Source organism: Arachis ipaensis, chromosome B5, assembly GCF_059453495.1.
Source record: "Arachis ipaensis isolate K30076 ecotype BB chromosome B5, ASM5945349v1, whole genome shotgun sequence".
NCBI classification, from domain to species: Eukaryota; Viridiplantae; Streptophyta; class Magnoliopsida; order Fabales; family Fabaceae; genus Arachis; species Arachis ipaensis.
Window position 1 is genome coordinate 144,861,008 of NC_142440.1, and position 51,258 is coordinate 144,912,265.

Here is a 51,258-nt window from a genome sequence, read left to right on the forward strand (position 1 = left end):
TTAGAATAATGATCTATAGTATTTTCTCAAACTAGCATCGATCCTAAACATCATTCTACTTTTCAAAAAAGACCTTTTTTTAATAATATTTGACATTTAAAAATAAAGAGAATAATTAGGATGATGATTAAGAGAAAATATTACACATATGCTCATGTAAATAAACGTAAAAATCGACTTTAACCTATATATGATGAAATTTTTTAATTATATATTAAGGTAATAGAATATCATACCAACAATGGAGTAATGTTTAATTTCATACCTTAAATTTTACACGTGATGAGTTAAGTTGGTCCTACAAATTTGAATCTAATAATCGAATTGTTATCTCAAGTTAACTAACATGCATAATGGTAGTTTGTAATTCAATGAAAAAAACTGGTATATTTGACCAATATTGAAGTATATTAATTCAATATAAACTCATTTGATTCAATTAACTGAAATTTAGAAAATCAATTTAAATACTTATTCCAAAAAATACAAAAATTTGAATTCTTAACAAACTTTTTGAAATAGTGAAATTGAATTATTTAGTAAGATTATAACTTTTTGCAACAAAGCGAAAAATTTTTTAATTAATGAAGTACTCTTTTTTAATTTCATTAGCAATTAAAAAAGAAAAATATTAAGAAATTAATATTTTTTATTAATATTAATCAACATTTAATTAATATTTTATTTTTATACTATTAAAATTTAAAATTTAATACTTAAATGCGTGCAATTAAAGAAACTTGATATTATTATTTTGTACCATTATTTAAATGGGTGCAATTAATTTAGCTTCTATATATAGTTGGTAGTAGTATCTTTTTAATTTTTGTTACTTTTTTTAATACCACAAGAGATGTGATCTTGATACACTCAATTGAAAGATGAAATCCTCGAAGCATCTTAGTACCTTTCAAAATTGACCACAAAGAAAACTCAGCAAATGACATGATCATCCTATGTGGCAAATCAGAGTCCACGTGGCAAGGGCTTAGGCGTATAAATAACAAACGTCATCATGTCCCTCACTCTCGAACAAGTCACAACACAACACCTTGCACCTTGTCTTATCGAACTAACCAAACAACCCTTTGCAAATTCTCTTCTCTTCTTCAACCCAAAAACAAAAAAAATATAATAAAATAAAATAAAATAAAAAACGTTTATTACAATATTTTTTTTGGTGACTTAACGTTTATTACAATATATAATTATATATCTGCACACAGAAAAGAAAAAAAAAAAAAGAAAGAAACGTTTCTCCCTTTCTCACTCATATACAAAGATTTAATTGTTGAGAAACGATAAAAAATAACTAAAAAAAATAAAGGAAATGAAACGCGAGATAGAAAAATAGAGATTTTCCGGGAAAATTCGAGCTTCCGAGAAGGTGCGAGAAAATTGGATAGAGGGAAGGAAGGGAAAGAGCGATGGCGACGCCGTTAACGGGGGTGCAGCACCTAGAGGGAGTGGCGGTGCTGCCGAATCGCGTGAGCAAGGTGGAATCTTCCAATGGCGGCGCATTCAACGGTTCTTCGCAATTGGAGTCGCCAATTTTGATATTCTCGTTCTTCCACAAGGCGATTAGGAACGAGCTCGATGCTTTGCACCGATCGGCCATGGCGTTTGCCACCGGTGATGGTGACCGCTCCGAGCTCCGGCCGCTCTCCGAACGGTACCATTTCATCAGATCGATGTATAGGCACCACTCCAATGCTGAAGATGAGGTTCGCCACTTTCTGGATTTTTGTTCTTTCGTTTCTGTTTCTTTCTTTGGAACATGTTAAAAGTGTGTCGAAAAATGGTGTAGAAGAAACTTGGAGATTTTGAATAGGGTAAGAACAATTGAGTTTCAGTGAAAATATTTATTTACTTTTTTTTCGTGTGCTGAAAAATTGAAGTTTCGTAGTGTGATTTTTCATTAATCAAGATGTTTTGGTGTTTTTTTTTTTTTAAATTTTCGTTCAAAGTGGATAGCCTTTTTGTCATTCTCATTATTTTTGGCTTTTGATAAGATGAATTGGATATGCAAGGCCTTAATATGGTGAATCCCTTCATAGGGTCTCATTCTCAATGAAGATTTCGCTTTTTTTTTTTTTCTCTTTTTATTTGTTATTTTAAACTTTTGCCAAATGAAGAATGTTAGTTACAATCACTTCTAAGATCTATATGTTGCGTGAGGAGATTAACTTGCGGTTCCTTAGTTTGTGCCTTTATGGGTTTATAAGAACAGTGAGCTATTGTTTATCACTAAATAGTAGTAAATAGTTGTAATTATATTGGTTGTGTGCTGATCCGTGAGTTGAGACTGAATTTAGATTTTATATCGAAGTAACTTTATCTAGTTTGTGATACACGATTAGATTTCTGTTTGATTTGAAATGATTGGTCTATCTCTACACACACAAATTTTGGTGGTATTATGGTATGAAAGACATTTGGGTCGGTCTTGCAATGCATTTTATTTTATTTTTTTTCCAAATAAGTTGGATGGAAATCTGTGAGCATTGTCACTTTTGGATTTAAATCTTCAGGGCATTCTTTTGCATTTGGTTTATCATTTATCTATAGTGGTATATGCTATTGATATCTTCTTCATGGAGTCTAAGGACTGTTTTTTTCATGATTTTGATCCTATATACGTGCTTTGTACTTTCCCAAATTGATGTTTCATGATCCAATATAGTGGTTCCTGCCTTTCTGCTACAATTGAACATTCTGAGGGAAATCTATTCTGGAATGTAGGTGATTTTTCCAGCTTTAGACATACGTGTGAAGAACGTAGCACATACATATTCTCTTGAACACAAGGGAGAAAGCAATCTTTTTGATCATCTATTTGAGCTTCTAAATTCTTCAACCCATAACGATGAAAGTTTCCCAAGGGAGTTAGCATCGTGCACAGGAGCTTTACACACATCAGTTAGTCAACACTTAGCTAAGGAAGAGGAGCAGGTAGATGTCCACTTTGACTCTTCTATTGAGATAAATGCATAGTTGATAGTTCACATAGCTTTGTTTTTTTTTCTTTTTTCACTCCCAACAACTATAAGCTAAAGGTACTATTATTTACTGACAGGTTATTGCAGGCTAGATGCTACATACCATGTGGTATAACTGTAAAGATTATATTTGTTCGATGTCTGTTATCCAATTTGTGCTTTGCTTATTTGATGAATTTAATATTCTTTAATGACTACTTTCCTTAACCCAACCATGTTGATTTCAAGTTGTGATTCAGCATCAGTAGTGTAACTTTTATTAGCATAAAACTAGTCATGTGTAGTCTTTGATACGAACAATAGCAGGACTATATTGATTTTTCTTATATATTGCCCATATACTTGTATACAAATACAAAATATGCAAACTATAATAACCTTTAATATCCTTTAAAGTAAAGGAAAGTAGCCCCATATCATAGAAGACTACAGGTTAGACCAGATCTCAATAGTTTGTTTTATTTGCAAACCTGAGAGTACCACTTCGGAGAAAAACCAAAGAATGCACATCTGTCCATGTGATTGGGGTTGGGTTATAAACCAGAAAATTCAAACAATTAACACGTTGGCATGTTTGCTTGTGTTCAGGTCTCTCTCTCCCTTTAAAGGGTATGAACGATACAGATATTTAACTTGTGAAATGGATGTGCGAGTTTCATTATGGAAATCATTACCTTATTTTAGAAGGATGAAATTCCCTGTTGATTTTGGTGTGTCTTACTTTTGTTTTGTTGGATGATACTAGGTTTTTCCACTGCTCATTGAGAAGTTCTCTCTGGAGGAACAAGCATCTTTAGTTTGGCAATTCCTTTGCAGTATTCCTGTGAATATGATGGCTGAATTTCTTCCATGGCTTTCAACATCTATATCACCTGAAGAATCTCAGGATTTGCGGAAGTACTTAAGCAAAATAGTTCCAGAGGAGACGCTTCTTCAAAAGGTGTGATGTTAATGATGTTTTAGAGTATTATTCTTTTGTTCCTTTCTCGTTTTATATGCATTTGAACATGTCATGATAATGTAACTGATCATATTCTTGCTTATTGAAGGTTATTTACACATGGATGGAAGGTAGAAGTAGTGCTAACACAGTTGAAAATGGTGTAGATCATTCTCAAGTTCAATGTAGTCCTAGTCCATTAACCCATCAGATTGGGAAAGTAAAATGTGCATGTGAGTCCACAGGAACGGGGAAAAGGAAATATTCTGGATGTATCATAGATGTTTCTGACACTACCGGAACACATCCTATAGATGAAATATTGCTCTGGCATAATGCAATTAAAAAAGAATTAAATGAGATAGCAGTGGAGACCAGAAAGATACAATTGTCTGGAGATTTTACCAATCTGTCAGCTTTTAATGAAAGGTTGCAATTCATTGCAGAAGTTTGCATATTTCACAGGTATTGCTTTAACTTTGTTCTATGCCATGTAGAAGTATCACGTGTTTTTTCGGTTAAAAAAGTCATTATTTTGATTTCCTGTTGGATGTTTCTTTTTTACCTCATTTTGCAACATAAAAGAGTGCTGTATTTTAATTCCTTTTATACATAAAGGGGTGTGTATTTTAATTCCCTTTTATATATTGATTTACAAATTGAAATTTACAAAAGATTGAATTGTGCTACTTTCTTAAATGCTATCCTCTTGGGGAGAATCTGTTGTTTTGATATCCTGTAGTATATTGAGTGGCAAAATGATTTTGAAAGAAAGTCCGTTAAGTTATCTACTTTCTAAAAGCTTCCCTCTTTAGTCAATTCTTTCTCTCAATTCTCAAGGACTGAATAATTGACTTTTCTATAAAATGCAGTATTGCTGAGGACAGGGTTATTTTTCCAGCAGTAGACGCAGAGCTATCTTTCTTTCAGGAGCATGCTGAAGAAGAAAGCCAATTTAATGACTTCCGGTGTTTGATTGAAAGAATTCAAGGTGAAGGAGCAACATCTAACTCCGAAGTTGAATTTTATTCCAAGTTGTGCTCACATGCTGATCATATAATGGAAACCATCCAGAGGCATTTCAAGAATGAAGAAGTTCAGGTGAGTCTTCATGAGTGAGATGCGGACTGTATGTAGTGTTAATCTTCAAAAGCATGTCATAGCTTGGCAGACGCCTGATACGTATGAGCAATGCTTTTATTAAGTGAATTAAATTGTCTTTCCGGTAGATAAATATGATGTAGGAGAGGTTCTGTTCTTCTTAATCCATAGTTGAATTATGGAAAAAAGTTGGTCAAAATAGTTGCAACAGTAAGCTATCTTTTTATTAATTTAATTTTTTTTAAATACATGATAGATTCTCTCTCATCTGTAGGTTCTTCCACTTGCACGGAAGCACTTTAGTATCAAAAGGCAACGTGAACTTCTGTATCAAAGCTTGTGCATGATGCCTCTGAAATTGATTGAACGTGTGCTGCCATGGTTGGTTGGATCATTGACTGAAGATGAAGCAAAGATGTTTCTGAAAAATATGCAATTAGCAGGTTTTCTGTCTATTTTAAAATTTTCTTCTTGTGGAAAGAAAATACATATATGATGAGTACTTTAGCATGAGACTTCCATATCTAACAATTTTGCAATTCATTCCAGCTCCAGCGACAGACTCTGCTTTAGTCACACTCTTTTGTGGTTGGGCTTGCAAGGCTCGTAACTATGGTTTGTGTTTGTCTTCAAGTGCATTAGGTTGTTGTCGTGCTCAAACATTTGCTGACATTGAAGAGAATATTGTTCAACTCTCCTGTGGTTGTGCTTCTACATCATCTGCTCGAGATTGTTTTCTGTTAACTGGATCAGATTCCCAAAGATCAGTGAAGCGCAACATGACGGAGTTGCACAAGAATGGAGATGTCCCAGAAACTTTAGAAAATGAAAGTATCCAGAAACAATGTTGCAGTCCCCGATCTTGTTGTGTGCCAGCTTTAGGGGTTAACACTAACAATTTGGGGCTCAGTTCACTTTCTACAGCCAAGTCTTTACGCTCCTTGTCTATCGCCTCTTCTGCCCCATCCCTGAATTCTAGTCTTTTCATATGGGAAACAGACAGCAGCCCATGTGATTTAGGATCGACAGAAAGACCAATTGATACCATATTTAAATTCCATAAAGCTATACGCAAAGACTTGGAGTATTTAGATGTTGAGTCTGGGAAGCTTAATGAAGGTGATGAAACTACCATTCACCAATTTAGTGGAAGGTTTCGTCTTCTATGGGGTTTATATAGAGCTCATAGTAATGCTGAAGATGATATAGTATTCCCAGCATTGGAATCCAAAGAGACACTTCATAATGTGAGCCATTCATACATGCTAGACCATAAGCAGGAAGAAAAATTATTTGAAGATATTTCTTGTGTTCTTTCTGAGCTTTCATCGCTTCATGAAGCCATGCAGAAGTCCCACATGTCGGAGAATTTAGATGAAATTAATTTGGGATCTTCTGATGCTAAAGATAGTGATAATATCAGAAAGTACAATGAGCTTGCAACTAAGCTTCAAGGGATGTGCAAATCAGTAAGAGTGACCCTGGATCAGCATATTTTTCGGGAAGAACTTGAGCTCTGGCCATTGTTTGGGAAATATTTTACTGTGGAAGAGCAAGACAAGATAGTGGGCCGAATAATTGGAACTACAGGTGCTGAAGTTCTCCAATCTATGTTACCATGGGTAACTTCTGCACTTACTGAAGACGAACAGAACAAAATGATGGACACCTGGAAACAGGCAACTAAGAACACTATGTTCAATGAATGGCTAAATGAATGCTTAAAAGAGAGTCCAGTACCTGTTTCACCAACAGAAACATCAGAGTGTAGCACTTCTCAAAGAGGTTTGTAATATGCTTTGAGTTATTTTCATTCTATGGCAATTGCTGGATGAATAATTGAAAGTATCATGTGTTATGGTATTGTCTCAGGTGCTGACTATCAAGAAAGCTTGGACCTCAATGATCAGATGTTCAAGCCAGGTTGGAAAGACATATTCCGGATGAATCAGAATGAACTTGAGTCAGAGATCCGGAAGGTCTATCGTGACTCAACTCTTGATCCAAGGAGAAAGGCATATCTTGTCCAGAATCTAATGACAAGGTTGCTTCTGGTGACCATTATCTCTTGTTTACATAAATCTGACATTCTGACAATAAACTGCATCTTCATTTTTTATAGAACTTTAGCCTATCTCATCAAGCTGTAGTTGATTAGTTAATGTTATGTTGTAGTCGTTGGATTGCTGCCCAGCAGAAGTTACCTAAAGCTTTATCTGGGGACTCCTCTAATAAAGAAATAGAAGGACGCTCACCATCATTTCGGGACTCGGAGAAGCAAGTTTTGGGTTGTGAGCATTATAAGAGAAATTGTAAGGTTCGTGCAGCTTGTTGTGGCAAGTTATTTACATGCAGATTTTGCCATGACAATGTGAGCGACCACTCAATGGATAGGTAAATATTTTTTTAATCATATTTCAAAATATTTTTATGTGGATTATATTTCTAATTACCCATTGATGATTGCAGAAAAGCAACATTGGAAATGATGTGTATGGTGTGTCTGACTATACAGCCAGTTGGGCCTGTATGCATGTCTCCTTCATGTAACGGACTTTCAATGGCCAAGTACTATTGCAATATTTGCAAGTTTTTTGATGATGAAAGGTATTTTTGCATTTGATTCTTGCTTTAGAAGTAAAACTTCAACAAATGCCTATGACCTAGTACCTTGGTTATTGTAGTGAATTACATTAGGACTGAGATTAACTTATCACCTATGGTTATGGATAATCTGTATCTATCATTTAATGTATAAAGTCAATTAGTAAACAAAATAAACTTGTGGAGGTTTCATAGGAATGATACAGGACATTCAGTAATTATTAATGATTGAAGTAAATGAGTGCAATGCTGAATCCATACCCTGTAATGCAAATTCATATATTTTTTCAAAATGACAGAGGATATACAAATATGTTTGAACATAGAATCGTGATTCCAATATTCACAAATTTTTTATTCTTGTATATATAGATGTATGTTTTATTTATACTTGTGATTCTGTGAAATAATATGGAAAATGTTTCCTATGTTTACTGCTATGTGGTTGCCTTAGAGGGAACTGCTTGGAAACTTGTGCCCTATTTGATTCAGTTTATTTATCTTTTCCTTGTAAATTTTCGGATGCTAATTTGAGATCATTTTTTTTCAGGAATGTGTATCATTGCCCATATTGCAATATTTGCCGTGTTGGCCAAGGGCTAGGGATTGACTATTTTCATTGCATGAAATGCAATTGTTGCTTGGGAATAAAATCAACATCTCACAAGTGCCTGGAGAAGGGTTTAGAAATGAACTGCCCAATATGCTGTGATGACTTGTTCACATCAAGTGCGACAGTCAGGGCTCTACCATGTGGACATTACATGCATTCAGCTTGCTTTCAGGTATGTCATGCTCATTTTAGGATTTTTCCCTATAGAACAAGGGGTAAAGAGTATTTGAAACATTTATCTCTTATCTTCTTTCTGATTCTTCAAATGAAGTAATTTCAAGGAAGGTTTCTCATTCAATTTTACACTTTGTTGTGAAATGTTAGGCATACACATGTAGTCACTACACATGCCCAATCTGCAGCAAGTCATTGGGAGATATGGCGGTAAGAATATTCTATAGCTGTTTTTTGATTGTGCATACAATTATGTGCTATGATTGATCTTTACAAACCTCTGCATGTGATGGCACTATATTAGGTGTTTGATAAAACTAAATAGTGTAAGGATACATGTGCTTTTGTTGACATTTCATTAGAAGATTTAGAAAAGATTAGTGATATCAAAGAATGCTCATGTTAAATCTTGGTACCATAAACTATTTGGGTATGAAATGATTAACTAAGGGATATCTAAGGTGAGAGGGTTGGAGGTACAGTTGTACTCTTGGTAGGCTACTATTAGGATATAAATATTGGGTCGAAAAGTACTGGTTATCGAACTCTTCTGATCCTGCTTTCATGTGGAAAATGAAATGCATAATATTACATGGCATGCAATACTTAGTTGTTCTTTACCATCCCAGGTTTACTTTGGTATGCTTGATGCTCTATTGGCTACTGAGGAGCTTCCTGAAGAGTACAGGAACCGCTATCAGGTAATACTTCTGTTGCATGAATATTATTTGGTCTGATTACTCGTCTGTATTCTTTGTGGCTTCTTTGCAATGATGCATTTTGGCTTTTTAATTTACTCGAAAAAAGCAAGTCAGTTAATCTCAAATGAAAATTTAAAATTTGTTTCGTATCATTTGCTTTATGCACTCAATTATACAGTTTCCCCATCTGTTTCTATGTTTTATGAAATTTCTTTCATGTCTAAATTTATGACTTACATGTCTCATTTTGTATACACAGTGAGAAACATTATTTTGTTGGATACTATTTTTCATTCAGCCACCACCCAGATTTTTCATCACAATCTGCAATACTTTTGTGCCAGCTCCACATGCAAATTTTTAATAGAGACATTAAATAATATTACAATGTTTAACTCAAGGTAGTCAAAGGCGAAGGTGCCATGAATGCTGAGCCTTAACTTTGAAAGGCGCAGAAGCTTTTCTTGCCTCGCCTTTTGCATTTTAAGCACCTTTGACTATTCTGTTTTAAGTATTATGTTTAATTACTTAGCAGTTAAAATACCTTTGTAGCTTTTTGATTGGGATAAAACAGGATCTGCAAAAGCCGCCAGATACTGGAGATGAGATTTCATATTCTTACATAGCTCACGTTTTCTTCCTCCAGTAACTCATATCATAGCATAGATATTGTGTTTTTTTTCTCCCTCCTGTTCATGATCAGTGCCAATGGAATGAACATGCTGAAATTTGTTAGGCAAATAATGAACCTAGAAGTGATATTTTGTAATGGCAATGCAGGACGTACTCTGCAATGACTGTGATAGAAAGGGCACTTCACGTTTTCACTGGTTATATCACAAATGTGGATTCTGTGGCTCCTACAATACTAGGGTGATCAAGACTGAGGCTACAAATTCTAGCTGCTCCTAGTCCTAGTTAGTGGTGCTCCTATTTGACGAAAGAGCTAAAGAGGCACAGGAGTTTGTAAATAACATGTATAGCCAATCCAAAATTTTCCACTACAAGGATCTTTGGTTATGGATTCCTCTTTTTCATGATTTAAGTTACAAAGTTCTCTTTCTCTTCCCAGATGCCTTCTCATAAGTTAGAAGCACCAAATCAGTTCCTTAGTTATGTATAGATGAACACACTTTCAAACTTATATTTTTGCAATTGATAACTTAGTATATCCTCTTGTACTTTTCCCTCTCTATTTCGTTGTTTCAAGTTCATTGACTGTTTATAAGAGACTAGCTACCCTAGATCAGCTTCTGCATGAGTTTAGTTTTGTTTCTATTTTTAAATGATAGTAAATAATCATAATGTATGCCAATTTCTCTAATATTTTAACCTGAAAGATTTTAATTAAGTAGCTTAGCTTCCGTTCATGTATAATAGATAATTTTGAGCATGATTGTATAGTAATATTACTTACAATTGAATGATCATGCCAATTACGTGATTAATTGCTACTTTGGTAGTTTATAGTTAGTTAAGAGTGTAAACAATGTTTTACTTTCTTTTTTTTTTAATTTTTCCCTAATACGTTAAAATTTGCGCAAAGAAATTTTTTTAATTGAACAGTTATTCCCCATTTGGCAGTTAGAATTAGGCACAGAATAAGAGTTGAAATTGGAATTGGACATCCCAATTTCAATTACAAGTTTGGGACAACTTATAAAACTCGGATATCCTCATTACTAATTTCATGGAATTGATAAATAATTGGTAAGTGCTCTTAATCTTGAATCTAATATGAATAATCAAATTTACAGAGAGCCCAATAGATGTGGGGCTTTATTACCCCGATCTATTTGTATATAAGATGTCTATAAGGTTCTTTTAATTTTTCCCATTTATATATTATCCACCATACTTATTTAAATATAATATTTTTATCAAAAGATAATATGAAAGCTTTGCGTTATATATATATATATATATATATATATATATATAGGATTTAGAGTTTAAGTAAAATATTGTTTTAGTAAAAATGATATAAGAATACGAGAAATAAAAAAAATTAATAAAGAAAAATTATATTTTTGAAAGAAAAAGTTTTAATTCACATATACTGAACTACTTTAAAATGTTAAAATTTTATAACAAACCTAAACATTAGTTTTCCAAGTCAATTTTGATTTCTAAAGGAGTTGAAACCAAAATTCTGTTTGAATACTGATACCCAAGAGGACGCTCAGCTTGATAAAGTGGGAAAAAAAATCTTTTATTCAATTCAGATATGTTTAAGTACTTGAATCGTTTTCTTTAAACTGCAACTTGCAATTTTATTATTATTTTTCTAAAATCTAGATTTGATTCTGAGTTGTATGGATATAGAAATATAGTAAGGTAAAAAGAGAAGGAATATTTGAAACTTGAGGAGCTTTTCGTATCCACTTTTTTTTTTATTTTTTTTTCTCAATTTTTTTTCTATCATCTATCTAAATAAAGTGTAAGAGCTCTTACCAAAGAGTTATTTTAAAGGTTTTAATTTGATGTGTACATAAATTAAAATACGATTCTAAATTTCATTTGTATTGAAAATAAATGATGAAATGAAACCTGTCTTGTTTTAGAGAGACAATTTTATTTGATTAAAAAATCAATTAAAATTTATAATTTTGTATAAAATTTAAATAAATTAAAATTAAATATTGACATGATAAATTTTACATCTATCTCAAATAATTATTTTTGACATGATCTTGTAAATATTGATAGAGAGAAAGAGAAAAAAAAAGAGATATTTCTCAATTAAACTTTTATCTGATTTTTTAAACTCTCTGATAAATATTTATCCTTACTTTTTTTTTTTTATATAATGCAATTATGACCAAATTATTCTTTACAATAATAACCTTGATGGGCAAGTGCCACGACCTTCTCAATTACATCAGTCAAGTTAATAAATGAACTCTAATTTAAACTTAACTAGTGATAAATATTAAATAATAGAAATTCCTAAAACTACATAAATAAGCACTTTCTTATGAGAGTATATTATAACTTATGACAACTACTTATTTAACTTATTCTATCTTATTTATTCGCATTTATCAATTAGAAATATAACTCAATTCTTAAATTCATGAGAATATTTTAAAAATAATAAAAAATACTATTTGCATACTAAATTTAATTATCATGTATTTATATATAAATATATGTATAATTTAATTCATTTTTAATATGTATTTTAGATTTTAATATATATTTTATCCTGATAGTTAATTTTAATAGCTGATTTTTGTTTATATCTAGAGGTGGCAAACGGCAATAGGGCAGGTAGGGACAAATTTTTTCTTTCTTCAACCCACCCCATTCTACAGTAGCCTTTATAAAACTCGCTTCACTCTCACTCATGGATAGCAAAAAATTAAACCTCTACCTGTCTCAACCCTACCTGCTCCTATAATTATTAAAATCCAATAAATAAAACTAAAATTTAAAACTATCATCACATATATAATCTAAATTAAAGTAAAAATTTAAAAATAATATAATATTATTAATTATTTTACATATTATATATAAATATATACATGAATTTTTTATTTAAACAAATAAAATAAAAGCATTAATTACCGAAATAAATAAATTTAAAAATATTTATCGATTTGTGTTCCCAATCATATCTCGTTTACCGTGTAAACGAGATATGACACGCCAGCTGCGCCATGGCTATCTCATTTACACTGTAAACGAGATCCTTAGAGTTGTGTCCCACCGGCTATAAAAGGATGTGTAACCCTTGGTATTTCTCACAAAGTTTTCGTATCATATTTCTCACAAATACGGGACATTAATGGCTAGTAGTAGTCCGTACATAGTTGTGCTTGTGTATCCCAATTGCCGTATGAGAAACGGCGACAATGGGGTGACATTTGAGTGCGAGGATCCGATATTGTTTCGCACTTAACGTGTGAATACATTGTCGGATTTGAAGAGTTTGATATTGAGTAGACTCAGTGGTACAGAAGCGAGGGAGATCGGAAGGGTGGCGTATAGGTTGCTGGCCTCCATGAGTAACGGAGTCTTCCGGTTTCGACTATTCCGACTACAAGGCGACAAGCATGTGCGAGTGATGTTTGACATCCATGGGAGGATCATGGTGGAGCAAGTGATGGAGCTGTCTGCAGAGGTGGGACACAGTGGCGGTGGTCCTTCCGTACACTCGACCTATGTGCAGGACGACCGACCCCTAGCACCACCGCCCATTCATGTCGCTATTCCATTGGATAAGGCCGAGGAGTGCGAGGAGGAGTCGGACGAGGAATACGTGGCAGACAGTGGTGATAGCGACTTGTCCGATAGTGGGGATCAAAATGAGTGTGTTCCGGAGACACCCATTCCGACTGCGGCCTGCCACGTCCTGCCTCCACCTCTTCCAATACAGGCGCTTTCGGCAGTTCCGTCTTACTATCACAGTCTGGATTTGGACGCCATACATGAGAGGACTCCGTTTCTTGACACGGGTGAAGAGGATTACAACCTAGACGGCGGTGTAGAGTTTCGGGTTGGCCACAAGTTTAGAAGCCGAGAGACAGTGCTTCAGGGTGTCAAGAACTACAGTATTCGGAGGAGTGCGTAGTACCGAGTGATCGAATCAGACCGGTTAAAGTACCATATGCAGTGCCGTCAAGACGATAATGGGTGTCAATGGAGCCTCCGTGTGGCCCTTCGTCAGAACCTCGGATACTGGTAAGCTTAAGTTTACCTGTGCCTTTCATTACTTCTATACGATATACTAAGTAGGTATACGACATGGCTGAAGCAATATTGTGTTGTTGTGTTCAGGGAGGTTCGGAGGGTGGGTGGAGTGCATAGTTGTCTTGCACCCACCATGTCTCAAGACCATCGTCAGCTAGACAGCAGTCTAATTTGTCGGGTCATCTTACCATTGATTCAGTCCAACCCCTCTATCAGCATTTCGGTTTTGCAAGGAGCGGTCCAAGCAAGCTATCACTTCAAACCGTCCTACAGAAAGGTGTGGATGGCCAAGCAGAAGGCAATTGCACAAATCTATGGGGATTGGGAAGAGTCATACAACAAGGTTTCCAAGTTGCTTCAGGCACTGCAGAGCTATTTTTCTGGTACCATTTGTGACCTACGCGTCAAACCATTCTATGATGAACACCTCCTGGTACATGAATGCAGTATGTTCGACAAGATATTTTGGTCTTTCCCGTCATGTGTCGAAGCCTTCAAGCATTGAAAGCCTTTTGTCTCTGTAGATGGTACGCATCTGTATGGCAGGTATGGTGGTGTGTTGCTTATTGCGGTGGCGCAAGATAGGAATAGCAACATCCTGTCTATTGCTTTTGCCATCGTGGAGTCCGAGAGCACCGAGTTATGGTCGTTCTTCCTAACTAATCTGAGACGCCACGTCACTCCATAAGACGACCTGCTGGTTATCTCCGACAGATCTCAGGCTATCAAGGCCGCGCTTAGCTCCGATGATAGTGGATGGAATCCCTCCAGAGCCTACCATGCTTACTGCATAAGACACATGGCTGCGAACTTCATGACTCGGTTCAAATCAGCCGAGGGCAAGAGGTACCTCATTAACGCTGCTTATAGTCCAAGCCAGGCCGGTTACAGTGGTACATGGATGCGTTGAGAGGAGTCTCGCCTACGATGGTTGAATGGGGTCTGGGATGGTCTTTTCAGGAAGGAGATTTGGTTACAACATTGCGACACCGGGCGTCGATTTGGTCACATGACGACAAATTTGTCCGAGTGCATCAATGCAGTGTTGAAGGGCACCCGGTACTTACCAATTTCTGCCATTGTGCGCATCACGTACGAGAGATTACAGAAGTTGTTCGTGACGAAGGGCAAAGAGGCACAGTCACAACTCGCTGCTGGATGCTAATTCTCACAGATACTATTGGCCGCCATTGGGAAGAACAGAGAAGGGATATCAAAGATGCGTGTCACTCACTGCGACAGGCGGGCGTCGGTGTTTGTTGTCGAGGAGCTTGAGCCGTTTGAGGGATGGGGGCGGATCCTTCTGTGTTCGGCTATCGGACGACACGTGTGACTATGGCTTGTTCCCATCCCTCCACTATCCGTGCCGTCACGCACTAGCTGGGTGTGCCGCTGCTAGCATAGAGTGGGCCCCGTACGTGCATCCTATGTACAAACAGGAAGTTGTTTTCAAGGTGTACGAGATGGAGTTTCCTCCTATCCCAGACGAGTCGATGTGGGCAGAGTGGCATGAGACGAGGCTGTGTCCTAACCCAGTAATGCATTGGAAGGCAACATGAAGGCCCGTGTCCACCAGGTTTCGGAATGACATGGACGATACCGAACAACGTGAGAAGCGGTGTGGCATGTGTAGGTAATACGATCATACTAGAAGGGGATGTCTTAATCAGCCCACGGGAGATGTGTAGGTCACCATAGGGTTGTATGTTTACCAAAGTTGGCATGTGTTGGTCTTGTTTTTATGTAGTGCGTTATCTAATATTGTAGTAACAATAGACGTGAAACATTGTAACTTCTAATGAAAGGTTTAATGACGTGCCCGTCACTTTATGATGTGTTGTTTTTTTTCCCTTGAAAGGAACAGTAACATAAACGTAAATGCTCATAAGAACACGAATTTAAATAACAGTATACACAAACTAAGTACCACAAAAGTAATTGTCCAATTAGAATCCAAATGTACATACCATACTACTAAGTAATCAAAAATACATAAATAAGGTTAATGCAACTATGGTACAGACAATACTACAATCATTGTCTCTGGTGTGGATCCTGGTAGTGGCGCCTGTGCCCAGTGCCACATGGGGGAAGCTGAGCCTGTCGTTGAGGTCTAATCGGTCGAGGATCCTACTGCATCTGAGGACGAGATGAATGCCCCCCTCCTGACGATGGACTTGTGGCAAACTGGTATAACTGAGTCTGAGTCTGCAGGTGTGGAGCGACCGGTGGGGTCACCTGAGGCTGGGACTGGGTCAGGTACATGCCATAGTCGTGGGAGGGGGTGTCACATACTGGCTGCCTGGCCGAAGGCCCGTCCCGTATGAGGAGCCAGATGCCGGTGAAATCTGTGGCATCCAGTAGGAAGTCTGGGCAGGGGCTGATAGGTGATGGTCGTCCGCGATGCCAACCTCCCTGCCTGTGCGAAATGACTCGGCTAACCTATCCATGATGGAGGACTGCACCGTGGGTAGGAAAGCGTCGTCAATCAGAATCTCGTCAAGAAAGACATCCTCCTCCTGCTGGGTCCCGGATGGACCTCCCTCATGCCAACCTTGTGGTGATGTATCCCAGGCTGGGGGAACCTGCTGCCCACCGGAACCGGATGAATGCCACGCTCTGTGTTCGGATGGAGGGGGAGGAGGTGGAGGAGTCGGTCCTGTAGGTGACGCGACACCGTGAACTGGTACGTCTCCCTCATCCTCGTGACGGTCGAACTCCGCTTTCTCCTCCGACTCTGCGTCACCCCTAGCCCGTCAAGGCCTGTCCCTCTCCCTCCTGACGGGGTCACCTGGCCGACGCTCTCTCTGGCCTCGCTCCCTCCTAGCAGGTCGGCGAGTGTCCTCTCTGACCTCCCTCGCACGTCTCCTCCGGTCTGGCACGCCCCTCGAAAAGGTAAGATCGTCCCTCAGCTGGCTGGCTGTGGGCTGGACATCGGGGGGCAACTCTACTAGCCTGGGGTCCTCCAAAACCTCTTGCCCAGATAGGTGCCTCACACGGCAAACCCCACGCCACCAATTGTAGCACTCACCGGTCGGCCTAGTGTTGAACGTATAGTGCACGATAATCCTGCGATCAGGCTCGAACCTCTGCCTCCAACCGTCGTACCACTGCTGGAGTCGCTCCGGCCACCAGACATCCTCACCACGACCAGTGGTGGTCAGATACCTATGGTTAAACACATTAAGTAAATAAAATAGTATGACTTTCAAAACAACAAACAACAAGCAACGTATAACTTTGAAAAAATTAACCACGTTCATACCTGTCAAGATTCACTGGAATCACAGGCACTGTCTGCTCCCCATTGAGCTACCGTTTCACCCGATCGACGTGGTGAACTCGGACAATGTTGAAGCAGACTATCGGAACGACCGACAACCATGTACCACACTCCTCCTCCTCACGAAACCAGTGTGGGCACAAGGTTTGAAGCGCAGGGTCATCGTACACCCTCCATGCAAACTGAATAAAAAAAACGTGTAACAAAATTACAAGTATTACAACACAGTAAGTAGAAGGAAATAACAAAACATTTATTTTCATGACTAACCTCATCGAACCGTAATCGATCGATCGAAACCCAATAGTACAACACCCTGGCCCGGTGTTGATCCCTACTCTGCTGCTGCAATCCAACCAACCTGAAAGTAACAAAGAGATATACAATTCATTAAGTTACAAACCATGCGAATTAACAACAATGCTTAATGCGAAATGAAAAAGTAATATTTGGTTACCTCGCAGTGAGCAGGTACTGGTAGACTTCTCTATCTGGTAGACACCATTGAGAAAATCTCTGGTAAATCCAACTCATCAGCAGCAGAGTGCAATCGACAATGTCCGTGACACCACGCTGTGCCGCCAAACACAGTGACTGGTAAGTCCAAGGCAGCATAGCAGAGCCCCATGATAATGCCCTGCACTCCGCGAAGTCCCGGAGAAGCGGTAGCCAATGTATGTGCACCAGATTGTTGGACTTGTCTGTCAACAGATACCCTCCGATCAGTAACATAATGTGGCATCGGAAATACTATCGGAGGGTCTCAGGATCGTTGGTCGGAGGCATCTGGCAAACACGATCACGCAACCAAACCAGCTTCAGCGTAAACGACTCCTTCCTCTGCGCCGCCTGTTGTGCCACCACCGGAGGCCTGGCACCAAGGAGCTGCTCCATCATGGCCCACATCTTCGTGTTGTACCACCTACCAAAGTCACGCAGGCATCCCCCAACGGGGTTCCTGTGTGCACGTAGGCCCAGGTGGTACGCCACATCCTGTAGGGTGATAGTCACCTCACCCCACGGGAGATGAAACGTGTGCGTCTCCGGACGCCATCGCTCCACGAGTGCCGAAATTAGGAAATTGTCAAATGTGAAATCTCTGAGCGGCACCGTGTCGCCAAATCCGGTCTCAACCAGATACAAAACGATGGCGTCCGGTGGAGGAAGGGTATGGCTGACTCGCCGGGGCAATAAAAGGCGAGGCCTCTACGGAATGCAAAAATAAATTTTTAACCTATAAACATATAATAATACATTTTTCTACTCTACTTAAGAACAACGTACTACTACTACTTAGGAACATACTACCATGTGTCTACTCTACAGCTGTCTCTAAATTACTTATGTCGGTAAGCAAATCCTAATTAAGTCAAACAAATCGTATAAAAGCAAATATTGTTCTAAATTCATCATACATTCCAACCCCTAAAGCATTTTACTCAGTGCTTGCCACTACGAGACTACCCTAACAATGTCCACATACTTATTAGATTAACCGAACATAATGCGACTAACCTCAAAGTCGGCTACTCCGGCGTAATAGGAGGTCTCATTTAGTCTATTGATGTCCTCATCGTATCCCGCCTGGCGGACCATCACCGTATAGGACTCAAATATAGTAGGAAACGGTTAAAAGAGGGGAGAAAGAGTTTGACTAGGTCAAAGTGGGGTCTAGGAATATGCTGTGAACAATTTCTACTTATAGGCGCCATTCGGTCTTATCTCGTTTACAGTAGCCATGGCGCAGCTGACGTGTCATATCTCATTTACACTTTAAACGAAATACATGCAATGCCATCTCGTTTACAGTGTAAACGAGATATGACTAGAAAACACAAATCGATAAATATTTTTAAATTTATTTATTTCGGTAATTAATGTTTTTATTTTATTTATTTAAATAAAAAATCCATATATATATTATATTAAAATTATATATATACCGAAACAGAAATTACCTAAATCCAAATTCGTTGCGTCCAAAACCCTACCTTAAATTGGGTAGGAGCGAGATGGCTACCTATAAATTCAAATAGTGTTGCTATTCTTATATACATATAGAATCTGGTATGATGGTTTAAAAATATACATCTATCCTAACAAGTTATTAAACCAATTTAATTAGATTTATTTATTAAAAAAATTTGGCTATATATGATCATATCAATAAACGAAAATAGTGGACCAAAAAAATATCAATTTAAAATTTAACTTTGAATAATATATTTTTATTATTTTTTTGCTAATTTCTTACGCTTTAAAATAAGGGTAAATATATATATATGATGAATTATTATGATTATAATACATGAAAAGTATTATACTTTTAGACAATATTATCTATTAATCAAAGTAAATTTTATGATGAATTATACAATTATAATACATGAAAAGTATTATGATTCTGCACAACAATATATGTGGTGCCATTTGGATTGGGTTTGAAGAAATAAAAGTATAAAACCAATTAGGGGTGGCAAAGAGGATCGGTCCGCTCTAATATGTCCCGTCCCGCCAATTAAAATGGGTTTAAAATGTTAGTCCGTTCCGTTTTATGGCGGATTGGCGGGTCGGCGGGTTAGCCCGCTCGACTCTTTTTTTTTTTTTGAAAAATAAAATTTATTAAAATTAACTAAAAAATAATAATTAAAAAATCAAATACAAATAAAAAATAGTCAAATTATAATATATTTTTTTATTATTTTTTTTTAATTTTTAACTTCAATAAAATTGTTCAAAATAATATTTGTCAATAAAATTATCTTTATTTTAAAAAACAAGTCACATGATTCGAACAAATATACGAAATTATAAAATAAAATAAAGTTAATAACTAAAAGAAGAATAAAAATAAAAACAAAAAAAAAGTGTTTGAAAATTTTATAATTATTAATTTTATAATAGTAATCACTATTTTATTTAATAAAAAAAAATAAAAATCTTCGACCTAGTAGATCGGCTCTCCCTGCCCCGCCAAAATTTGCCAATTTGGCGGTGCGGGTTTGACGAATTTTTTTAATTTGGCGAGCTCTAAATCATAGCTCGACCCGCCCTTTTTAGCGGGTTTAGCGAATTGACCCGACAAATTCAACCCGTTTTGCCACCCCTAAAACCAATCAAACTTTAAATATATAAGTCTTCAATTTGGACTGAAATAGTTTGATTGATTCTGAAATTCATTGTAATACGATTTAGAATTTTGATTTTGATTTGAAGGACAGCTTTGAACTCAAATTTTAATATAGTGTTTGAATAATTTGTTTTATATTAAAAATCTTCGGTATTATCTAATTACATAGGTTTAACGTTTAAGTAACTATAATAATATGGAAAAATATAGGGGCCAGCAACTTTGTTAAATTCTGGTCAGCATATAACTAGTAAAAAAGAGTCAGCCATTGGATGAAATCTTACACCAATCTCACACCATTAAAATCATCATTGATGACTATTTGATGGTTACAAATCACAAAAGTTGCTGGCCCTAACATTCCTCTAATAATATTATTGTATGAGATATGTATTGGGCATAATTACTTTGTAATTTTTAATCAGCCCTCTGTTATCTTAATTAACATGTAATTTATTTTAATTAGTTGTTTTTTTTTATCTAATTACTAATTATATTACTAATTTGAGTGGCTTAAATTTAACTAAAATTAATGTTTTAACTATAATAGAGTCAATTTATAATTAATTTATTTTTTTCTATAAGTTTTTATATAACTTTTAGAAGTATTAACAACTTCCTAATCTCTCAAATCTTTTTTGCCATTTTTAAAAAAGTTGAAAAAAAAAATAGACTTCTCTAATAACTGTAGCTCTTCTCTCTTCGTCATGTAGAGCCATTTCACATGGCATACTTTAAATAAATAAATAAAGTATCAATTATAGTTTTACATAAGCCGAAGCTACAATATCTTCATTCAAAACGGGAGAGATGCTTTAGCAACTCATTTAAATTTTTGTCCGACTTTGAGGTTGTAACGTGTAACACATGTTGACATCTATCTAACAATTGTAAACAAAAATAAAAAAAAAATGAAAGAGAGAAGAGGTGGCAAAAATTCATATGCATTTATCTTTATATAAAATTCTTAATTAAAAATAATTAAATAATAATTTAATTAAATATGTTAAATTATTTATTAATTTTTAACTAATAATTTTATATTAAAATAATTACACATAAATTTTTACCAAAGATTAAAAAACATGAGAAGTTTACTTTTTTTTTTTGTTTAAATTTTTTCAAAAATGCCAAAGAAGATTTGGGAGATTAGGAGTCGTTAATATTTTAAAAAATTACATAAATACTCACATTAAAAAATAAATTAATTACAAATTGATTTTTATCAATTATTATGGTTAGAATATTAATTTTAGTTAAATTTAAGCGACTCGGGTTAGTAATATAATTAGTGATTAGATAAAAAAATAACCAATTAAAATTTAACATGTCGTAAAAGATAAATTATATATGAATTAAAAGAGGATAAAGATAGACTAAAAATCATCTAATTATTTAGTCATCAAATCTAAAATTCTAAGCTTGAATTAAATTAAATTAAGTGCAGTTTAGTTTTGAACCAAAAAAAAAAAGAAAAAGAAAGACAAGACAAAATCCAGGATCTACAATAACAAAAACATGGTTTTGGTTTGCTTTTGTAACTACATAAAAAATTTTAGCCGAACGTTAAACGGAACACCTCTCTCTCTCTCTCTCTCTCTCTCTCTCTCTCTCTCTCAAAGCCTCTGTTTCTAACTCTGTTGCTACATTCTAACACCCTTTCTCTCCATTCTGCAAATTCACATCTTCTTCTTCTTCTTCTTCTTCTTCTTCTTCTTCAATTTCCAACCGCTATCAAAATAACCACTCCCCCAACGCACACAATTCCCACACTGAAAACAAATAAAACCGAAGAAAAAGCCATAACTTTATCACACACCAATCAAAAGCTCGAAGAGAATTCAGTGAAGAAGCTCAAAATACAACCACACACGCATCAAACCAATCAACACACTGTCAGAACGATTATCAAGAGCAAAAGGGGTCGTCATCAATATTGTTCTGCCATGGGTATGGTACCTGAGAGATCAAAGCCACTTCACAACTTCTCCTTGCCATGCTTGAAATGGGGTTCTCAAAAGTTCCTAAGATGTGTCAACGCTCCCTCCAACATCACCATCAACAACGATAACAATAACCCTTCTCAACCTTCTTCTTCTTCCCCTGATCGCAGATCCTCACGCCTCCAACCCAAACCCCAAATCAACCAAATTGAGCCTTCTAGACTCCCCAAGAGAAAATCCAACCAAAACTTTGATGGGGTACCAGGGAAGAAGCTCAAAGTTTCGAACTTTGAGGATGGAGGGGGAGGAGCAGGAGGAGGAGGAGAAGAAGGTGGTGGTGCAAATGGTGATGGTGGTGGTGTTTCTAATAGGCCTTGGAATTTGAGGACAAGGAGAGCTGCTTGCAAGGCACCACCGTCACCATCACCATCACCACAAGCACAAGCACTGATAACACAAACAGCATCAGCACCACATGATGAAGAGCGCAATAAGTTATTTGATGTTGGTGGTTCTTCTTATTTTCAAGTGAAGGATAAGAAAGTGGTGATGATGAATGAGAGAGCCAAGTTCTCAGTTTCTCTCTCCAAGGAAGAGGTTGAACAAGATTTCTGGGGATTGGTTGGGACTAGGCCTCCTAGAAGACCTAAGAAGAGGCCTAGAATTGTTCAGAGGCAATTGGATGTAAGTAGTGAAATACTATCATGTTATGATATGGAAATTGAAATGATTTTCTTTGATTTAAATTTTCACTTTTTCTTTTTGTGCTGTGAGTTATGAGAAAAATTGATGAAAATTCTTGTTGCTGGTGTTTTGCATAAGTAATCGGATGCCTTATGTATACTAATTGCATTGTCCTTTTGCTGTTTGAAAAATGCATTGCAGACACTATTTCCGGGGTTGTGGCTGACTGAGGTTAATGCAGATTGCTACAAAGTGGCTGAAGTTCCTGAATGAGGTAAGTTTAGTCATTGCTTTTACGGCAGCTGTGTGAATTTCAGTTGGATCACTAACTAGATTTTATGATCAATGGTTATGCAGGGAGGACATGATGGCGAAACGGGACTCCGGATGTCCCAAATGCCATTCTTGCTGACTTCTTACACCTTGTGACATAAATAATGGTAATTGGTAACCTACCAAGTCAAAACCATCTATGTAAAAAGGTTGTTTTCAATAATCCTGAAAGTTTTTAATTTTGCTGTTCATTATCTGAATGTAGTAACTTGTAGATTCTATTGATGAACAATGTTACCTTCTTCTTCAATTTGCCATCAAATTATAGGATCCCACTGTAGTAGTTTTTACCTTTACTATTGCTCTCAGTACATAGTAAGAGTAACTAATAAAGCTTCTGGCTTTCCTCAAAATTTGGAGTCATCGATTTGCTGCTTATCCGTGGCAAACAAATTTGATCTTCTCCATAGCAGAAATGTGAATAAGGTGATAAGCTATACTGAACTAGAAATATGCTTCAGGAAGCTAATAACAAGATCAGAATTTGTTTAGTTCAATTTCGATATGGTACTGAGAAGTTATATTTTATACGGCACTAATTTTTACCAGGTTTGAAGATGGAAAAATTGGCATATACGGATAGCTTAACATGTACTAGTGACTTTTGGTTACACACATTAATATGGTTAATGCATTCTTCTTTGTAATAGAAGAAAATAGAAATAGAGAATGCAAGGTTTTGATCAATTGTTAATCAAAACTCATCTACTTTTGTTACTAAATTTTCCATTCTACACATGGAACCTGGCATAGAAGCTTGCCAAACAAAGGTCCTAGAATTATCGAGTTAAAGAAGTGCTGCAATTTCTAATGGTTACATGGTTGACTTTTTTTAACTTAGAAAGCAATGGATTTGAGCCATTGTTGAAGTTGGATAAGGAAGCCATTTCTGTGAGAGACAAGATCACCAGTTGTTCCAAGAAGGAACAGGTAAAAACTCGCAATCTGTTTTCCTCTCAGCTACTGCATTACCATTGAAGATCTTCCTGCTCTGAGCCATTGCCATAAGCCAATATTTCATTTCACGCATTATTGTTTATTGCATGTGATACACAGGAAAACAAATCTGTTGAGTGCAAGCAATATGATGGATGATTAAGGGTTCTTTTTTTTTTCTTTTTGTGTATAAAGTGGAAATTATCAATAATTTCCCTTTTAATTTCTCTGAGCTTCAGAAATCCTGCTAGGTGGTGGAGTTTATCCGAATTGTCATTGCAGGTGAAACAGTTTTTCTTTTTTGCTTTGGTCAAAATCACAGGTATCCTATTCCTCCGGCCGAGGCAATCCTGCTCGAGTCAGGTAGGCCCACTCGCCACTCCGATGGAGAATCTCTCCCTTCCGAGTTTTAACTCGGTTGCGTAAGGCATACCCATAGGACTTGAATCCAAGTATCCAAGTCCTTTTGGAAACAGTTAATGCTTGTTGAAGTGGCACTTCTATCTGTTGCTGTGATCATAACTTGTTGAAACTCTTGTGTCATTTCATGTTAGCATATGATTACTTAAGACAGATGCTGTGCTTTACAAGTATGCATACATCTTGCTATTTAGCAATTCAAGTACTTTCTAGTGATGAAAGTTCTTGAGTAGCTCTAAAAGATCTCAATTCTCAAGTAATTTCTGAAGGAATTGGACAGTTGAACGTTTTGTATTGGATGGCATGGTTCTTGAACATCATCTGTTTTGTGCTGAGGAATTGAATCAATGGCTATCTAAAATATTGGATCATGTAAAAACTATGAAACTGTTTGTTTATGTACTACATTTTTTTTTTCTCTCTAACCCAGAGTCCCTCATAGAGTGAGTATACGAAGTAGGGCTGGAGGTGACTCAGGCAAGCTCAATAGCTAGCTCGAACTCGACTCGTTAATAGCTCGATAAGCTGAATTCGTGAGTTGGTGAGCCAAGGTTGAGCTCGGAATTGAGCTCATAAATTAAATGAGCCGAACTTGAGATTGGATAAACTCAGCTCATTAGCTCATTAGCTCGTGAGCTGGTTCGATTATATATATAGTTAAATTGTTCAGAATAGAAGAGACACATTTATATATTAATGTTCTCAATTATTTAAAATTTTATAGTCATTTTTTATATATAATTTTGATGTATGACATAAATATAAATTTATAATTCATAGATAAACAATATATAAAATTAAATTTTTGTAATATTTTTTGATATATATGTTATAATTTATTGATATAGAATTATAGATTATGTTTATGTTATTTGGGTCAGTTCGTGAGTTTTCGGCGAATCAAGCTTGAACTTAAGAAATGGACTCGATTGTTAATGAGCTAAACTATGAGTAAGTTCAATTTTTCTGAGTCGAACTTAAACTTGGTCTAACTCAGCTCATTTCTAATCCTAATACTAAGGATATAAACATAGAATATAGACATAGAATGTTTGTTTTGTAGGGAAAAAAAAATTTATTTAAGCTTTCAATATATTGAATAAATCTAAAAAAGATTTCCATTAACATTCATTAAGGCACTAGCCGTCAAAAGTCAAAACCGAAATTGTATTATCAAGAAAAATGAGAATTATTCCTTTGGTTCTTCATTTTTTATTTCTTATCATAAACATGGGTGAGTTTTAGCTTGCACTGTTGCACATGGCAGGATTCAGTGCTGTACGCGTGACAAATTTTGGTGGTGTAGCAAAAAATTCCTTGCTTTATTACCGGAGAACTTGTTTATGGGTTTAGGGAGAAATTGTTTGTTCTACCACATGAGGTTTATTTCGAAAATAACAAAAATTTGTATTAGATATTGGGCCAATAAAAAATCAGCATAAAATTTTTTTAGAAAGGGTATTGGGCCTTCTATTGTTAACAACCCATAATTAGTTGTTTTAGAAGGCCATATGCTACAAGTATCCAAGGCCCCATTTAAAATGAAAAAGAAGCCTCTAGATCCATTAGTTTGACATGGTAAATGAAGAATTTAATTTTGATAAGGCAGATTTACACATATATCTAATTAGGTAGCGCTACATCAGTAAAAATAAATATTTTTTACATTAATTGCGTGAATGGTCGTCCAAAAAACATATGTGATTGTACGACTGTGTAAAATGCTTTACACTGTTAGTATATCAAAATTGAACTCGATAAAAGAAATATTACTATTTTTTTTAAATGAAATAGGTAACGATCCATAAAAAAAAAAAAGTAGGTAACGATAGAAATTAAGATAAATAAATTTTTAATTGAATTGAATTAAAACTATATTTTGATTTATAAAAACCAAAATGATTCAAAAAATCTAAGATTTTGTTTCTTTTCAATTTCGGTATGCGTAATTTTTGTTTTTTGTTTTTCTGTTATGACTCCTTTTATTAATAGGCCAAGAAATAATAATAATAATAATAATAGTTCCCACTACTTCTATCTATAATAAATACGGTGTTAAATAATTTTATTTTATAGATAAAAAATAATGTTAGTGTTCATACATCGGTTCGAGCTATAAAGGACCGAGTTGGCCGACCTCTTAGAAGGTTGGCCCATTACCGACCTCTTCACAAAGAGTTTGGCCGAATCAACATAAGAGGCATGAACAGGCTCAAACGAAGGGACACAGCCCAATCTAAAGGCAGTCAAAGCCTAGAAAGATAAATGTGGTTCCTCGTAAAGATAAGATAACTTCACTAAAAGATAAGATAAAATAACTAACTTATCTAAGAAGGTCAGCCAACACTACTATAAATACACTGGAGCACCTATGTATAACATATACTCTGATCTACACTAAAACCCTGCTTAAAGTCCATGCTAACTTAAGCATCGGAGTCTCTTGCAGGTACCACCACCCTTCAGTGACGAAGGATCAGCAGCATCTCCAGCTCCACCAGTTCCACCAGGTCAGACACAACAGCTTCGGCCACCAGATCCCACATGGTCGGACACGACAGCTCTGGCCACCAGATCCAACCAGGTCGGACACGACAGCTCCATCCACCACAGCAGATCTCATCCGAGATCGACCTTCAGTTTCAGGCAACCCTCGAAACATTGGCGCCGTTGCCGGGGATCCTGGAAGTCATCCCATCACCATGGCGGACGAGCATGACAATGACCACAACTCTGGTTTGGTGGACAGAACGCCAAACAAAAACACGGACGCCACCTCCAAAGACACACCTCAAAACGGGGGAGATAAGAAACCCCCAAAAGCAAAAATTTTGGAAGCTATCTGTGAGCAACAGAATCGCCTTAAACAGCTGGAACAAGAAATTGAACATCAACGAGAAGCCGAAAGAGACCTTCGGAGAGAAACAAGACGACATCGAAAGCTAGAGGACAAGCTCTTAAAGCTCGAAGCCGATCTCAAAACCAAGACCGCTCGATCCAGTCATGAAGATAGCCCCCACAAAGATCAAGACCCATTCACCAAAGAGATCATGAAAGCTAAAGTCCCAAAGGACTTCAAAGCTCCCGACATGACCCTGTACGACGGCATATCAGATCCAAGCCATCACCTCAGCAATTTCAGAAGCAGAATGTATCTCACTAATGCCTCGGACGCTATTCGATGCAAAGCCTTCCCGACTACCCTAACGAAGACAACAATAAAGTAGTTTGACAGTTTGCCTCCAAAATCCATCACAAGTTTTGACGACCTTGCTAAAAAGTTCCTCGCCAGGTTCTTCATCCAGAAGGATAAAGCCAAACACGCTCCAAGCTTGCTGGGAATTAAACAAGGAGATCGGAAAAGCCTTCGCAGCTACATGAAAAGATTCAACAAAGCATGCCTTGACATACAAAGTCTTCCAACAGAAGCGGCCATCATGGGACTCATCAATGGCCTAAGAAAAGGACCTTTCAGCCACTCAATATCTAAGAAGTACCCAACATCTCTTAACGAGGTTCAAGAAAGGGCAGAAAAATATATCAATATGGAGGAGAACTCCCGATTGGGAGACAGCTCAAAAACCGGATTCTCCTAACCCACCACGGGACAAGGGTAAAGAGTCCAAAAAAAAACCCACTGAGAAGCCTAGAAAATACCACAATTACACCCCTCTTCGGGTGTCTCTTGTGGATGTTTACCGAGAAATATGCAACACTGGGAAGATCCCACCACCTCGCCCAATCAACAACAAAAAAGGGGGAAGTCAGAATACTGCGAGTACCACCGAATCTACGGACATCCTACTAACGAGTGTTTCGACCTAAAGAATGTCATAGAGAAATTGGCAAGAGAAGGGCGATTAGATCGGTACTTAGCTAATAAAGCGGCTGAACCAAGAAAAAGAAGAAGGGACGAAGAGGTCGGACGAGTTGAACGTCCACCCCCTGACAGACAGGTTCATATGATAAATGGAGGATTCGCAGGAGGAGGGATATCTAAATCATCTCGCAAAAGACACCTCAAAGAGGTATATTAAGGAAGGGAGAGAGGTTTGAATAGGACAACGGAGTGCGAACAAGCCTTCCGAGATTTTAAAAATTCTTGGGGCAACTACCCATTCTTACCCGACCACGGGAAGGTGAAAAACTCATATTATACCTCGCAGTGGGAAGTCGGGCAATAGCCTCAACGCTAGTCAGAGAAGATGAAAGTGAGCAACAACCCGTCTATTTTATCATCAAGGCTCTACAAGGGGCCAAATTAAACTATCAAAAGATAGAAAAGTTTGCCTACGCCCTCATACTCACTTCTCGACGACTCCGCCTATACTTTCAAGCTCACACTATCAGAGTTCGGAATAACCAGCCCATAAAAGGCATCCTACAGAAAACAGACTTAGCTGGAAGAACCCTACAGTGGGCAGTCAAGTTATCCGAATTCGATCTTCAGCCCGGACAGCCATCAAATCACAGTATCTGGCCGACTTCATTGCAGAGTACACTGACACCCCGGGAACTCCCACAAAATGGAATCTCTACGTGGACGACTCTTCAAACAAAACCGGGAATGTCGCAGGTGTAATTATAGAAAGCGATCAGGAAACCCAAATCGAGCTAAATAACCAAGCTGAATACGAGGCACTACTGGCTGGTTTAAGGCTGGCTAAGGAGGTAGGTGTTCAAAAGCTTACCGTGTTCAGTAATTCACAAGTAGTCACCTCACAAATAGAAGGGAGCTACCAAGCTAAGGATCCCACCATAAAAAAATACCTGGACAAAACCAGAGAACAGCTCGGACAATTTGGGGGATATGAGGTCCGATATATACCTCGGGAACAGAATGCCCGAGCTGATGCACTTTCAAAACTAGCCACCACCAACAACTCGGACAATTCGGGGGATATGAGGTCCGACATATACCTCGGAAACAGAATGCCCGAGCTGATGCACTTTCAAAACTAGCCACCACCAACAGCTCGGACAATTCGGAGGATATGAGGTCCGACATATACCTTGAGAATAGAATGCCCGAGCTGATGCACTTTCAAAACTAGCCAGCACCAAACCAGGGGACAATAATAGAAGCCTCATCCAAAAAATACTGCAAAATCTATCAATCTCGGAGGAAGAAAAGGTCCTAACCATATCAGGTCAGGGTCGTTCCCCCGGAGTCAAGGAAGGAAAATAAACCCTCTCCTCAAGGTCCGACGACACCAACTCATGATTCTTCTCCTCATCCCTATCCCTACAAATTCTATGGAACCTCCGAAGTCGTACACAGTACTCAGGAACACACATTAAAACTATGGACTCCAGCCAGTCAGACATGCCATCCGGGATCTTAGTAGACATCTCAGCAATATTTTTGCGGGAAGACATAGGTCAAATATTCCTACAGTAAGAAAAAGAAAAATGGGATTACTACCAAACAACTCGGGCAAATAAAGAAACAACTCAGACAATAACAGTAAATAATCAAGTGTCAGATACAGCAGTAAAAGGAAAACTCCAGGACTCACACGAAAGTCTAGGGGCACCCTTTGGAGGCAACAACAGGGCAAAAACACAAAGAAGAGAAGTCGAAAATCTATACCCAAATAGTCCGAACACCTCTCAAACAAAAGGTCAAAACAAAAGCTAGAACTTTTGTACAAAAGGAGTCAGGCAACGATGAAAAGAAACAGGAAAAGCAACAAACCCTAAGCAAAGCACACATTCTTCTCAAAGGCGAACGACAAAAGAAAGTCACAACAAACGATCAAAGACGCAAACTTTTTTGCAGAAAGAACCAAAGTTCTTCAGAGAGAAAGCATGCACAGTTGTTGAAAGTAAAAAAAGAGAGAGAAAAGAACGACTAACCTGTAGAAAAGAAGATGAGAAATGGCTCAAATCAAGAACAACGAAGATACCAACTCCCAAACTCAAAAGGAAGAGCTCGACCTACTTCCAGAAGTCCGAGAAAGAGCTCGGATTAGAGAGGAAGCACTAAAGCGTCGAATGGACCTAAGGTCGGTCAGGAGAAGGGAAGCTAGCAGCCAACTGGAAAGGACCATACCAAATTGTTCAAAAGTACTGGGGAAAGGTCACCACAAAGTGTCCGACCTCGAGGGACGAGAGATACCAAGGTCATGGCATGCCTACAATCTAAGAAGGGTGCCAGGCCGAGATCTAAAAATATTACCCGACCTAGAAGGGTAAGCACTAACATGTACACACTCTTATTCATATCTTCATTTTATTGTTTAAAAGTTTGCAGATTTTCTAAAAAGTTTTCTACCAAGACGCATTAATCTGAGCTTAAGAATTCATCGCCCGATTACGACAAGGTCGGCTAGGTGAAAACCAAATTCACCGCCCAATCACGACAAGGCCGGCAAGATGAAAGCGATAAAAATAGATTAATGCAAGAAGTTATAAAAAGTAATCCATAAAAAGTGGCCTGACGAGGTCTGACTAAAAATGGACTACTAAAAATAACTTAGCTACAGACCGACAGGAGAAGTCAGACCAAAACAATCAAAGCGACAAAGTTATAAAATGTAATCCATGAAAAGTGGCCTGACGAGGTCTGACTAAAAATGGACTACTAAAAATAACTTAAGAAGGACCGACAAAGAAGAAGTCGGACCAAAATGACCAACGCAAAAAGTTATAAAAAGTAATCCATGAAAAGTGGCCTGACGAGGTCTGACTAAAAATGGATTACTAAAAATAACTTAAGAAGAATCGACAAAAGAAGTCGGACCAACGAAAAGTGTGCGCTAAAAGGGAAACAGCTCTGCCCAAAAAGCCACGACTCCACGACAAGGCTATCAAAATTGTTCATACTGACTAAAAAGTGTTCTACGAGAACACTAAAAAGTTGTCAGACAAGTTTGCTCCAAGGACCACCCGACCAAGCAGAAAGTGGACAAAACCAAAAGTGATCAAAAAGAGGTCGGACAACAAAGTACCAACACTCTATAAAGATCCACAAAAGGGACAAAGACATCTCGCAACGGCCAGAGGAAGACCAGGAATGCTTTGCTGAAAGGTACGGAGTCTTGAAAAAAAGACACTACTTAAAAGGCAAAAGCACAAATCAAAACGGCGCTAAAAAGTCATCCAAAAAAATTATAAAAAGGTTCTCCATTGGAACACTACCTAAAAAGTTGTTGGATTATGACTAAAAAGCCCGAGCAGTGAAGACAAACAAGTCGGAAGAAGGCTGAAAAGACCTCTCAACAAACTAAAAAGGGCAATACCAGACTCGCACAAAGGAGAAACTACTCAAGATCGACCAAAGTCAGGATGCTTGAGCACAACTTCCCCAAAAATATTGAAGCTCTGAAAGCACGACCTCATGGAAAGATCGAACTCAAGCAGGGGCACTGTTCATACATCGGTTCGAGCAATAAAGGACCGGGTTGGCCGACCTCTTAGAAGGTTGGCCTATGACCGACCTCTTGGAAGGTTGGCCCATTACCGATCTCTTCACAAAGAGTTCGGCCGAATCAACATAAGAGGCCTAAACAGGCCCAAACGAAGGGACACAACCCAATCTAAAGGCAGCCAAAGCCTAGAAAGATAAAGGCGATTTCCCGTAAAGATAAGATGACTTCACTAAAAGATAAGATAAGATAACTAACTTATCTTATCTAAGAAGGTCAGCCAACACTACTATAAATACACTGGAGCACCCAGGTATAACATATACTCTGATCTACACTAAAAACCTGCTTAAAGCCCATGCTAACTTAAGCATCGGAGTCTCTTGCAGGTACCACCACCCTCCGGTGACGAAGGATTAGCAGCATCTCCAGCTCCACCAGTTCCACCAGGTCGGACACGACAGCTCCAGCCACCAGATCCAACAAGTCAGACACGACAGCTCCGGCCACCACAGCAGATCTCATCCGAGATCGACCTTCAGTTTCAGGTAACCCTCGAAACAGTTAGGTATATAAAAAAATTATATTACCAATTAGTCACTATATATAAAGATATATATGTAATATTTTATAAAAAATATTATATTACTATAAATAATTTTAATTATTTATTTCAGATTTAGACATAAAACATTTCACAACTTTGCCTTCTTTTTTTTTTTATTAAGGTCTATTCCAATAGACTAGCCCAAACTGCAGATAATCGAATCCCAACTGAATGAATGAACTCTTGACCCTTCTATAGATTTATTTGTCTAAAACAGGACAAAATTGTAATTAATATTTTTATTTTCGATCGTTAAATAATATACCAATAGTTTAATAGTTGGAAAGAATTTTAAGTGTACCAAATATATCTGTGTTCCAATAATTTTAATCATTAATTTTAATTAAAAAATATATATAATATACATTAATTAAAATCAATAATTAAGATTATTAGAACTCCAATATTCTAAGTATATTTAAAAACTTCTCTGATGATTATACTAAATATCCAGACACTTACTTGTATCAGAAGTTAGAGGTGAATGCTTCACCTTTTTCTATCAGGCTAAAATGGTGACTTTTAATATGTACCTGTAATATTTTTTTGTTATTAAATATTTTTGTTTGTCAATCAATAATAGTTTAAAAATAATAAAAAATTAGTCTAAATAATTTAAAGTGATATTATTTAATATTAATTAATTATTGTTAAAATAATTATATATAATTTTAAATGTAATAAATATACAATTATAAATATTATATGTATAAAATTATAAATATTATATTATATAACATAATTTTAATATTATCTCTCAAATATTTCTGTTTACCAATTAATATATAAATTTGATATAACAAATATAATAAAATCGATTATTCGTTCCTAACTAATTTGTAAAAGTGACACAAATTTGTATAACAAACATAATAAATTTGTCTTCTTTTTTTTCTTGGTTAGGGTTATGTATAATGGACTAACCCAAAACTAGATAACCAAGCCCAATCCATTGGATGAACTCTTCCATATGCTCATTTGTTGCTAGGGGTGTCCGCGGATCGGATCGGATCGGATCGGATATGGCTAAAATTTCGATCCGATCCGCACTAAAATCATCGGATCGGATCGGATCCAATATCCGCAGTTTTTAAGGTTGGATCCGATCCGATCCGATCCGCACGTTTGCGGATCGGATCGGATCAGATATCGGATATATCCGCAAAACACAAAAATATTTTTAAAAGCTTATTTTTATTAAAAAAATATCAATAAAATTTATTTTTTCTATTCTTTTAAATATGTTTACTCTTAAAATAATATTAAACATATTTTTCTTGAATAATAAATTAAAATAATTTAACATATATGATAATTATTAGTTAAAATAAAACATAAAAAGAATATTTTACTTATTTATTTCTTTATTTTTGCGGATACGCGGATATGCGGATACAAACACAAAATTCGCAATCCGATTCGATTAGTGTGTGGATCCGATCCGATCCAATCCGAAAGCCTTGCGGATCGGATCCATATCCACAATTTTCGGATCGGATTCGGATAAACACCGCGGATATGCGGATCGGATCCGATCCATGGACACCCCTATTTGTTGCAGCTGAGGCCTTGCATCACCTGCCTCACTGCGAGCTGTTCGAATTCTCAATAAGGAATATAAAATCTATGTTAGTAGTAGTAGTGTGTGTAAATAGGTATATTGTGTAATCTAAAATTGGGGTTGTCCAATTCATCGATAAAAAAAAAAAGCTCATTTGCTCAACAATGGATAACATTGTAATTAATATTTTTTATCTACTGCATTATATAATATACTAATATTTGCTCATTGGTATATTGGTGTTTGCTACGGTACGATGATAAATTCATACGTACCGATACGTTTAAAATATGGACAAATAACAATAAGACATGTGGAATTTATTTTTCACGTCAGCATTTAATTTTTTCTTTTTTAAATATATAATATATCATCACTTTTATTAAAACACCCTTTTAATTAAATAAAAATAAAAAACATTTATTTATTTAATTTTATAAAAAGACTTAAACATCCTTCCTTTATTTGATTAGACAAAAATACCCATTTAAATTAATCAAATTTTAGAATTCAATTAATCCTAATTTTATAGTTTCAAATAATTGAAACAACAAAACAAAAACATATTAAAAAAAACAAAAAATCAAAATTGTTCTTCATCTGTGTTAAACATATTAAAAAAATAAAAAATCAAAATTGTTCTTCATCTGGGTTCAGTCTGTTCACGCCTCTGAAGGTTTCAATCTTTTTCATCTTCTTATCTCCTCTTCCTATCCTCTCTCTCTGCTACTCGATCTCTCTCATCTATCTCACTGTGCGTCGCACACAAGACGCCAACGTTTTGCTGGGATGCCCTAGCCAATTACCCAACCCAGCAACCTTAGCTCCACACCGGTTAAACGCGAACCCATCCCTCCCATCACCCTCGAGCTCCTCCTTCCTCTCTCCGTCATCGATCTCACTCCCTCACCTCCGTCCATCTCCCGCCGCCGTCGCCAAAACGAGCTTCGAAGCCACCGTCGTTATCGTGCAGCTCTGTTCCACCATCGTGCAGCTACTGTTTCAGCTTTGAAAGCACCGTCGCGCAGCTTGGTTCCATCGTCGCCGGGCTTGCCTCCTTTTTCCGTGGCGCAGCTCTGTTCCATCGTCACCGGCGCTATCTCTGTTCCACCTGCCATCCCTTCGGTCGTGCCCTTGTCTCCCTCTTGCTTAGGATCTGCTCTGCTCTGTTCTAGGGCTTCTAGCTTCTAGGTTTTTTTTTTATAATAATTATTGAATAATTGTTGTTAGTTAATTTGTGAACTTGTTATGGGTTGAATAATTGTTGAATAAGTATTAATTAATCTATGAATCTTACTGTTTTTACTGTGAATTACTCCATTGTTAATGATTCTGATAATTCATCGAAGAAGGCTATGTTTGATGAGGATGAGGAAGATAAATACAAGGAAAGGAATTCGGGAAATAGTTTGAAGAGAAAAGAGAGTGGTGGTGGAGGAAAGTCAACCTTGGAAGAATTGATAAGGGAAGAGGAGAAGAAAAAGGAGAAAATCAACAGGAAGGACTATTGGTTGCGTGAGGGAATCATTGTTAAGGTTATGAGCAAGGCCTTGGCAGAGAAGGGGTATGGAGTATTTCTTTAACAATGGAGTAATATGGAGAGATAAAAGACGTATTTTTGGATGGTGCAAAAGGAGAAGGGGAGAAGGACATGGAGTATTTCTTTCACACTTGGTTCTCTCTCATTCACCAGCTTCATCCCGCCGCCATTATATTTTCTGATGCTGGTCTTGACACTAGGTGGGTTGGGAATGAACTTGGTCTTGGTGCCTCTACTTGTTGGTCTATTTACAACTCCACTCTCACTCCAATTGGTGGCATTTACAATGATCCTCAGTGGGTTACTTAAATTCCTACGCTTTAAGCTCTATGCTTTGTTATGCCTTGTCTCAGATTGTTCAATGTTTTCTTTGTTTCTAACAGATATGCGGCCGAGGGAGATCCGGCTGGTCATGAGTGGGTACCTGCCCTCTGTGATGTCTCAATCAGACCTGGTTGGTTTTTGGCATCCTTTAGAACTTCCAAAGTCTGCAATCAATCTGCTTGAAATATACTATTAAGTCGGTTGGTCGAAATTGTCACTTGCTACTCAATGTGCCTCCAAACTTGTTGGGTCTCATTTCACCCGAGGATATCCAAGTTCTTCAAGAGTTCACTGAACTCAGAAGATCCATATTCTCCAACAATTTCGCTATAAATGCGCTTCTTCAAGCCAGCAGCACGCGAGGAGAAGGAGGAGGAGGAGGAGGAACTTGTGATTCACAGTTTAGTAGTGGAGGTATATATTTACTTAACTAGTGTATCACAACTACAGTTTTCACTTTTCAGGTGCATATCTTCCCCATTTATGTATGTTTAATTATGAAATGTTATAATAACTACTAGGAAATACTTTTACACCCAACACTGCAAACATAAGTGGCAGAGGCTTCTTAGGTGCTCCAAGAAGCCCCTTCTCTACCCAGCGGAGTCAACAATGTTCCCGAATTCAACTTCTAAGCAGCCATCCTTTGGCTTCAATGACTTGAGCTCCACTCCAATGTTTCAGACTACACCAGATGTTCAATCTCCGTAAGTCCTTGGTTGCATTATGTTAATTAATTCAGAACTAGTTACGACAATTTAACTAATTTTTATTTTCACTGTTCACCCAAAATTAGCTCAACTTTTTCCGTGTATTATTGCCTGGCCATATACAATAGTGCATAGATAATCCCCTTTTAACTGTTCTATTATGGACCTTTTGATGAAAAGAGGCACAACTTTAAAATTTGTGTTGGAAGTTACAGAACTTATTATCTCATGGATCAAATGTATTTTGTTTAGTCATCTAGTTATAGTTTATAAAGTAGAAAGCCTCCAATTTACATCAGTATTGAACTTGTGTGGAAACGTCAAATTTTGCTTAATGCAGAAGCTTTTTGAGGTTATCTTTGTGGAATTTCAAAATGTAAATGGCTTCACATGTAAGTTACAAATTACATGGCATGTATTCTTGTTTTCTATTTCTGCAGAAGCATGTCCCAAGGAGAGAATGTTTCCACAGATCTCAGTATTTGGTTAAAAGAGAAATGGAATCCTGGAGAGGTAATCATCATCTTACACTGTGTTCTAGCTGTTAATGTTGGTAAAAAAATGGTCTTCTATTTTAATTTATTTTTATTCAAATCTCAGATTCCCGAAGAAGCTCCTCCAGATTCAGTTGTTCGGTAGAAATTCACAAACATAGCGCTCTGTACTATGTTAACAAGATTCAACAGTGATGTTAGTTGTATTTTTATTATGTTTGATTATGTCAGATCAATAGCATATCAAAAATTGCTCTGGCTTTAGGATAGTTGATTTATATCAATTGATTTTGCAAAGAGCCGAGTGAATATTCAAAGGCCTTTAATGTAATTCATAACTGTTAAAATATTCTGATCTCATTTTGAGCCAGAATCATAAAATATATAGTTCTTACATTGGATGCCATATAGATTGAATCTTCTTTTTGTAATTTTCCAAATTTCATATTACAAGAGTAAAGAAAAACATATGTACATGAACCAGAAATGACTATGCTGAGAATGGAAGACTTAATTGAAGCCTAAGTAATTCCATTGAAAGCATGCCTATTTTTACAACTAGAGTATGTACATAACTTTGAAATATGCTAAACAAAAGGAAATTACATATATCTAAATCAAAGAATACTTTTTTCTTCTTCTTCTTCTTCATAATCAAATGCAAAGTGCAATCTGATTAGACACTAGAAATGTGATCAGTGCCAATATCTGATCCAATAGTAGATCTATGAAATGTGAAAGATTCAGCCAATTTCACTGCATCTGAGACTCTAACCTTGTTCCTTGTTGACCTACAACAGTGGCTGCAACCTTAGCTGCTATTGAACCTATGCTTTTCAAATCAGATATGCCTCTTAGAACACCATAAAGTATGCCGCATGCATATGCATCTCCAGCACCACAAGTATCTACCGGAACACATGGAAACGGGAGAATGTATACGGCTTCACCCTTTAGACCGATGTAGGAGCCTCTATGACCGTCAGTTACTGATACTAGCGGAACAAAGTGGCTCAGATACCTTGTAACCGAAGGAGAGCTTTCCTTTGCGTCGAAATTGCAGAGCGCTCTGGCCTCATCACTGTTTGCGAAGATTAAATCTGCATGATTCCCAATAATTTCCCTGATGAAAGAAGAAATTGCAGCATGGAAAGGAATGAACTCTGGGTCTGCATAAATCTATGGAGAATAATGTCAAGTAATAATAATCTTACCAGAAATCATCATAGTGTCTCTCAATGCAGGAGACATCTGAGGCTGTTACTGCAACGAAGGCACCGTTACTGCGAGCTTTCTGACATGCTTCTGTTATTGCTCTAATAGTATCGGGTAGTTCAAATAGATACCCTTCAACAACAAGTATGTTGGTCTTGGTAACCGCATTAGCCAAGATTTTGTCATAGTTAACAGTTGATGATGTACCCTGCCCCCAGATTACAAATATTAGCATCTTCACCATTGATATTGTGACAGAAAATAAACAAGTTGGAAGAGAAAACTAGTAGAAAGCCAAGATAACCATTTTTCACTCCTAGATTGATGCTTAAAAGTAGAAATAAATAATAGTGCATGAAAGAATAACTCCCAAGTCTTTTTTTTCTTCAATGTACAAAATGAAATACAAAGTGAACAATTCAACTCCAAAACAAAACTCAAGAAACTTTGGGCAACTCGCATAGCTCAACTATTCAACATGCCATTTAGATGTCTCAATGTTCTTCTCATTGTATGGATATACATAAAAACAAAGAGGATCAAAACTATACAAACCAATCCACATATACTTAGAAACAGGTTATCAGTTAACAAAGAATCTACAAACTTCTTTTTTTGTCCGTCCGAAACAACCAACTTTAGCTTCAAATTAATTGAGTTGGCTGCAAAAAGCTTACCAAGCCAATTGCAAGGAAAAACAAAGAGACTTTTCCAAGAATGATTTATACAACTGAAGTCTACATCAAAGAAATGAAGCACAAGGAAGATTAGATATATAACTGAAATTTTTCCCCGAAAAAGACAAACTGATTGGTTGATAGCTGCATTCAGAATTATAACCATATATTCACATAAAAACAGAAAACAAAGAAAAATCCATGGAAGAAGATGAAAATGCTAGGTTGAACCTATAAAATAAAAAATCCTGATTGTTCTGAAACACCACAATAATACAAGGAAACGGAAAGTACCTTTTAGAAAGCTGATGCCAAAATTAGCGACTTTACTGCAAGAAATGTCAAGACTCTCCAAACACGCCAACTCTGGAAGAAAATTGAATAAAATACATTATTTTGTTAATCATTGAACCATGTGTTGACTAAGACAACAATTTTACCATCGCAAGTTTTCATCTTCCACTCAATGAACAATTTATTAAATCAACCACAGCAAAACACAATATAACAATCAAAAGGTAGAGAGCAACACCAAAACAATAATTTAGTAAATTAACAAGTTAATAAGATCAATTAAAACTGAAAATCAAAGTAACAAGAACAATTAACATTTTAAACTACAGAAAACTAACAACAAAATAAGAACAAGAAAACATACTAACCATGAAAACAACAATAAAAAAAATAATAACTGAATAATTAATACAAGAACAAGAAGAAGGAAAAAAATCACCCTAGGATGGAGCAGTTCTGAAATTCAAACAGTACAGGAAAAGGGAGGAGCTTTAAATCGCGATGGAGATGGCTAAATGGAGGCAGACAATGGCGGAACGGTGGCTGAAAGGCCGCGAAACAGAGGCTGAACAGAGGCTCGAACACGTGGCGTAGAGGACTGAACAGAGGGCTAAGCAGCTCGAACAAGGGTTGGCCAAAAAGGGCAGAACAAGGGTTGGCCAAAAAACAGACGCAGAAGCTTGGCCAAAAAGGAGGCAGATGCGCAGCGAACAAGGGCGACGTTGCGCCGAAGCTGTAGCAGCGGTGGTGGCTGGACGTTGAGGAATGGCGACGAGAGATGGCTGCTTCAGTGCTTCCTCCAAGCTGCATCCGAGTTCTCTTCTGTCTTCTCTACGTTCTTCAGTGTGTTCGTTCAGAGGCCAGAGAGAGGGAAGTGAGGGAGTGAGGAGGAGCTCAATGAGAGGAAGGAGGAGAGTGGCTGAGTGAGACTGTGTGAGAGAGGAGAGGGCAAGAGAGTGCTGCGCATTTTCCGTATTGGTTAAGGGTTAGGGTTCCTCTAACCAACAGCACCGTTTTGAGCAAATTTTTAGAAAATCGGTCGGGTCCCGGTTCGGTTCGACCGACCGGTTCTTAACCGGTTCAACAGTCTAATGACGGTTTCTGAATCTTTCGGTTTTGATATATGACCAATTCGTTTTTTATACCGGTTCTTAACCGGTTCAACGGTCCAATGACGGTTTCTGAATCTTTCGGTTTTGATATATGACCAATTCGTTTTTTATACCGGTTCACGGTTCGACCGACCGGTTCAGGCCATAAAAGCGAAAAAAATTAAATAAAGGACGATATTTGAAACCTAAAAAAAATGTCATAAAAGTGAAAATGGGGAAAATATCTGAAAAATATGGTCAAGTATGACTCGTTCTATAAATATAACACTCCGTTCAGGCCAAGGATACTTGATTTTGCATTTGTGGATATGCTAGAAACAGGAGAACAAGCTCCTGGCTCGTAAGGAATATCTGTATTTGTGTTTTCCTCTTTCAAATTTTTATCTGCATAAGCTAACCACGTTTTATTTAACACAGTAATGATTGTGGGGGTATGGGTGGCAACCTGGATGACAAACTGCAGGAAGACGTATAGTTATACAATAAATATAATTTTCTTTTGCTAAAAAAATAGTACTTCAATTGCTAATGTGTATGGTTTTGTTGGTAACCTAAAATATTTATATTTTTCAGGTTAATGATGGTACAAGGATGCAACTTGTGTTGGATTTGATTCTAAGGCCCCACAACTTGATGCTACGTAATGTCATTGAATCTGCTACTAGGAATTACAATAAGTATAAACAAAAGGAGTCAAACAAAAATTAAATAATCGTAATTGTCATGTAGTCATGTTTAGATTATATTAACTACTAAGACTTGTTAGTTTCATCTCTTTTACTTAAAAAATTATTATGCACTATATTTTTTATGGACTCTTGTTGAAAATTAATGTTTCTGTCTTTCGTTCGATTATAGTTGAATTTAGGTGAAGCTTAATTTTCACTCTAGTATTTTGATTCTTTGAACCACTTCTGTGTTGTAAGCTTAATTGAAAATTTGATACTAAAATATATTAAGCATTTTAAAATAAAAACAACATGAGAGAATGGTTATAATCTATCTTCTGAAAATCAGTTCGGACCGACCGATTGAACCATGAACCGCTACAAAAAACAACTCGAACAAATGTTAAAACCCCCAATTTAAAAAATCACAATTGAACCGGCAAACCGGCCAAGAACTGGTTGGTCAAACCGAACCATCTCCTGGCCGGATTTTTGGAATAAGGGAAAACGCAAAATTCTAAAAATGGTTCAAACCGACTGGTCGAACCGGTCAAATTGTGAACCGAGGGGAAAAGCGGTTCGAACCAAGATTCTGAAAATCCGTTCGAACCGGTCGGTTGAACCGTGAACCGATATAAAAAACGAATCAGTCATATATCAAAACCGAAAGATTCAGAAACCGTCGTTGGACCGTCGAACCGGTTGAGAACTGGTCGGTCGAACCAAACCGGGACCTGACCGGTTTTCTAAAAATTTGCTCAAAACGGTGCCGTTGGTTAGAGGAACCCTAACCAGTAACCAAAACGCGCAGCACCTCCTTGGCCTCTCCTCTCTCACAGTCTTACTCAGCCACTCTCCTCATTCCTCTCATCGAGCTCCTCCTCACTCCCTCACTTCCCTCTCTCTGGCCTCTGAACGAACACACTGAAGAACACAGAGAAGACAGAAGAGAACTCGGACGCAGCTTGGAGGAAGCACCGAAGCAGCCATCTCTCGTTGCCGTTCCTCAACGTCCAGCCACCGCTGCTGCTACAGCTTCGGCTCGACGTCGCCCTTGTTCGTCGCGCATCCGCCTCCTTTTTGGCCAAGCTTCTGCATTTTTTTTGGCCAACCCTTGTTCTGCCCTTTTTGGCCAACCCTTGTTCGAGCTGCTTAGCCCTCTGTTCAGTCCTCTACGCCGCGTGTTCGAGCCTCTGTTCCGCGGCCTTTCAGCCACCGTTCCGCCATTGTTTGCCTCCATTCAGCCATCTCCGTCGCGATTTAAAGCTCCTCCCTTTCTATTTCTTGTATTTGTAATTTTCTTGTTCTGCTACTAACTGGAAACTATTTAACTGGGTTGATGGATTCTCACGCTCATACATAGCTGCTGCCTCTCCAGAAGTTGTTAATACAAAATACTGACTTCATGTGTTGTTGGGCTTATTGAATGCCTGAAATAATGATTGCTTAACTTAAACTTAGAAGTTCACATTTTGCTTGGGTTAGGAATGGTTCTTATATGTGGTATACCTCACATAAGTAGAAGTTGTTTAGGCTTGAAGGATGGATGAAGCATTGGCCCCTTAACCTTGTATTGAAACATAATATGTCTAGAATCAAAGTGGCATTTCATGCATTTTCTTAGAGTATAGTATTGATCTAAAAGTAATATTAGAGTGCCCACAAGAATCCGAGGAGGGTATTACTCTGCTCATCAGCAGAAAGTTGCTGAAGCTGATGTAATTAGGGTAATTTAGTTTGATGTATGTGATTTGATATTAGTTGTTAATTTTGATGAATTGTTTAATTCTTAATGGATGCAGCACTTTGAGATAGTCAATGGTGTCATTGAAGTTGAAGGAATAGCAGAGGAGAAAACTGCAGGTGCTGAAGAGGATGAAGGTACTAATTACAAGATCATACATTTTCTTTAAATAGCATTTCAATTCATTCATTGATAACATTTTGATTTAGTTTTGTAGAAAAAGGAGTACCTGCTTTTTGGCTCAATGCAATGAAAAACAATGAAGTGTTAGCTGATGAGGTTAGTTGGTTCTATCAATAGTAACTCCTCCCTTTTTTAAATGTATATTTTATGTCTTGCAAGTTAGTTACATGTGCAGTTTTCTGCTGTTCTCCTATTCTTATGTTTAACAAAATGAAAAATTTACAAACTGCATTCTTTTACCTCGACTGAACAAGTAGAAAAATTCTGCTTAGCAAATGCAGCCAAATAGTGGGAATTCTTGCAAGGGTGTTTTAATAGTAATCTAGTTTAAATAGCTTTTGTAATTCCAATTGTTTAATAAGAGTAATTAACTATTGGAATTTCTGTACAAGATCTTGGTTAGCAGCTTGAATCCCAAATAAACTACAGCAACAGATAGATACATCAATCTATGGATCAGAAACTACAGTAACTCATAACATTAAGATGGAATTGAAACCTACAAATTATAATATGGAAGATTACATTTACCTGAAAGAACTATTCTAGAGTGTTGTCAGCTTCACAGGGCAAGACTCCTTTTAGTAGCTTCCATATTAGATAAAAGATCTTTAATGTCTGCCTCCATTCTCCTTTTCATGTTGAAATACTCCAGATGTGCTCGTTCTAATGCTTGAAGTTCTTCGAGTTTCTGCCTATGCATTTCCTCTGTCTCACCCAGTCTCAGCTTCGCAATTCGTTGAGTATACTCTTCATCGATTTTCCCACTCTTTGCAAGGGCAATACGTTTCAACCCTTCAGCTTCTTTTCTTGCATCATCAGCACGTGACTGAAACATTTTAGCCTCTGCTTGTTTGATTTTAACTACACTCTCCAATTCATGAAAACAGAAGTCTTTTGGGACAATACTCATTTGCAGCTCAGGTGCCAGAGTCCTTTTATCATCTTGATCAAAGCTGGTAAGGATGTTTGCTGGCCTTTCTAACACAGGTTTCTTCTCCGAATAAGTAGATTTCAGCCAAGAAACTTCCTGGCTTGGCCCAACTATCCCTTTGATTTCCTTACTTCGTTCCTTCCCATATAAGTTTGTAGCCATTGCTAATTTGGAAGAATCCCCATCTGAAATATGGACAACATGTAGGGTAAAAAGATGCAAACACAATTTAGCTTGAAAGCACTAGGAATTTAAACAGGAAAAAATAAAATCAAACTTAGAAAATAGCACAATCTGAGATCTGAAATAGTATGCTTTATAGGCAATTAGGCATGATACAAATACGAAAAACTGCAGTATTTGATATCTATCATTTGCTAACATAACTACATAAGTGCAAATGCTTTCAATATTGATGCTTTGATTTGAAGATTTCTGCTTTGCTTCAGCATTATTGCTCTTTGCCTACTTGAAGATTGTTGATCTCCTTACTTTATTTATATATAAATAATGTATTTTGATTAGTTTTCTCCCCAGTTTATTGATTTTGATCCCCTTGTCTGTTTTGATTTTGCATCTAGAATCAGGAGTAAATATTTAAACTATTAGTCTCTAAAATTTGAACTATTAACTAATTTTGCAACAGGGTAATGGTCCAAGAGATTGAGATTTTAAAGATTGAAGTGATGCCAGGATGGAGAAAAGGAACAAAGATAAAATTTGAGGGCAAGGGTGATGAGAAACCTGGATACCTTCCTGTTGAGATTTCTCTAGTAGATGCACTCACAGGGTGCTCTTTACCAATTCCTATATTAGGAGGGGAGAAGTTGACTTTGTCATTTGAGAATACTGTTGTATACCCTGGATATGTTAAGGTTATTGAAGGTCAAGGCATGCCAACCCTTAAAAACGATGGGAAAAGAGGTAACCTCCATGTCAAGTTTCTAGTTGACTTCCCCAAAGAATTGAGTGATGAACAACGGCAAGAAGCTTTTAGAATCTTAGAAAATTGTTGTTAATGATGACCATAGTTGTACATTTGTATATTTTATATGCAGATATGAATGCATTTGCTATCAGTTAAAGACACAAATTTTCTGTTAATGATAGATATACAATTCATAACTCAATGTTGGCATTGGATTATTTCTCCATAAGAAATAACTGATAATTACATATATTTGTGTATATAGTACCTATAACTAGTTAACCACTGTTTTATGAATATCTTACTAGACTTCGCTGTAAATTTTATTTTATTCTGCATTCAGCTCCTAAAATAAAAAGTTGGTAAAATAAATAAAAAATCTAATTATTCTTGAATGAAAATGATAATTAATTTTTATTTTATTATTTTAAAATTTTTTCTTATATTAGAGAATCTTTTTCCTCCTACTTAGATTCTCATTGACCTTTACATTTCGGCAGCTAGTATCTCGTTTGGAACTGTACATTCTTTTAGACATCTTTTTACCCCGTCCTTGATCATTAGACCCTCGTCCACGTTTATTACCACTTCGAACAATTTTCTTTGAAGCAGATTTATCTTTAATGAATTCACCATGCCCTAACTCTGCTAGTTCAACCTCTCTATTGCATTTGAAGGACGTATATCTTGAAAGAAGCTTCTGCTAGAAAGAAAGAGCGAGTTAGATGCTTTGAGTTTTCATTATATATCATAAAAGATCTCCTGCCCTCCATCCATATGCTCAAAAGTAAAAAGTTAAACATCAGGATCATATGTTTAAGGAAGATTTAGTATCCGCTATATTTCTTGCATTATAGAAAAATAGATCAACCTTTCAAGACCAAAATAAGGATTTAGTCGAAAAGAAAGAAAGAGAAAAAGGGAATTGGCTTCCATCTCATCGCTGGATCCCCGTTTTTTTGCTTGAAAATTTATGTCACAAGGAAACACCTTTCTTATTAGTGATACTGAAAAATAATTCCTTCTTGAGAAATAACACCAGCTTACATGCGGGTTTAACAAACACGATTCAGAATGTTATACACAAACCATATATCAACAAATGTGTATTCACATTTAAGCTTTGACCGCAGAATCTGAGATGGCTTCTTGACTCGTTTTGCTTAGACAGCTACGAATAACCTGCATTGCGATTCCCAGTGTTTCTTTATCTGTTTAAGCCTCTCTACCCTTTCTGATTGAGCCCTTTCCTCCCAGTATTTCTAGCAGCTGTACAAGTATTTCAAACATTAGCTTATTAATAGAGTTACAAAGGATACACTGTAAGCACTACTCCAAAATTGAAAGTTAAATTCTTTAGAGCTATAGATTCAAAAATTATTAGATACTATTAAGGGTCTGTTTACTTCTTTTCAATGATAGTACTTTTTGTTTCCAGGCTAAAAAGTTTTATTATTTTCATTCTTTTCTAGTTTTCTTCACAAAGTTCTAAAAACAGAAAACAGTATGCAATCATACAGAAAACAGTTTATGAATTTCGAGGTAGTATCTTCTACATTTTGGTGAAAGCTAAAGTTTTTCCTTGGATTTAAAATTCTGACACAATCTCTAACTTGATTAGATCTATTTGCATGGCTGCATCCAAGCAACAGTAATCTACAAATAAATAACTACAGTGGGACTGCAATCTGAATGAAGATGCTCGGTATGTGAATAAAGCACAAAAATTTAGTTCCAATACACCCAACTACTAATAATGAGTTAACTTACCAGGCATATAGAACAAGTCAAGTCGATATCAATTTTGATGGAATCAAGTAGCTCACAAGTGAGTGCTGGTTTTTCATCCTTAAACGTTAGAGAACATCCATCAAAGAAAGCATGTGCCTTCCTAGACTGGACCTTAGTTTCCCTCAGATTGATGTGGAAGGCCATAAGCTCACAAAGCCAAGGACTTTGCAGAATTTCCTTGTGCATACTCTGGACCTGTGACTTGAACATTTGTCCTTGCTTGGAATAATGAACCTGCATGCAGTGACAAATATAATTGAATTAATTAAGTACTAATCATATACATATTAAAGAATTAATTAACACGCCTCATAATAATTTTTCACTTGAATTGTCCAAACATAACAAGCAAAAAGGGACACAAATAATGCAATACCTTATCATATTTCTTCAGTATTTTTCTGTTAAAGGTAGTACTATATGAATGAAGAGCATACTTTATGAGCTAACCCACTGTGAAAGAGTTTTCCGGTGACATGAAGTTTCCAAGGTATCATTCTACCACACCCTTTTGCTTGTAGTACCCCTTCTCTGCCAAGGCCTTGCTCATAATCTTAACAATGATTCCCTCACGCAACCAATAGTCCTTCCTGTTGATTTTCTCCTTTTTCTTCTCCTCTTCCCTTATCAATTCTTCCAAGGTTGACTTTCCTCCACCGCCACTCTCTTTTCTCTTCAAACTATTTTCCGAATTCCTTTCCTTGTATTTATCTTCCTCATCCTCATCAAACACAGCCTTCTTCGATGAATTATCAGAATAATTAACAATGGAGTAATTCATAGTAAAAACAGTAAGATTCACAGATTAATTAACACTTATTCAACAATTATTCAACCCATAACAAGTTCACAAATTAACTAACAACAATTATTCAATAATTATTATAAAAAAATACCTAGAAGCTAGAAGCCCTAGAACAGAGCAGAGCAGATCCTGAGCAAGAGGGGGACAAGGCACGACCGAAGGGATGACAGGTGGAACAGAGATAGCGCCGGTGACGATGGAACAGAGCTGCGCCACGGAAAAAGGAGGCAAGCCCGGCGACAATGGAACCGAGCTGCGCGACGGTGCTTTCAAAGTTGAAACAGTAGCTGCACGTAGGGGTGTGCATGGGCCGGGTGAAACCGGGTTTGATGTGACCCAGACCCGACCCGAAATATATACCGGGCCTATTTGTTAGACCCGAACCCGACCCTAGACCCGATGAAACCTATACACTTTTGGGCCACGATTATACCGGGTAAAAACCGGGTCGTTAACATTATATTACCTTGATACCTTCTTGTAACTTAGCATGTAAAAATATCCAAATTTCCAATACTCCAACCATTATTTGACATGGTAAAATTCACTTAGAAAAATATAATAAGAACTAACTCTTCTCTAAAATTAAAGTATAACCATAATCAATACTAATATTACCTAATAACACCAAATATTTAAATCAATACAAATAACACAAGATTATGCATTAGTCTAAAGTCTTATACATTTTAAACATAAAACATTAACTTATAGTCTTATATATAATGACTAATAACACAAAATATTAAGATTTACAATACTTAAATTTCATATAATAATAGCCATCATTCATCACTAATAACACAAAATATTAATTGTGTATGATGACCGGGCCACCGGACCGATTTCGGGTGACCCGAGCTATGGCCCGGACCCGACCCGAAATAATGACCGGGTCAACTTTTGAGACCCATACCCGACCCTAGACCCGATGAAATCACATCAAATTAGCCCCTAAAGTGTTCGGGACCGGGCCGGGTCTTCGGGCCGGGCCGGGCCATTCACACCCCTAGCTGCACGATGGTGGAACAGAGCTGCACGATAACGACGGTGGCTTCGAAGCTCGTTTCGGCGACGGCGGCGGGAGATGGACGGAGGTGAGGGAGTGAGATCGATGACGGAGAGAGGAAGGAGGAGCTCGAGGGTGATGGGAGGGATGGGTTCGAGTTTAACCGGTGTGGAACTAAGGTTTTTGGGTTGGGTAATTGGCCAGGGCATCCCAGCAAAATGTTGGCGTCTTGCGTGCGACGCACAGTGAGATAGATGAGAGAGATCGAGTAGCAGAGAGAGGATAAGAAGAGGAGAGAAGAATATTTAATTTTGCTCTTTTTTCATTTCTTTAAAATTCTTTTAATTTGTGTTAAATATTTAAAATTTATTATTTTATATATCATTTTCATATTTCACTAACAAAATATATATTAAAAACTTTAGTCATATTTTGTAATTTTATATATAAAAAGTATGTAAATATTTTACTTAAATATTTCGCTTCTATATAAGTGAAATATACACAAACTAAATCAAAGAAGGGGAAAAAATTATTTTAAATCCTACTACAAAAATTGTGTTTTTACGTTAAATGTATTTTTTATTTTTTATTTTCATCTGAGCTATTTTTCAAACATTACATTAAATAACTTAAATTTGTAATTTTTTACACTTTAAAATTAAATTAATTGAGTTATTCTTTTTACCTCGTAAATCTCAACTTTTTTGTTTTATTAATTATTAAGACTTTTTCACAAGTTTAAAATTATTAATATATATTCTGTAATATATGTTTTTCGTTTTAGCATATAAGTTTTCTTCGTTACAAATAAAAAGTCTATCTTAATTAAAGTGTGTATTTAATATTAACAATTAAATAATATTCTTTTCATATATAATTTTGTTAATATTTTATCTTTAGAGATCAAATTTGTAATCTTTTTTCTTGTAAATTTTGATTTGATATATTCATAATTTGCCTTTAGGGCAAAAAACCCTAATAAGCCAAGGCAAGTTTCGCATTATGTAAATAAGCCAAAAGCAAAATCGTTTCAGCAATGAGCCAAGGCCTATTTTAATGTAATTCGAACCAGCCTGGTTCGAACTACATTCCTTAGTAAATCGAACTAACATAGTTCGAATTAGGATGAGAAAACGTTGAACGTAATTCGAACCAATGTGGTTCGAACTTAAATTGCACATAATTCGAACAAGGCTAGTTCGAATTATACCTACGATAGCTAACCATGTAATTCGAACCAACCTGGTTCGAATTACCCTTCTCGTGGCTCCATTAGTAATTCGAACCACCCTGGTTCGAATTACTCATGATTCGGCTATATAAGGAGTTCAAATCAGCCTCATTCGAACCATTCTTCATTTCCCCTACCCCACAAAATCCCAGAGAAAACGACCCAGATTCTCTCCGACGAAGACCTGAACGGAAAACTCTGCTGATGGGGGACGATCCGGCACGGTTATATCGCTTGGACGGAGTTGCTCATATAGCCGGGGTCATCAACGACGAGGTTAGTACAGAAATAACTTCGTGCTAGCAGTATATGTGACTTAGTGGTTTTGCATTTGGTTTTAGTGGCGGTTTATGTTAGCGGTAAAGCATAGTGGTATTGCTGGTGGTTTAGTTGAGAGGTTTAGGATGCGGGTTAGATGGTGGTTTAGTTGGTGGTTTATTTAGTTGGTTTCCGTTGGTGGTTTATGTTAGTGGTTTACATTAGTTGTTTAATGCTAACTGTTTTACGTTAGTGGTAGGTGTTGGTTGTTTTGTGTTGGTTGTTTTATGTTGGTGGTTTAGTTGGTGGTTTATGTTAGTTGTTTTATGTTAGTGGTATGGTTTAGTTGTTTTATGTTAGCTGTTTTATGTTAGTGGTTTATGTTGGTTTTTTTATGTTGGTGGTTTATGTTAGTTGTTTTATGTTAGTGGTTTGTGTTAGTTGTTTTATGTTAGTGGTTTGTGTTAGTTGTTTTAGTTAAGCTGTTTTATGTTAGTGGTTCTAGTTAAGCTGTTTTATGTTAGTGGTTTAGTTGTGTGGTCTATGGTAGTTGTTTTGCATGTGGTTCTCGTTCATGGATTTTTATGCGGTTTTATTTAGTATGATGTTTTGTTGGTGATTTAATATGTTGGTTATGTTTGTCATTGGTTATGGAGCTGGTTCTAACAATGCGGTGCATGTCATGCGCAGCCTCAGCGATGCATCAGGAGCATGCGGCGGCAGCAGGGCATGCGACTCGATGACAGATACGTTTCGTACTTGCAAATGGCCGGATTATACCATCTTGCAAGGCTGAACGATAGATGGTTCCGGTTAGACGAGGCCCTTGTCAGTGCATTCGTCGAGCGATGGCATCCGGAGACGCACACGTTTCATATGCCGTTTGGAGAGTGCACGATCACACTTCAGGACGTGGCATACCAGTTGGGTTTGCCAGTGGACGGGCGTTACGTGAGCGGCTGCCTATCAGAATTCCAGATATACATCCAGGGTGGCTGTCCAGCCTGAGTGTGGTTCCAGGAGTTGCTTGGAGTGATTCCTCCTCCTAGCCAGGTTCAGAAGTACGCAGTGAACTGCAGCTGGTTCCAGGAGACTTTTGGTGAGTGCCCCAAGGGAGCCGATGACGAGACTGTGCGGCGATATGCCCGTGCGTACATCATGATGTTGTTGGGTACGCAGCTGTTTGCGGACAAGTCCGGCAACCGCATTCACATCAGATGGCTTCCCTACGTAGCTAGGCT

The 51,258-nt window shown here is 37.0% G+C and overlaps 4 protein-coding genes across 6 annotated transcripts; 3 read left to right on the forward strand and 1 right to left on the reverse strand.

Annotated features, from left to right (window-relative positions):
• The first annotated feature begins 1,026 nt into the window (after positions 1–1,026).
• LOC107644283 (zinc finger protein BRUTUS) lies at positions 1,027–10,327 on the forward strand. 2 transcript variants are annotated; one of them, XM_088488227.1, is made up of 14 exons: positions 1,027–1,724; positions 2,743–2,952; positions 3,745–3,939; positions 4,049–4,404; positions 4,812–5,040; positions 5,315–5,483; positions 5,590–6,825; positions 6,913–7,084; positions 7,216–7,434; positions 7,510–7,647; positions 8,195–8,429; positions 8,582–8,660; positions 9,042–9,132; positions 9,913–10,327. In XM_088488227.1, the coding sequence occupies exons 1-14, from the start codon at positions 1,428–1,430 to the stop codon at positions 10,007–10,009; spliced, it is 3,723 nt and encodes a 1,240-aa protein (XP_088344353.1). In that variant the 5' UTR covers positions 1,027–1,427; the 3' UTR covers positions 10,010–10,327. The 2 variants fall into 2 exon arrangements, with proteins under 2 accessions (XP_088344353.1, XP_016203603.1); XM_016348117.3 differs by having other exon boundaries at positions 8,582–8,641; positions 9,061–9,132.
• Positions 10,328–21,761: 11,434 nt separating this feature from the next.
• Positions 21,762–24,948, forward strand: LOC107644284 (uncharacterized). Of its 2 annotated transcripts, XR_015883747.1 has the most exons (4): positions 21,783–22,870; positions 23,072–23,144; positions 23,228–23,310; positions 24,045–24,948. XR_015883747.1 is itself a non-coding variant. In XM_016348120.3 (3 exons), the coding sequence occupies exons 1-2, from the start codon at positions 22,190–22,192 to the stop codon at positions 23,141–23,143; spliced, it is 753 nt and encodes a 250-aa protein (XP_016203606.1). In that variant the 5' UTR covers positions 21,762–22,189; the 3' UTR covers position 23,144; positions 23,228–23,562. The 2 variants fall into 2 exon arrangements, 1 of the variants encoding a protein (XP_016203606.1); XM_016348120.3 differs by lacking the exon at positions 24,045–24,948 and having other exon boundaries at positions 21,762–22,870; positions 23,228–23,562.
• Positions 24,949–43,727: 18,779 nt separating this feature from the next.
• LOC110262576 (protein psi1-like) lies at positions 43,728–45,011 on the forward strand. Its single transcript, XM_088487368.1, has 3 exons — positions 43,728–43,837; positions 43,949–44,017; positions 44,639–45,011. The coding sequence occupies exons 1-3, from the start codon at positions 43,728–43,730 to the stop codon at positions 45,009–45,011; spliced, it is 552 nt and encodes a 183-aa protein (XP_088343494.1).
• A 1,072-nt stretch (positions 45,012–46,083) lies between these two features.
• LOC148566088 (E3 ubiquitin-protein ligase NLA-like) lies at positions 46,084–47,492 on the reverse strand. The gene is made up of 4 exons (XM_088487369.1): positions 47,236–47,492; positions 47,088–47,127; positions 46,691–46,945; positions 46,084–46,182 (listed from the first exon to the last, which is right to left on the reverse strand). The coding sequence occupies exons 1-4, from the start codon at positions 47,490–47,492 to the stop codon at positions 46,084–46,086; spliced, it is 651 nt and encodes a 216-aa protein (XP_088343495.1).
• Between the last annotated feature and the right edge of the window lie 3,766 nt (positions 47,493–51,258).

Excerpts from the sequence above, each read along its gene's own strand:
- LOC107644283 (XM_088488227.1), top strand. The coding sequence starts at position 1,428 with ATGGCGACGCCGTTAACGGGGGTGCAGCACCTAGAGGGAGTGGCGGTG. Across the intron at positions 6,826-6,912 it reads GTGTAGCACTTCTCAAAGAG|GTGCTGACTATCAAGAAAGC; the intron begins GTTTGTAATATG and ends GTATTGTCTCAG. Across the intron at positions 7,648-8,194 it reads AAGTTTTTTGATGATGAAAG|GAATGTGTATCATTGCCCAT; the intron begins GTATTTTTGCAT and ends ATTTTTTTTCAG.
- LOC107644284 (XM_016348120.3), top strand. The coding sequence starts at position 22,190 with ATGGGTATGGTACCTGAGAGATCAAAGCCACTTCACAACTTCTCCTTG. Across the intron at positions 22,871-23,071 it reads TTGTTCAGAGGCAATTGGAT|ACACTATTTCCGGGGTTGTG; the intron begins GTAAGTAGTGAA and ends AATGCATTGCAG.
- LOC110262576 (XM_088487368.1), top strand. The coding sequence starts at position 43,728 with ATGCTTGAAGTTCTTCGAGTTTCTGCCTATGCATTTCCTCTGTCTCAC. Across the intron at positions 43,838-43,948 it reads TTTTCCCACTCTTTGCAAGG|AAGTCTTTTGGGACAATACT; the intron begins GCAATACGTTTC and ends TCATGAAAACAG. Across the intron at positions 44,018-44,638 it reads TATCATCTTGATCAAAGCTG|GGTAATGGTCCAAGAGATTG; the intron begins GTAAGGATGTTT and ends ATTTTGCAACAG.
- LOC148566088 (XM_088487369.1), bottom strand. The coding sequence starts at position 47,492 with ATGAATTACTCCATTGTTAATTATTCTGATAATTCATCGAAGAAGGCT. Across the intron at positions 46,946-47,087 it reads TACTGAAGAAATATGATAAG|GTTCATTATTCCAAGCAAGG; the intron begins GTATTGCATTAT and ends CACTGCATGCAG. Across the intron at positions 46,183-46,690 it reads TGACTTGTTCTATATGCCTG|AAATACTGGGAGGAAAGGGC; the intron begins GTAAGTTAACTC and ends TACAGCTGCTAG.